Raw genomic sequence first — 72,089 nt, 5'->3', positions numbered from 1 at the left:
TCTTTCCCATAGTATTTCTAAAAACCAATGTTGATTTTTTCAAAGTATCATGTATAAAGCCATATTTGTTCTGGAAGTTTGTATAAAAGTTAGAAAACTTATTTCTTTTTATAAAAAAGGATTACAATTCGTATGAATACAATTACTAAATCTTATTGGTGCAATAAATTGTGAGCATATAATCACATGTTTTGCTAGTAAAAGTTTTACACAAATATAAAGCAAATTCACCTTTTCAAGTTTTTCTTGCGCAACAAGCCTTCTTAGCCTTGAACTTAATAACCTCCTAAAATTTTGTGGCACCTCATGCCTTTTCTGCATATCAAAGAGAATATGATACAATCAGTTACAAATATTGTAAATAGTAAAAGATATGAGCTATGATTAGAAGCAGTAAAATATATATGCTTTATACAGCCGAAAATTACCTCAATGAAACTGACAATTGCACTGGTGTCTGACCCATTTGGATCTTTTAGGGTTGACAGTGCTTCATAGATCATTGTATTGTACCTTAATAATGAAGCAACAATGTCAATTAGCATTCAAAGATTTGAAAGACACGTTACATTTTGATATCATCATAATAAAGAGAAGAAATTAAATTAATAAATGTATGTGTATACTGTAGACACTAGCATAAAGAATGCTGCATACTTTGAAGCTGTCTTTCCATCTAACAGACATTTTGAAGAATCATCCATTTGCACATCTGTAGATGCTGGATCAACTACAGCTGCAGCTGAAGAACCAGGAGTCCATGTAATGGCTAAGGGAATAGCAGTAGCAGGTGAATCTGTGGTAGCTTTTGGTTTTGGTGTTCTTGATTTTTCCCTTGGACCTTGCCCATTTGCACTGACACTCATATTCCGCCATTTATCCTGAAAGGAGAAAAATGTCATGTAAATGACCACTTCAAATATTTATAAAAGATTTCCTCACAATTTCAAGAATGCATGTCATGTTTGATACCAGAATCCACATGCATCACGTCTAAAATCAAATACCAAAGGAGGGATTTCAATTGTGGAGATGAAACAGCGGAAGTCCCAAGTTCAAATCGAATTTGTTGCAAGTTTAACATAATGTTTATGCCTATTACATATAGCTATGTAAATTGTATCAGAACTTCAAGAACGGATGTCAATTTTGAATCCGAAACTTAGCACGTTTAACACGATGTCCAAAATCGACTGTCGAAAGGGGGGAATTCGTACACAGTCACAACACGACACAAAAGCAAACCAATTGCTACAAGATATTGCCATTTATCGGATACAAACTCATGTCTGAGAATGGCTGTAAATATGTAAAGCGATAGACAGTCTTACCTTGAGATCGATATTGGAGCGAGAATATAGGAAGTGGTTGAACTCGGGATCTTTCTGGATGTTCTTCCATTTACCGGTTCCGTGTTTTGCAACGCCAGCGCGTAGAGCTTCTTCTTCCTCCGCCGTCCACTTCTGCTTTGGATTCCCCATCGCCGACTGTAATTATTTTTAGCGGTCTAAAACCCTAAACGTTGATATTGTAGAGAGAACCCAAAGGAAAAACCGACTTTTGACTCCCAAAATATTTCTTTTAAATAAATTTTGTTTTTTTTTTCAACGTCTCAAATGAAATACATTCATACATCAATAACCAAGCTAATCCTACGTCTTCTTTTTTAATTCCACTTGTGATGTGATTTTTTTGTTTTTTTTGTTGTTTTTTATTTTTTTTATTTTTATTTTAATCTTATTATTATTATTATAAATTTCAATAACCGTATAAAATTCGGACAACAGTTTCAAATTCGGATGAAATTTTAAAATTTGGTCGACATTATTAATTTGGACGGAATAATAAAATTCGAACGACTATGTAAAACCGAACAAAAACAAAGTTTGTTTTTATTTATCATGAATATATTAATTGGTTCGGTATTATATTTGCATGGTACGTTATGCAGATTAAAAGCAAAGTTTACTCTTGTTCCATTTTATATAATCGTTCAAATTTTATAATGTCGTCTGAATTTATAATGTTGTCCGAATTTTTTATGACTATCGAAATTTATAATAATAATAAAGAAAAAACAACCAAAAAAAAACAAAAAGGGGAAAAAAATAAAAAAATGATGTCAAATCAAAAGTAAAAAATTAATTAGATTGATATTAGAGGGAATAAAATTGATTAAGGATGATACTTATAGCATAACCCTAACCAAATATATCCAAATATATCCAAACATATATAACTTGTTATTAGTTTATAACTCGTAAAATTATAATTATAAAATTAATTAAATTTTCATAATAAAATTTTAAAATTATTAATTATTTTTTTAAACGGCAAATAATTAAATATCTTCTATGCCTAGGATTGAACCCATGACATGCTTAAGAGATATATTTTTACCTAATCATTGATTTAAATGTATATTATATGTTATAATCTCTATTAATTTTATTTTAACTTTTATTCTAATGTTATTAATTTAATGTTATTAGAGTGAAAACTTAAAATTTATAATGAAAAATCAATATATTAACAAATAACATGACATTAATTAGAAGATTTAATAGGATGATATATATATATATATATATATATATATATATATATATATATATATATATATATATATTAAAATAAATAGATTACTATTTTAAATTTTAACTGTATATATAGTTTCAAGTCAATAAGACTAGCCAATTATGTCATTTTAGCAATATGTATGCGACTCTAACTCCTTACAAGTCAATAATGTTAATTAAAATGTATTATTCTTACTTTTGGGTTTAAAATGGCATCTTTAGTGAGTCTTCAACAGCATTAGTCAACTCACAGATATGAAATATATCCCATGCACCCACTATCGGAACAATAGTCTCCTTGAAGCTACGTTTAAGCTTACATGTGTTGCATTCTCCAAATAATTAGGGGTGCACAAATAAATGGGCAGCCGTTTTCGGAACCTTCTTATAATTGTTTGTTCCGGAACAAACGGTTTCGGTTCCGATTCTTAAAGTTTTAAAACCGCCTATAGCGGTTCCGATTTCGGTTTTATTTTTCGAAACCGTTACCTGATAGATATTCGGCGGAATCGATCTTTCTCTCTCTCTCTCTCTCTCTCTCTCTCTCTCTCTCTCTCTCTCTCTCTCTCTCTCTCTATATATATATATATATATATATATATATATATATATATATATATATATATATATATGTTCAACTGAGAACAATTATGAAATCGAGAACGCGATAACAATTTTGGACCACTTTTTTTTTTTGCCGCAAAACCCTCCTGCGTATCAGCGCGACGAACGAACTTAATATTTATATGTGAATATAAAGGTAAGTATATTCTCGCATATTACAAATCTGTCGCGTAAACGCTCCAACGTACCGGGACGACGGAACATATAATATTCATATATGAATAATCATTTGAGAATATGTATATACTCGCGCCAATACGTGAGAGGGTTTTGCGGCAAAAAAAAATATGTGACCCAGTGGTGATTGCGTTAGTTGCGGTGGTGGTAGTTTATATTCACGTATGAATATTAAGTTACTCCGTCAAGCCGGTACAACGGGAGTGTTTTGCGGCAAAAAAAAAAAATATAGTCCATATTTGTTCTCGCGTTCTCAATTATATAGTTGTTCTCGTTTGAACCTATATATATATATATATATATATATATATATATATATATATATATATATATTACTATATTACTATATTATTATACAAACCTTACTATTTCTAAAAATATATTTAAGACGTCCAAGTGTTTAAGCTAATAGTACAACAAATCAGCATTAAAATAATATAATAATTTAAATCCTACAAAATAAAATGCAATAAGTACAAGTGTTTTATGCACAATAAATCACATACTCCAATATTGAAACATTCAAACGTCAGGTCCTTATCTGGAAATCTTTCCAGATATAGAGGACATCAACAACTTTCTTTTTTCCTTCTTTTACTCTTTATCCCTTCTTATCTTGACATTTTAATTCCCTGTCAATTCTCCTAATTTGAAATTTAAAAATGTGTATGAGGAGCAAGGTTCTAAAAAGCTCGTCATGGCTCCGCCATGGCACGCCACGGCTCCAAGGCTTGCACCTGCCGCCAAGCTTTGCCAAAACGCCGCCTTAACTCATATATGTGTATAAAAATGAATAATAGTTGAAAATACATATAAAAATATTAATTATATAAAAAAATTGCCGCCTTAAGTCACGCCTTACAAATGTCGTGACTGGCCAAGGCTCGGAAAAGCTTGAGGCTTGACATTGCCGTCAAATCACGCCTTACGTTATTTAGAACCTTGATGAGGAGTCATCAATTGTCATAACTTGATAATAACCCCTTAGGTCTACACATTTTAAATTTTTGTGAACTTTAATTGATAATGAACGTTATATTATAAAAATGATTTCTAAAATTACAACTATAATGTCATATGTACTTGTTCATATTCTGTTGACGTGTCTTGATCATATGACGAGTTATCAGACGAGGTATCATGAAGTATGACTTTTTTGCCTTTATCTATTTCCGATGATAGAAATTGTTCAATATTCTTTCTTTTAGGATCAAAAACTCCTTTTTCCATTGATTTAGTAGTTTCTTCATTTCAACTGTATCAAAACATAAATCGTACATTTATTAAAACAATAAAACTAGGATATAAACAAACAATTCATTATACTAGAATATTCAAACCTTCTGACAATAATTAACAACATGAAAATTGTTTAATAAATAATTTACAATTAGAGAATTTTATTTATTTTCACATTTAATTTTACACAGATCTAATATAATCAAGGCATTATTAACAATACACAAAGTAGAATCTATGAGATAAAATAACAAAAAAACATAACTGTCCACATGGCACTGACTCCAAATAAAGTTTATATTCCTTTAATTTCGACTAGTAATATCTAGTATAATTCAAACAAGAGATTTAATATTATATAAAATACAAAAGATCAGATAACCTAATCACCTAATCAGACCTTTATGTTGATAGAGGTAGCTCTAAATGATATTTTATACAATACTATATTACATTCTGTCGCGAGTTTCAGAGATAACTATACAATGAAATATCTTGATTATAATACATCGTTGAAGATACACAGGGATTTTTGACTAAAACAATATTATAATTAAAACACATAGATTTATAGAATATCTCAGAGATGAATATATTAACTCAAAGTCACATACAAAGATAAAATCAACGATTATAATACATTAAATTAAGATCACATACAAATATAACAGTGAAGAAATTGTAGTATTATACGTTACTTGGAATAACTGGATGCAAACTATGAATACTAAGATCTTCCATCAACGTTCTGTCTCTTCAAAGAGGCCAATACATTCTTGTATTTTGCTTCATTATCTTCATTAGTACCAATTCTCTTGGACTTGCATTCCCTAGAAAAATGATCAACTCCTCCACAATTGAAACACTTGAGGCCCTCTTTATTTTCAATAACATATTTTCTTCCAGAGTCATAACCCTTAGACGTTGTTCAGTCAGTCTTTGATTGAATCTTTTAAGTCAAGAGGGGTTCTTATCTTTCCGGAAAACATAACGCTTGACTGTCAGGGCTTCACCTTTAGATTCATCAGAGAAGTTAATGTCACTGTTATGAGGAGACGTCTTTGAATAGATTGCCATATATCTGTCCTAGTGATTTTCTCGCATGATTTCCTTAAAATTTTCTTTTCTTCATGATTATAAATATTAACAAACAAAGATGCCAAATCCATGGTTGCGATTTTCTTATTGTTCTTCAAAACATCTATGTGATGCTCCCAACTATCACTCAGCGAATCAAGAAACTTGAGAACCAAAGAGTTTCTAGTCTTGTTCATATTAACTCAACTCATATCATTCACCAAGCACGTAAAACGATTAAAGACCCGATTAAGATTCTTATTCTTTTGTTGAAAAAAAATGCTCATATCGATGATTAACATTGTTCTTGTTAACAGCCTTTACCTCATCAATACCTCTATAGGGAACAATTAGTGTATCCATCATCTCCTTGGTTGATCAACAATTCAGAACGATATGGTAGATGTCATATGGAAGAGATTTTCCTATAGCAGCATGGGCTCTAACATCAAGAGCAACAAGACGTTTCTCTTCATCATTAAATTCATGAACAATTTCTTTCAACTAACTCGCCTTCTTGAACATTGCTCTTCATGGACTGGTACATAGGAATGTGGAGGCCATTTTTGACGATATCAATCACTGAGTAGTCCAATGTTTCAAGAACCATCATTGCCTTTGACTTCCACATGGTAAAGTTATTTTCATCGAACTATGGAATTTTGTTACCGAAAGTGTTTTTAGTGAGATTTGAAGAATAAGAGGACAATATAGTTAATTGATATAAGCAACGTGCTCTGCTACTAGTTATAGGTTCCTTGATCGATATTAATTAACAATAATAATAAACAAAAGAACACAAAAAAATAACAGAACATCTTTCATTAAGAAAATGTTCTCACCAAGAGAACGACCACAAATCACTAGGGTTCGATGATAAACCAATGATCTGGACCTTAGTATATATAGAAAAGTAAATACAATGTGAATCCCTACAAATCAGGGATATCACCTAATCTACGATAATAATAACGTATATCCGATATCACTATGATATAATATCTACTAACTAACTGCATATATTCTACTCCCTCCGTCCCAAAATTATAGTCTATCTTTCCTTTTTGGTTTGTCCCAAAATAATAGTCCACTTCTAAAAATAAATAACATTTTTACCAAAATACCCTTCATTATTACTTAACCAACTAAGCATTTAATAGAACATTAAATGCAAAGTAAGGACAAAACTGTCATTTTATTATATAAAGTTAATGGTAATTAATGCTTTTCTTAATCTGTGTGTTTTTTTGTCTGTGGACAATAATATTGGGACGGAGGGAGTATATTATAAGAGATTACATAAGATATGCATATCCGGCTGACACGACTTTACAAACATAACTTCACGATGGCACTTAAGAGATGATGACGATGATTGAGTCAATGTGACTGTTTTAGATCATCAAATTCTAAGGCTTGACCTTACACACACCACCTCCATCACGATCAGACACAAAATACCAAAGATCACCCACTAAGCTTATCGGGAAACCAGGATGCGATAAGAAGTCACCACAGAACAAGGCGGAAAAGGCATCATAAAAAGATTAATCACCTAAGACCTTGCCAATAACCTTGATTATGCCTTCAGACAAAACCCAATTAACCCAGTGACACTCTCTTGAAGATCAGTGTTCTTCAACACAGATCCCCCGAGATTATTTTTCAACTTCCTAATGTCGATTCCAACATTGAAATTTTATCCACATACCTAACTTTCTCCAACTCTAGCGAAGCCATTTTTCCCTAAAAAAGAGCAATCTCCTCCTCCTCCAAATGATGATTGTCAACCAATTTACTTTCTAAAATTACCTTCTCCTCCTACAACAATCTCATTTCACCCTTTACACTTTTCATTATGATTAAAGAACCATAGAAACACTAAAGCTTGCTCCTTCCAAATCCGCAATCTTCTTTGACAATTCTACAAATCTATCTTAAAATAGTTGGACATGTGGAGGGAGTAAGATGATATTTATCAGAAACGTGGGCTAACCGATCACAAGAAACCGTGGAATGAAAAATGGGCATGGCAAATCGAGACATTTTCTACAAGAAAACAAAGAAACAATGGAAGAATAGAGTGGGTAGAAAGAGACGAAGGGATAACTAATGTGATGTACGTTTATAAGGGCAAAAAGACGGGAGTATCGATCTTTGACGAACCAACAATCCCAATAGTTACATGATTGTACAAGCGTGCGACGTCAGACGGTTCATTCCCTAAGCAATTAAATGATATTTAAGCCTAATTATTAAAAAACAGTTTAGCACTAACCTATAACAAATGGGTTGTGGGGGATTAATGGTGAATGGGGGTTAGCTCATACATAAATGTGATACAACAACATTAAAGAAGGTCAAATCAACATGGTAAGCCCATAGCTTACTAGGCCGACTCCCCTTAGTAGAGCAAACCAACTGTGTAGCCGACACATCAATATTTTATAGCAATAAAATTATCCGTGCAAATCCTTATGCAACATCCAGGAAACATAGAAAGGTAATAGTATTATATTGAAGGGCATTATACTTGCAATCTATGTATAATTGCATAACATGGTCAAAGAAGCAAGAACCTAGACTCTTCCGTTTGTATATAAAGACTGCGATACGTACTACCAAGGACATAACCTTCTCGCCATAAGAAATTTAACAATACTTCAAATCGACATCTACCTTAGGCATCAAAGAGCAATGTCGGGGTCCATCTATCATTATCGCTTTCTAACCTAACATTTGTCCATCTTTTGTAGCGTGCCTTCCTATTTGTGCATTAGAAGATGAGACAACCAAATCGCTATTAGGCATCCATGAGGCTACTTAGGAACGTTGAAAAACCAAAACAAAGGATTCAATATTAAAAAACCAAAAGTAATTCAAAAAATAATATTTCCTTTACTTTTCAATTCCTTGTTTTTAGGCTTTTTATAAGAAGTCAAATTGAAAAACATTTTTTTCTACCCATACACCTTTTTAACTTTAACTTAAAAAAAACTAATAAATCAATAAACTATTTAAAAAAAAAAAATCACAAACACCTTCCATTATTTTCTAAACATTTAAAAAGGACGATCTATGAAAATAGATGCCGGTAGGCTTTAGCTTAAACTTTGAGTAATGCCTACTTTTCAAAGGAATAGTAATTCATCAATAAGCATCGATAGTAACCCGAATATGTCAAAAAGTAACTTTATAATTTCGAAATTATCATACTTTTCAAGTGCTTGATGATGTGTGTTTCCCCCCGCATATAAGCATTACACACTTTGTCAGTTGGGAAAAAATCATAAAATTAAATAATTCAAGAATATATACTGATGACTCTTGTTACCCAAGATTCAAGATTAGTCGTGCCACTTTTTATTTGGTGGTCAATGCACTATTGGTTAAGTTTTCTTCATGCTTTGTTACATTAGAAAATTCTTCATTTTTTATTGTTGAGAAGTGATATGATGGAATATACATGAGGTTGGTGGATATTTATGTCATGAGTCATGACGTTTTATATACATTCCATTTTTTTTCGTAAAGTAGTTTTAATGAAACAACCACTGCATTTCATTCCAAAATCAAAATATTTAACATTTTTTTTATTAATTAGGGTTTAAAGGAGTCGTCGTGGTAAAGAGCACAATATTCAACGGTGGCCGTAACAAACACTGTGTCAGTAGCTTGGGCCGAACTCGACATCTCATTGCCACATTCCTCCTCCTCTCTCCCTCTTTAATATTTTAACTGTTTTTTTTATAATTTATTTTTTCTATATTATAAATAATACTCTTCATCATCCAATTTTACCGCAACGAAACTTACCTCTTCTATCTCTCCAGAGAAATTTGGATGAAGGATTAGACAAATTCTTATATTATAAATAATACTTAGTCATCTAATTTTACCACAATGAAACTTACCTTTTAAATCTCTTTACACAAGCTTAGATGAAAGATTAGAGAGATTTTTATATTATAAATAATACCATTCATCAATGTTTTCCTTTTTTAATTTCAAATTACGTATTTTTAAGTTTAATTTCATGTTATGCAATTTTTTTTTTAACTTTTTAAATATTTTTAATTTCATTTTAAGTTTTTTATTTCATGTTATGTATTTTAATTTCAATCAATGAAACTTTAAATTTTTATTTATATTAAATTGTTTAAGTAAATTAAAAAAAGTATGGTATGTAACCATTTCTTGTATGTGACACAAAATAATGAAATCATGGTGAAATTGAAGTAGTATGATGTAGGAAACAATGATATTACTCCCTCGGTCTAATATCAACAAGTAGAACAAAATATTGTGGCACATCCATTTAACTCGTGTCACGTCTTAAGGTAACCGCTTTCTAATAATAATGTTGCATATTTTGGTCTCAGATGAAATATAGTTACATGTCATCTAAAACGTGAAAAAAAAAATATTTATATAAATTACCATAGTTTTAAAGAAATGATTTATAAGAATTATCAAACTTATCATAGACATATAATACAAGTTTTTTGTTTAGCTAATAAATAAAATATGGTGATCGGTGGACTCTGAAAAACTTATTCTAAACGCTTTAAATGTTAATAGCCAACTATAATTAAGTGATCAAATCATGAGAATACACCAATCATCAAGAAACATGAGAATATTCCTTGTTTTATAAAGGTGATACCGTTTTATGAAAGCATAGTCTATAAATCAACCTTGAAAATTATATTATTTGTATCCACAAAGCAAACATTTTTTTCTCTCTTGGTGACCTTGATATATCAACACTATGAAGAAACAAGTATTCTTGATTATACATGTATTCAAGGACATGTATGAGGACAATTGGAGAAAGTTTATGTGACATCTCGTCCCATATTGGTTATGCGTAAGAGTTTGCAAGTCTTTTATAAGTTTTAAATAATTATTCATCAGTTTTTTTTAACAATCGTCTTCTATTTAACTTAAATACCATCTAAATATATTCATTTGTCCCCAGAAAGAGTTAAATCCTCAATAATTTGATTGCGAGCACCTTACCAACCATGCAAATCAATAAGTCTTTTACAGGTTGATTTGTACCTTTTATATAACAAATACTACCAAGGTAGTAACCTTTTGAGATTTAATGACCGTGAAATATTCATTAAGGATAGATTTGTGTTTTTGTGTAACCCAAGTCAAAAGTCAAAATTTAGGTGAAAAGCAAGGGTCATTAATAGTTTTAAGTTGATTTCAAATTTAGTGCACATATTTGTTTTGACATATGGTGTTTCAATTTAGGTATATAAATAAGCTGACAGAAGAGAGTGAGCATCCATAGTTCTCGCATGAAAGAAATCATGCTATTATGTATGCTTTCTCTCTATCTGTCAGCTTTTTTTCTTACACACTCGTTAATTGGAGAATATTTTATTTTCCTTCAATGAGATTTTTGATATTGTTTATTTTCAAATATTTCATGGAAACTAAAATGTGTTTCTGAAGAATACTTAAGTTATGATTAGTTATTTGTCTGTCAAGTTGTTACCAATTATGTTGAATGTGGTAAAAAAAACTCTCATTTTATAATTATATACAAAACTATATGTGTTTTATATTATAATATAATACTAAAGTATAAACAAAGTTAAACTTCATATCTTAATGAGAAATATGCAAATGTGTTTTCTCCATGCTTAATAAAAATACAACGTTTTATTTCATTTATGCAGAAGATGTGAATACTCCGCTTAAGCATCATCATAAAAAAACAACTCATTTATACAGAAGATGTGAATACTCCGCTTAAGCATCATCATAACAAACAACTTTAAAAAGGGTACCGACTCATTTAGTGAAGTACAAGCTCTTTTAATTTTGACATGTGTTATTGTTTACCAAATGCAATATTAGAATATCTAAAACTAGAACTATAAATGTTTTTTTTTGTATAACTCAATATATAATAGAATTATAATGTTACTATGAGTTATCATCGTATATGTGAAAGATTTTTATGCGCAAGAGTTATTATGGAATGATATTTTCTAATGATATATGATCATATAGAGTCACACGTTATAACAAGTAACTACTAATTGATTATTTATTAAGGAATTATATATATATATATATATATATATATATATATATATATATATATATATATATATATAATCAATACTTGTAGTTAAATTGAAAAATATCATTTTATGAAAATATTATTTTATCAACATATTATGAATTATTTTTACTAGGAGATAATAATAAAAGAGAACAAAATTAGTTATATTCTTAAGGTATGAATATATATGTTAATAATGTTATGTACAAATTAAATAGACACTTTGAGTAGCTATTTAGTTTGAATAATGAAATGGAAGACAAACTTGGTTTTGATATTAATGTCAAAACCATAAGTATCAAGAAGTAAGTAAGAGGTTGCTTGTTGTCTTTCATCTTATACTCCATACATGTCATAAGAAGATCATACCCTTTCATTTACTAGCCTTGACTTTAGTTCACATTTGTATGTATATAAAAAGAGATTTGGCTAGTTTATTTGGTTGTTTGTTTGCTCAAAAAATTCTGTAAAAAGGCAGCCAATTCGTGGTTATGAAGCCCTTCTCCCCTCTCTTCTTTTTTTGCCATTTGGTGCATGAATTAAGTGCTTATATGTTACTTCTTTTTAAGGTTTATTTGGTATAATCATTAAGGCTTAAGAACAACATATATACAAGTGAAGACTAGCATCTTGAAGTGGTTTATCCTTGCTTGGTGGATACTTGTAGATAACTTCTTCTTTGGAGCTTCATGCATCACTTCATTAACTTCCATCTCCCATGAGAATCAAAGTATTCGAAGGTTTTAATGTTTTTCTTTCTATGGATGATTTAATCTTTCAATGCTTTGCAAAATGATACTTGGTGGAATAAAAAAAGTTTTAAGTTTATTCATATTTTTAGACTTTCGTTGCTATTTTTTTAGAGTTTTTAGGAAAATGATTTTGAATAAAACCCAACAATTGGTATTAGAGTCATTTTTGCGAGCTTAGTTAGATTATTAGATTATTTGTTATAGTCTTTGTTTTTGGAAAACAATGATGGTTTTCGTTTTGTAAAAAAATTCATACATATTTATATGAATTTTGAGATGCTTGGCGAGGTGAGTTTCCTCCATGGTACTCGTGGGTCGAAGGCTCCAATGTCGGACCACTAGATTATGTTAGTAGGATGATAGTTTTCTTCGTGACAATTCCATGTCATGTCTGTTTATGCTTGCTGTCTTCATGACTTTTGTTGATATGATTGTATGCTTAGCTGTAGGGGTGAAATAGACCCAGTACCGATTAAAAGATACCAAAATGGTGAAATAGACCCACTACCGGTTGAAAGATATTGAAGGGGGTGAAATAGAGCCAGTACCGGTTGAAAGATACCGAAGGGGGTGAAATATACCCGGTATCAGTTGAAAGATACTGAAGGGGGTGAAATATACCCAATTATGTTTTGAGTGTTATGTATGTATGGTATGGGGTATTTTGGGGGAGCTCATTAATCTTTGTGCTTATAGTTTTCAGTTTATGTTTCAAGTACTTCCAGCTTGAAAGGGAAGGGCCCGACTTTATCGTACCGCATCCGCCCATTTTTTCCGCATTATGTGATTTTAGGATTTTGTACTATGATATTATATTATTATTTCACTATGATACACTTTTTGTTGTTGTGGACTTGATTATAGGATGTTTTGAAATGAATTTAAAATGAAATTTTTGGAATGTTACAAGTACGCCCAACGTACTAGCCAGAGTCCCAAAAGCTAACCTAGGGTCTTAATCCCTTAAGACCTTAACGTCCAAACCTCAAATCTACTACTAAATAAGGTGTTAAACCATAAAGTTGACAACTTTACTAACATGCACGGCTAAAAAGGACCCAAATACCAAACCCTATGTCCAAACTACATAAAAAGGCCAACAACTCAAGCATGGGTGAACCTCAACTCCAAGGATCTGATTTTTATGACTCCATACACTCCTAAATGCCCAAAAGGACAACTCAAATGGTATGGAGTAGTCCATACTCCATAATACCAAGTTTTTAGGACAAAAAGTGCATAAACATGGACATAATGAGATCTAGAACAAAGAACTTCAAAGTGTGAACTCCATACCTCCTAAAGATGCACAAGAAGGTGTAGAATATGGATCCACGGACTTGAATACACCACTCTATCTTCAAGGAACTTCCTTCACCACCAAAAACACCTAAAAGCACCAAAGATCACTATAAGGCTCAAGAACACTAAAAAGAGTGCTAAATATCTTCTAGGATATGGAGGATGATGAGGGGAAAGGTCTTGGGTTCATAATGATGCTTAAATAAGGCCCAAACCCTAAAAACTAAGGTTTGCAATCTGGCCACTTACGCCCAGCGTTCCAAGGGAATGCCTAATGTGTGTGCCCAACTCCCAAAAATTACGAAAATGTCATTTAGGTCCAATTTATCAAATAATTAACATCCAAGGTCTAAAATGAATTAAATTCTCATACTAAGGGTTTGAAATGAAAATACCTCGCTATTGAGATGTTACATTCATGTTTATCCCCCTTAGTATATATAATCTGATTTTGTTGTTTAATAACTTTCATTTGTTAACATAAAAAACCAATTTTTTTTATTTGCTTTTGTTATGTATGTGTTGGTATAAATTAAAGATGGTAAGAAGGAAAAAAAATGGACTAAAAGGAGGATTTTATTGGCCATACATAGTTAAGGAGGATGAGGGCCAACCTCTTTCATGACCCATGGCCTCGGTGTGTCACTTGGTTAGCATTTCTAGAAAAATGGAGACAAAGAGTCATGCTAGTTTTTCGATATGGAAAGAAACAAGGAAATTGGTTGTAATGGAGACAATACGAATGAACGATATTGATTTATTCGAGATGGTTAACCACTTTTTTATCCGTGAGAGGGAGGTCATTCAGAACCCGTTGACTCCAAAAGGTTTGGACATATTCAAATTCAAGTTTGAACTTTGTAAGATGTCACTTTTACCCCTTCGTTTTCTAAACTATTATGTTTATCCCCCCATCCTGTAGTGTGTGTGTGTGTGTATACATACACACTAGTCGTTTACCCACGCAAAGCGGTGACAATGAATAGTTTCCAAACGGTGATTAATTCATTGTGGTGAACTGTTTACTTGTGGCTATTAGATCAAACCATAAAAATCATTAATTATTAATGAACTTACAAAATATTGATAATTCTTTGGTTCTTAAAATTCTCAAGTGTTGATAAATCTATTTATGTGTCACTTCCTTGCAAATTGCGACTAATCATTCACAATGTTAACTCCAAATAACTTTAACATCTTAATTTGTTCCGAAACTTTAACCGATTTGATGGGTTTGTGGGTTTGTAATATTCAACTTGATTTTTTATTTTCAGTCTATCTTGAGTTGTTATTCTCGTCCTGAAACCAAATTTAGCTTATAATTAAAATGTTTATCAAGACAGTACAAATCAATGCTGCCAAAAAAAAAAAAAAAAAAAAACTACCTAATTATAATTTTAACACAAATGTTTATCCATTTTATTTGTTTATTATCTTATTTTATTTTCAATTCTTTTTATTGTTAAATCTATGAAATCTTATGATATGGTGACAACCATTGGAATGTATCCCACCCGTTTATAAGATTGTCAACCTACTAAATAATCGAACGACAAACACAAGTTTGGTGCTATTAATACCAAATCCACCAAAGAAAGTGGAGGGTACATTAAACATGTCCCATTTCACAATTGGCAAAACAAATTACATAATGTTAGTACTAAACTAAAGAGGAGGGCACACTTTTTACCCAGAACCAAATGATCTCAACTCAAGTTCCTGATATGGAGTATAGGGGCCACGTTTTTGGAATAATTTTAATAAAGTTTCCCCATGTTATTAAACTGGAAACTTGATCACTTTTTAAGTACATTTATATAGGAAGATATGTCCCTAGCACATACACAAATAACACATACATCACACACATACAACTCAGACACACAACACACTTACATATCATACACAACACATACAACACATATAGCAGACACAAAAAGTCAAAAACATAACACATACCCAAAAACATAACACATACACACATAGCGGACACAAACGCATAACACATACATAAAAAACTCTAATGGGTTATAAAGTTAATATCATTTTCTCCATTATAAATGACGGTTTTGCCCTTGTCTTCTTTATTTCTTCATTTGCTAATTCTGCTTCATCTTTTTTCTTCAACAAGCAAGAAATACAAATACAAATTAACCAACTAATGCCAACTAAATAAAAATTACAGTAAAAAAATCAAGCATATTTATAAAAAAAATCACAATCATAAAAAGGAATCAAGAGATGTTTAACCTTGATTGCCTAAACAGTTGTTTGAGTTGAATCCAAGTAAAAGAAATCCAAATATAGAATGTGCATACCGTTTTCTTCAAAAATCAAGAGTTTTGCCTTGTTTAGTTGCTTAATTATTAACAGAACCATAAATCAAGAAGACAAACCAACAACGATTAAAGATAAAAAAAATTACCAAATGTCGAATTGTTTTCAATTTCTAATAAATAATGTATTATATTGTCAAGCATATAAGTTTAGTCATCAGACGTAGTTTATTTTTTCCCCATTAACTAATAGCATTAATAAATTCTTTTAAAGAAAACATTTGAGAAAAATGATGACATGCTTGAGAAAACGGAAGAAAATATGAATTATGGACAAATTTAAGTAAAAAAGGTAGGACTTAACATGGAAAGTTTCCTTCACTAATTTTTTCTATCAAGTCTTATCTGCATGCCATCATTTTTCCAAATATTTTAAAACATTGTTATATAGACAATGCTTAATTAGAAAAAGGGAAACATGACCTCAAACCTATCAAAGTCAATAGTATGCAACCAAGCATCAAGTATCTTCATGTCCTCAGCATGAGGTTGCTTTCTTCTACATACATAATCAATACGTAAATGGTTAATATAAAAAATAGGAGGAGAAACACAATTTTTGATCATTAAAAGGCATGAATATAATGAATACTTTAATTTCCGTACATGTTACAAACCAAGAGATTTCTTGTTAAAACACGTCGAAAGTCCACATAAATAATAAAAACTAATCCAATGTTCATAAGGAAGGTTAAGCCAATTGCTCAAACTCTGATTACAATATTATACATTCAATAATTTTTCTATTAAATGCATTATGCATATAGTTTGACAAAAATTTCCATCATGCTAAAAAGACACACTTCAACATTTGTAAACAGTCAACGATCCAAACTCATACCAAATTAAATTTATTAGAAAAATTTATATCCACTATAAACAAATTTAGTCAGAAATGTCGTCCTCATAAATGTAGCATACCATCAATTTTTATTTTAATATTCTAAATCAAGAAGTTGCATTTTTTATTCTTTGATTTGTAATTCCTTCAACTTTTCCTAGATGCAACCGTTGATGACCACAAAAATTACAATCTTCCCTAAAATATAACAAAATAGTCCATAAAACATAAAATGTTTCTTTTAAACGTCATTTTTGCTACAAATTAATAAACCATTTTTCTCGAAAAAGAAAATCAAAAGTCAAAACAGTTTGCAAACATGAGCAAAATCGGGTTAAGTTCTACACTTTCAAACTTTTCCCAAAAGGACTTCCAGATTACAACAGATCGAGGGCAGAATATAAATAAAGAAATTCAGTCGAATTTTTAACAGAAAAATGAAAACATACCTCAGAAAGATTGAGAAACACAATTATATATGAACATGGGAAGATCTACACAAGTTGTTTGTCAATGTAACCACAGCATAAAACCCCAAAAGTTAAAACTGTATTTGATCTAGCCCCAACCTAGGAACAAGGTTGTAAAGCTCTGAATTACAGCCCAAAATTTTCAATTAAAGCATTAAGTGTTTATTCAAATCACAACTACAAGATCTTAAAACATTTATCAGGGTATCTTTTTAAAGTTATCATGTGCAAAATTCCCCCATTGATGAGATGCAATCGAGTTGTGCCCCTCATTTAATATAAGAAAACCTAAAACATGTAAACCATTAATCGTAAACATAAAGCTTAGTGAGTTCCACAAAATACCACACACAACACATCACAAATAAACAGCTATGAGTTATCAGCAAACCTGGAGACTACCCGAAGTCTCAGTGGGCAAACAGCACGCCCCGTGGGTTACCAACAACCTTGGAGACTACCCGAAGTCTCAGTACACAGTAACACATATCACAGTAACAACAAGAGAGACCCAGTTGGTCAACATATATATATATATATATATATATATATATATATATATATCAACGTTGTAAAAAACGTTCGACGTTAGCTAGTCGGTGGGTTGAGGTTAAAAGATTAATCGGTTAGTCGGAGATTAATCGGGGACCATTAATTGCTAATTTGTTGAATTTAAAAAAATTAAATATGATAAATATCATATGAAAGTTCGTAAATACAATTAATATCATAACAAAATAGGTTAATATGATTGATACAACGTTAATCATACCTAAAGTAGTTCCTATTGAGATAAAACTTCTTCAAAGTGTTAAAATTTGATCATTTCAATTTTTATGCATGGATTAAAATTTCATCGGTTGAGTAGCACCTAGGGATTAAACGGGACCTAGCCGGGAAATTTACAGCAATGATATATATATATATATATATATATATATATATATATATTACCACATAGGCTCATACAAACATGCAAGAGTAAGAGACAGCTAGCATCCTACATGAACAATGTAGTGAGCCGACATTGGTGCCTTCGACTCACAAGCACAGGGAGGAGACGCACATCAAACTGCTGAAACAGCTAGATAAATACTCAGGCTACTGATCCGGGAAACCTCTGCACTAAATATCATCAAATAATATCCTTATTAATAATCAGGTCATAAACCATAATCGGGCCCTGCCCAAAGACACCCACAAGCCTAAAATGGCCCAACTTCCTAAATGGTGCCCGAAGCCCATTATAGGCCCAAATCCAAGAAGGCCCAATGCCTATCAATGACCCAAAGTCAGAAAGACTAGTGGTCCAAAACTCAAAAGTCAACAAAAGTCAACGGCCGTTGAATACGCCCGGCGTACTCGCACTTACGCCCAGCGTAAGCCATCTTTGGATAGTCCGCATAGCGTACGAGCTGAGTATGCCCAGCGTACTGTGCAGTCAACCCATATCACCATTAAGTTCCTAATCAGTTAAGCTACTATGTCTATTTCTCATATCTGATCCTAAATGATGTCTTAACACATAAAGTTGGCAACTTTACTCATTTGCATGTCTTAATGGGACCCAATACTCAATAAAATCCATAATAAGCACCCTAACTCATGCATGATCTAATATAAATCATCAAGATTGCATTTTTATGAAAAAGGGACCTTAAAAAGTCTAAGATTTATCATCATTATCTTCTGTAGTAGCTCATACTCTCATGAATGACTTAAAGCACCATAAAAAGCACAAAAACAAGCCCTAACTAGATCTAACAAAATGAACCATCAAGCTAAGAGCTTTATACCTCAAAAAGCTTTCCAAGTTGATGATGATTTTGGATCCACAAGCTCTAGCCACACCAATGCAACTTCCAAGAGTTCCTATTCCTTCAAAATCACCAAAAATACCCTCAAAGTTCACTTCTAAGCTCAAAACACTCAAAGGGCAATTAGGGTTTTGTTCTTAGGGTTTAGGGAGGTAGAGGATGGTTATAGGAATGTCTGAAAGTGAATTAAGTTGTTTAAATAGGGAACAAACCCTAAAAATTAGGGTTTCCCCCTGGTGGTCGTACGCCCCACTACCTCTACGTACGCCCAACGTACTCATAGTGTACGCCCAGCGTACTCGGTCATGGACTAAAACCACCAATCTTCTGAAGGCCATAACTTCTTTGTTCTAATTCTGGTTTCGACATTCTTTATATCCACGGAAAGGTAATGAGAAGCTCTACAATTCTACCAACTCTCCTTTGCCTTAAAACTTCCCGAGCTTAAATCCAAAATTCATAAAAGCACCAAACTATCACTGACGGTTATACCCGTGGGCTCCAAAACACAAACCGAACTCTCGAATCACCTAATCTACATTATCAACATCCAAGGGGTCTAAATATCTCATTCCCCAAGGCCTATAGCCTTATGATACTGGATCTTCAGGTCACAACCCCGAATTGTGAAACGACTCGAAATAAGGTGTTACAAGGGTGGTCTGGTACCTTTTTATGCATCTCTTCGTTTTTTGTAAGAAAAAGAATAAAGTCACATTCCTTCTTTCCCTGTCCTTAATCTATGTAGTTGTGCGTATTTTTTTCTAGGTTTTTGATGAACTAGGAATAAAATTCATAAGATGGGCAGGAAAAATGAAGAGTGTATGAATGACTGAAGATTTTGTGTTTCATACACTGATGTGAGTATGCCTTTTCAAGCCCATACCATCAACCTTATTCCTGTGATAAGACCTTAAGAACAGTGACTCAACATACGATAAATGTTAAATGTTAGATAGGATAATTACACTGAAACTCTATCCATCGATGTAACAATTTAAACCATTTCATGGGGGGAGCACAAAAACGTCCGCAGAACAACCCTACAAACCACAGAACAGTACAGTAAGGTTATATTATAAAATCCGAATGGAAAAGCTAAATTGATCCCACAATAAACGTCAAGAGATAAGGGCGGAGAATATGAAAACCTGAATAGACACAACAAACACGTCATGGGGTGTCGTTGTTGGAGATAAGTCTAAAAAATTAGCTTTCTTGCAACACACGAACAACGAAGGTGGAGAGGAGCTGACATATTAGGGTTCATATAGGGATGAGATTTAGAACCGAAACCGTTAGAACCAGAATATATAGAATCGGTTCGGTTCCGGGTTTAAAAATTGGCTTTATCCGGGTTTGGGTCCATCGGGTCCGGGTAAACTGGGTCTAAAAACCGGAACCGGAACCACTTTTAGGACCGAAACCGGTTTTTGTGAAACGTTTAAAAGATGCATATCTCATTTGTTTCAACTCCGATTGAGATGCAGTTTTTTCCAACATGTAGTTTAGAGTTTGTACATGATTTTAGACTATAAATTTTCCGTTTTTAGTTTTATATTCATTGACTTACGGTCCCCTAAAGTCGAGATATCAAAGCTGGATGTTTTTAATTTTTCAAATTTTTTGTATTCGGTGAAAGTTTTAAAATATGCATATCTAATTCGTTTGAAGTCGGATTGACATGTGGTTTTTTCCAACTTGTAGTTTACAGTTTGTACATGAGTTTAGACTATATTTTTGTCATTTTTGGTTTAATATTCAATGATTTACAGCCCTCCGAAGTCGGGATATCAAAGCTAAAAATTTCAACTTTTCAGCTATTTGTTTTTTTAATTTGTATTCTGTAAAAATGTTAACACGTGCATATATTATTCGTTTAAAGTCGGATTGACATGCAATTTTTTTCAGAGTGTATTTTAGAGTTTTGTACATGATTTAAGACTATAACTTTGTTAATTTTGGTTTCATATTCAATGAGTTACAGTCCCCCAAAGTCCAGATATCAATATGAAAATTTTTAAAGTTCAACCCACTAAGTAGTAAGTAATTACCAAAAAATTCCGGTTTTTCCGGGTTTTCCGATTCTAAACCCACTTTATCTGGTTCCAACCTACCCACTTTGATGTTTCCGGGTTTTCTGGTTCTAAACTCACTTTATCCGGTACCGTATCCAGAACCGAACATGAATCGGTTCCTATATACCGGTCTTGTTTCCGATTCTACAAAATCTTGTTAACCGGTTTCGGGTTTTCCGGGTCCGGGTCTATCCGGTTTGGGTTTGGACCCACTTTCATCCCTTGGTTCAGATGTGTGTTGTTGGGGCAGCAGTGATTGTGAATGGTGGTGGCGAGAATGGTGATTAATGTGCATATGTCGATGGTAGGATAGTATTGGCCCTAACATTTGTCGCTTAAAATCGAAACAAGAAATCGATGAGAAAAAATGGGAAAGACTCAAAATGTTCATAGAGAGGGAAGATAGAGAAAATGGGGTTTACCTGAAGTCAAATATATTCTGAAGCTGAATAATTAGAGGGAAGACGCAATGAGAAAAGTCTCAGTCGGGGTGGAGAGAAGGAGAAGGAATTTCTTTTAAACTTTTAGTGTTTTTTTGAAGTTGTGATATGTTATACCCATTTAATCAATTCACATGCCTAATATGCAATAAAAACGAACTTAAAAACCGCAAAACCCAGGCTCAAATACTAGTTGAATTCTAAAAATATAAATATTAAATAAATTAAAAAAACAAAGTAAGATAATATATAGGCAAACACAAAGGGGGTAAAGCGTATATTCTGTTTTATCAGAAAAAGGTTGTTGGAAGTCGTCGTTTTCTTCCGCAGAACACTGAAATGGAAGTCAAACTATATTTCTGTGGATATTCTGAAATTCTCTTCAGTTGAGCGGATATGGAGTCAACAAGTACTGTAGACGGTGCTGGTGCTCCGTCGGCGGTGGTGGTGGCTGTGGCCGTGAAGGGTGGTGGTAATACCGGAGGAATTGGCGGCAAAGGCAGTAGAAGAGCTGTACGATGGGCAGTGGAGAATCTGTTTCAGAAAGCCGATCGTTTCATCCTAATTCACGTTATTCCGAACATCACTTCGATCCCTACTCCATGTACTCTCTCTCTCTCTCTCTCTCTCTCTCTCTCTCTCTCTCTCTCTCTCTCATAAGATTGGACGAATTTTACTGATCAAATGTTTTCCCATAATTCCGCATAACGCCTTGAATTTATTAACTTCTTGCTAATTGTGCAAAATTTAGGGTTTGTTATTGAGTTGATTTGCTACAAACTGGGGTTACATGTCGTCGTAACTCTGAACTCTGGTGAAGAGCGATCGTGTAATTGACATAATTATTAGGTTAATGATGTAGTTATTCTAGCATTTCTCTTAAAAAATTATCCAAAAAAGTAAGAGTCCTAAGACGATTTGATGAATTGAGGTCTATATGATGATATGAATTGGTCTATTTACACGGATCCCGTAATTAGGAAGTATGCGTTGTTAGGAACAACCAATATCTTTGTAGAATTTTGGGAAAAAAAAAAAAAGAGGTTTCATTTTGTAGAAAGGTAAACAACTACAACTCTTGCACTTGAATTCATGAGAATTTTTTCATTTTTTCAGCAGGAAATCACATCCCCATTGACGAACTGGATGCTAATGTAGTGGCCATGTATGTAGAAGACATGAAATCACAGATCGAAGAACTATTTATACCATTCAAGAAACTATACAAAGGCAAAAAGGTGCAATATTCTTTTCTCAAAAAGTTTCGATTTCGTGACCTATGATCTTAAGTTCTTATAAAGACTTAAACCAATCTTTTGTAATTTCCAGATAGAAACAATGGTGGTGGAAGGGGATAATCCTGCAACAGGGCTTGTAGAGTATGCATCCATGTCAGGGATCAATAGTTTGGTTCTTGGTTCTTGCTCATCCAATTGGCTCACAAGGTTTACTAACAATATTTTATTCCACTTTTAATGCCTTTTACAAATTATATTCTTAAATGCCATATTTGCATTTATATCCTGATTTATCTTTCACATGATGCTCATGGAGCGGGCCCACATGGGTCGGCTCAGGGATTGCTTAACGGAATAATTCTTTTGCAAAAAATTATATTCTTATAAGTTCTAACTTGTAACTTTCAATGTTAGGAAACTATATGGAGAAGAAGTACCCTTGGATGTTCTAAAACAAGCTCCAAAAACATGCAATATATACATTGTATCTAGACATGGGCTCATTTCCAATTCAGGTAACCATGCTTCACTTTATTAAAAACTCAAAAAAATTAAATCATTTCTAATAGATTATGAATTACAGACAACAGTTCCAGCCATCAACTGTCTTGTGGCATGAATAAACTATGGTGTTCCCTTTGTTCTTCTTCTAATGAATTCAAAATCAAAAGTAGTACACTTGAAACATCATCTGTGGCATCAAACCATGAGAAAGTTTCAATAATGTCTGCTACTGATGAAAGGAGTAGTTCCCGAAGAACATTTGGTGATGTGATTTTGCAAAATGGAAGTTCTGTGTCTTCAACTTGTTCAGATAAGGTTTTTGATAGATTTTGTTTTTACATAAAAGACATTGTTTAATTTCCAACTTTATATTTTTTTTTGAGTTGTTAATTTGACTGTTTGTGCTCTTATTTTGTAGTCAAACTTGCATGCTGAAGTTGAAAAACTCCGACTCGAGTTAAGACATGCTGTAAATATGTACAATCAAGCTTGTGATGAACTGGTTCACACCCAAAACAAGGTTAGTGTTGTAAAGGAATTTGAAAAAATGATTTCATTTAATTATTACTCTTTGAGGTTGTTACTATATACAGGTCCAAATGCTTTCATTTGATAGCGAAGAAGATGCCAATAGAATTCATTCTTCAGTACAACGTGAAGAGAAATTCCGTAAAATTGCAGCCGAAGAGAAAGAAAAACATATGGAAGCAATTAAAGAAGTTGAAATGGCAAGAAACATGTTAGCAATAGAGGCTTACGAAAGAGAAATAGCAGAAATAAAAGCCATGAAGGAATCCTCCGAGAAACAACAGATTGTTGAAGCATTATTTAATAACAATGACAAACGTTACAGAAGATACACAATCAACGAGATTGAATTAGCAACAGATTCCTTCTCCAAATCAAAAGTTGTAGGTGAAGGAGCTTATGGTAAAGTCTACAAATGTAATATCGACCATACCACTGTAGCCATTAAAGTTCTTTGGTCCGATACATCCGAAAAGAAACGCGAGTTCCTAAAAGAGGTTTCTCTTCGAGAATCTTACATGCTTTGTATTTTTTGTAAGAAAAACTCATTTCTCACATCATTACATGATTTACACTATTTTTTTTCAACAGATTGAGGTTTTAAGTCAACTAAGCCATCCACATATACTACAACTTCTCGGAGCATGTCCCGAAAGAGGCTGCTTACTATACGAATACATGGAAAACGGAAGCCTCGAAGACCACATCTACCAAAAAACCACCAAACACCATCTTCCATGGTCCATGCGTTTTCGTGTGCTATTTGAAGTTGCATGTGCGCTAGCGTTCTTACATAACTCAAAACCCGACCCTATAGTACACCGTGATTTAAAACCGGGAAACATTTTACTTGACCGAAATTTTGTGAGCAAAATTGGTGATGTAGGAATGGCAAAACTTATTACGGATATGGTACCGGATAATGTCACGGAGTATAAAGATTCGATTCTTGCGGGGACCATGTATTATATTGATCCGGAGTATCATAGAACGGGTACGGTTCGGCCCAAATCGGATTTATATGCTTTTGGGATTATAATCTTGCAGTTGTTGACTTTACTTAATCCGAAGGGGATTATTGAGAAAGTTGAGTTGGCTATTTCTCGTGGGAATTTGGTTGATGTGTTGGATGATTCGATAAGTGATTGGCCGTTAATGGAAGCGGAAGAATTGGCTTTGTTAGGTCTTAAGTGTTGTAGTCCTAGATGTAGGGATAGACCGGATCTTGATATGGAGATACTTCCGGTTTTGAAGAAGCTTTGTGAAGTTGGTGATACTAGTAGGAAGATCAGGGGAAACAACAATGATGTTCCTAGTCATTTCTATTGTCCAATCGTCCAGGTATGATAATGTTTGTTTACTTTCTCTCTTACATTTTTGTTGTCATTGTTGGGAAAATGGTCTCAAAGATTTACAAACCTCCGTCCGATGAAAAATAATAGAGAAATATGAACAGAAGAATATACGTGGTAAGCTTCAAAACTGGAGAAAACCCATGGGCCTCCATAGAGATGTCATAAATTGTTACAATCACATAGACTAATCTTTCAAACCAAAAATCTTGTTTATTAGCTATGTTAGGATGGAATGGATCATTCCTCAAGGAATATGATTCCTGGCTGATTTTCATTGCATTATGTTATCTGTTTGTTTTCATTCGTTGATGTCATGGAATGATATAGTACTACTTTTATTCATTTAATCGTTCAATAGCAATAATGTTTTTGAATAAAAAAATCAAAACTTTAATAAAATTATTTTTGTAATTGCTAATAGTAACTAAAAATACATTTTGATTATAATTCTATTTTAAGATTTCATGGTATTTAAATTTCTTAAAAAGTTTATATTGTAGACAACTTTGTAAGTGGTAAATAAAACTTTTTTGACTTTTCGAAATACGTTATAGGATATATTTCAAACGACATGCTATATACTCGGATGTAATTAATCCTAATTAAAGTTTAATACTATGAAATAGCTTTTTTCTTAATGCATCAATTTAATTTAATGTAGTTTGTTAATTTATATATAGAACATGTTTAAATATTTCATTTCATCCTTTCGAGTCAATCAAACATGATTTCCTTATCTTTGTGATTCCATTCTATCATATACCAAAAACACTTATATGCTATAACCTCACTCCAATTGCAATTTGACAATCCAGGAAGTCATGAATGATCCTCACATTGCTGCTGATGGTTTTACATACGAACATAGAGCTATAAAGATATGGCTTGAAAGACAAAACGAATCACCAGTCACAAAGCGTCACCTAAAACACAAAACATTAACTCCCAACCACACATTGCGCTCAGCCATACAAGACTGGAGATTACTTTCAACATCCTCAAACTCAAAGAACTCAGTATGAAACGAAACATTTCTCGACTTTTGATTTATTTTATTGCATAATTTGTTATAAAATTCAGTTGTAATTATGATGTGTTTTGTACATACATATTTTTGGAAACATGAACAACCAAATCATCTACTTTATATCAATTATTAGATTCATAGAATTAATAAAAATACAATATGTTCTTTTATGGAGATTTCATTAACCTAATATTCACATCAATCTTTGAAGAGAGTATAAACGTTTGTACTTCATATCTACATATATGATAAAAATTGTTCAGGGTGAATCAATTTGTGTGAATTCCAATGCATTGGTATCCGGGTCTCTTGTAAAGATTGCTGGTCTTCCAGATCGGCTAAGAGTATACGGAATACCTGAGATAAATTCTCCAAGATGTTAACAAATAGCAACATACTTTCATTACTTTATGTATTATAACATCATACTTTCATTTCTTTCTATTACAACATTCTACTTCTATTTTCAAAACTCTACCTACTTTCAATTTTTTCTTTCTTAAGAGGAAATTAGATGTACAAATCAATGGAAGTAGGTTGCTATTTCTTGCATTTAACCTTTTGAAGAATGGAGATAGAAGAATTACCAGCTTTATCAAGAATAGCTTTTAGTTTTAAGACATCGCGAATGGCAATGCAAGTGTGACGATCTCGTCCCCCATGCTCAGGGCGACCTGTGTAAGGGTCGGGATTTGGAAGTTCCATCAAATGAATCATCTCAGAGCCAACCCAAAGCCATGCACCTCTGTATGGAAGCTTATCATGAGGTCTTGCTTCATTTATCTTCAAACCTAATCATATTAATAAAATAAAATAAAATAAAAAAAGTTTGGTTTTTCTTTTTTAAACCAGAAAAATAATCAATAGAATTGAACTCTAGCAGAGGAATATAGAAACATAATACCCAAAATGTTCTGGTAAAAATCAAGGGATCGCTCGAGGTTTTCGCATAATATTCCAACATGGTGAAGATTTACAACTCCAAAATCTGCACACATCAACTTTTGTATAAGTAGAGCCAAGGAATAAAAGCAATTCCCTAAATTTTTACTATTTGAAAAGGCTTTTAGAAAGATGTGACAGCAGGTTTTTATCAAATAAAGTAAAAATTATGGAGTTCAAGACACAAGGAAAGATTACCATTCTGATCATCGATAGATTCAGCAGTAACTGCCTCTAAAGACGTTTGAGCTTTTGTCATCACAAGATGCCTGCGAGTGTTGCCATTTTCAAAGACTCTTTTGGCAATGTTTTTTCTTACTTGTGTATTTGCAACCCTTGGACTAATACAAACATGGGTCACCTAAAAATCAAATCAAACAGTCATAGACATGATTAAACATGGTTGAAAAAACAGAGCATCACAAACAACATAATATACCCTAAACCCTAATGTTATCATCCACAATCAAATCACCAATCTGTACGATTATCGTCAGTCATAAATTAACGATTACGATCAACAAAAAATCGTTATCAATCCAAATTCTTAGGAGCATGTGATTCGATGTTTGCGATAACTTAGTTCAGACTTCGAATTGATTTTTCTCTAACTTTGGATTTGGAATTGAAATTCCAGATCTCGAAGAAACATTTGCATCACGATTAGATGCATACTCGTATTGCTTGATTTTATTCCAGATCGTAAATTAGTGTTCCTGTTTTGAGAAATCGAGTCTACAAAACGTTGTTTCTTAGCATTCTATAAACAATCACAAAAGCAAGAGATAGATGTAAAGACATATAGGGTCGTAGACGCACATACGAGTACTGCGTGTGTGTGTGTGGAAGAAATTAACCTTGTGAGAAAGAAGAGCTGAAGTTGATGGAAGAAGGATAGCCATGGCGGATGAGTCACTCATTTGTGAAGTGTGTGTTTGTTCTTTTCAATTCAGTTGATTGAGCACCATTTCTTTGTATCTGTCAAATATGTCATTTCTTGTAAATTCAAGGGCCTTTTTATGATATTTATGGTCCGTGGGCTCTTATTGTCGTTCACAAATCAAATTGGCTAAAATCTGTGATTTTTGCAGCCCACATTTGATGGTTTTAATAAATATTTTTGAGTAATAGCTTTAACAATGGAGTATAATCTTGATTTTTGATATGAATTTACGAGTTATTGCGAAAAGAACAAAATACACTCGTATAAAGTTCTAAGTTCGCCTAGGTTTCATATTTTTTTTTTGTATCCATGGTTTTCCTTACTGTCTAGATAATTTCAAATTTAGCAAATTTCATTATTTTTAAAAGTTATGATTGTTTGTTTGTTAACTGGCAAACTTACAAAAACAATGAAAAAACTATTTTACCTTTTAAATATATTTTTTATAATTTTTAATGTTTCATTATTAATAAAAATATGAAAAAGTCCACACCCACACCTGCTCCCATAAATTCATCTTATTCCTCTTTACATCTCTACACACGTTCTACTGGGTTATGAGGATTTTTTGGCCATAATGACACATACACAACGAAGCATAAACCAAGAGATAGATCTCATGTACAACCAATCTATACAACAAAATAGATCAACCAAAGAGAGAAATATAATCATACTTTCGAAGCTTTTGATTTCTTGTTTCTTGTCGGTTTAACAAACTGAACAGAACCCAAAGTAGGATTCATCTTCTGCGATCGTACCCAAGTAAGTCAAAACAACAACTTGACACTTCTGGAACCAAAATCGCAATAACAGATCTGATGTTCTTGAGATGCGCCGTAGGAAGACGCGCCACTTCCTTCGGGAGGGGTTTCAAGAAGAGAGAAGATGGGAATAATTATCTTATTTGTCTTAGCCAGAGTATATATTTGGATAAAATACCGAAGCCTTTCAGTATGGAGAATTCAAAGAAAAGGGAATTGCCTATTCATAGTGTTATCAAGTTGAGTATAACTCAAAGTCCAAGTAATGATGAAGAGATAGCTAACATGATCTGATTCGCATATGCTTCAGCTGTAGGATCGATCATGTATGCAATGACCTGCACTCGTCCTGATGTGTCATATGCTTTGAGCATAGTTAATCGATTTTACGGAAATCCTGACAGAGCCTATTGGATTGCGGTGAAGAATATTCTTAAGTATCTACAAAGAACAAAAGATATGTTCCTAGTTCTTGGCGGTAGTGATACGTTAAGAGTGACTGGTTACAATGACACCAACTTTCAAAAGATCGGGACAACTTTTGTTCGCAATATAGATGGGTGTTCTTATTGAATAGAGGAGCGTTTACATGGAAGAGTTCCAAGAAAGACACGGTGACTGATTCCACATGTGATTCGGAGTACATTGCGGCGAGTGAAGCATCTATGGAAGCGGCTTAGCAGAAGAACTTTATCGGGGATATCGAAGTCGTCCTAACTATTCAAGAACCAATAAAACTGTCATGCGATAATGAAGGTGTGGTTTCTTTGACGAAAGATCCAAAGGATCATGGTTGATCCAAGCATATCGACAAAAAGTATCATTATATTCGACATCGGGTAGAAAAAGGATACATTCTGGTGAAGCGAGTATCATCAGAAGATAATGTTGTAGATCCTTTCACAAAGGCTCTAAGCAGAGTCAAACACTACCAGCATGCTAGGATCATAGGTTTAAGAGACAATATTAGTTTTAGTAGTTAGGCAATATTTTAAAACGTGTAAAAAAATAAATGTAATTGATTTGGTGATTGAATAATAGAGAATTATTTATGAGTATCGTACTGACTTATTCAATTATTTATTCTCGTGTTTATTTTTGCATGTTTACACTTCCTGAATAATTTGAATTAATCAATTTTCCAGTCGTTCATACTTTTGGAAGTAAGTAGTGAATTAAGATTGTCATGAATGGATTGTATATTGTCGATTGAGGTTAAGACATTGCAATTTGAATTGCTACAATATTCACGAGTACTTTGAAAACATTGATTTTAAGTATTGGATAAATCCATGCTTAGAGATTACTTCATGGATCTTGTCACGAGGAATTATTGTTGGATAAGGTGTCTAAGTCTATAACTATATTTGGTATGTACTTGACCCAACCCGACATGGTCCATTTGGGTTGCATGGCATCATGAATTTAGATAAACTAAAATGAGAGAAATAACACTTATGGTTTATTAATATATTATAAGTTCTAATATATTAATAATATTATTTAGTTAGTATTGATCAAGAATTAATTAAGTGATCAAAAGGAGACTAATTAAATATATGGGTTGATTGTGTAAATCATCCATACTTGTATAGTGGACTTGATGCTCCATGGATTATCAAGTTGGGCTAAGATCCATAGGATGCTCCATGAAAGTTACAAACCCATAGGTCATGGAAATGAAGAGTCATGTCACATTAGGGTTTACATGGTGTAACCCTAGATGTAACACACTATATAAAGGATATGAAGCTCACCAAAATCGGTTACTAGAAGCAACATAGAGGGCAAGCCAATTTCTAAGTGTGACATTTTCTCTCAAAGTTTATTCCAAGAGCATTTGGTGTTGTGTGAAACATTTGAGGCATCACACTTGGGGTGCTAGGCTCTCAAGGTTTTCAAGGAATCAAATCAACTACAAGGTATGTAATTCTAGCCATCTTTTATGACAAAAGTTCCCCATGTATGTTAGATAGGATTATGAACCTTGGAAATCATATTTTGCATGTATTTTAGACAAACATAGATCCAAGGTTTTCTAGGGTTGCATGTACACTTAAGGGTGTTAGAATGCTCATAACCCTTCAATTATAAGACGATAATATCTACTATTCTTAAAACAAAGATATATAGTTAATAGTTTACAGATCAGTTATGCATTGGTTTACTCAAACACATCTCGTAACTGGATGTTATAAAGGGTTATTCTATGTGTGATTTGATATGTAAATTATATGACTATATAGTCAAAGGAAATTGTTCATTTTTTCCTAATAGGAAAAGTGATATTATTGGGCCCCTCGATGATTTGATGTTGACATTATAGGTGTTGGGCACATCCAAGACTAATTGATGTGTACATTTTGAAGTCCAATAAAGTCTTTACAAATCGGGAAATTGAGAAACAAAATCTTGGACAATGAGATTGATTTTGATCCATGTCTTGTGTCCATATGATATCTTGAAAAACAAAGGAAAATCTGATCACTTATCTTAAGACCAATAACTGATTTGAATCAGAGTTTGGTAGTGGCTTTAGAAAGCACTCTTTGTTGTTTGCTTTAAGGTGTATACTCGCAATTATAGTTACAAACTTATCCGAATGGGAGACTACTGGATTAAGTTGTCTAAGTCAATAACTAAATTGGTATATTCTTGAATTGAGACCAAAGTCCTTTTTGGGTTGCCCTCATAACTAGTAACTAAATATAATGACTTTTAGAGGGAGAGGTTGATTTAGTAATTTATTATATGATCGATAAATTACTTGAAAATCAAAATAAATGATTTATTAATATCTTATATGATTAATATATTAATTAGAAATGGTATTAATTAATTAATAATTAATCGAATGTTAATTAAAATTAATTCTTGATTAAATAGATTAATTGAAAGTGTACAGACTAAAGGTGACAATTGCAATGCCCTGTTCCAGATCGTTTCCTATTTCAGGGTGGTGACCAAATATCAGGAATTATTTGGCTTAGGCGTTTGAGGAAATGAGATTTGGACCTATTTGGATGTGGTTGATGTAAATTTAGATGATCCGGGGGTTCGATTTGTGTTTTGGAGCCAAGGGGTATTTGGTAAAGTGTCAGATATGGAAATTCAATTTTTTTAGGAAATTTGAAGGCGATTATGAGTTGATAAAAGTGTAGAGCTTCTCGTTACCTTTTCATGGATATAAGGATCATCGAAATCGGATTTATAATGAAGAAGTTATAGCCTTTGGAAGAATTTAGGGTTTAAGGAAAACCTTAGTACGCAGGGCGTACATAGGGAGTACACAGGGCATACTAGTGCGAGGACCATTACGCAAGGCGTACACTGGCGTATGCTGAGCGTAGTCAGCAGATTGGTCGCGAAACTGAAGCCTCGTACGCTGGGCGTACGAGGATTACGCTCAACATACTCTGTGGATAAGAAAACCCTATTTTGGGGTGTTACTCCCTATTTAAGGTCCTTAAGTTCCTAGGGTTGGCCTCTTTACCAGTCTCTAAGCCTCCAAAACCCTAGAAATCGACCCTTAGCCTCCATTGTGCTGTTTTTGAGCTCTTGGGAAGGATTTGGTAGTTGTTTTGCTCTTTGTGAAGAAAGTAAAGAAGATTAAAGGTGTGTTTTCTTGGTGAGAAGGTTATAGATCCAAAATCATCACCCTTGTTGCAAGCTTATTGAGGTATCAAGTTCAAACCTTGTCTTCTTCATGCTTAGATCTCTTCATATCTTAGTTTTTATGCTTTTGGTCCCTTTTTGGGTTGGTTTGAGGAGTTGGGACGTTTTAAGGACTTATTCTTTTAGATTTGAGCTTATTATGGACTCCTTAAGCATAAAGGTGCAATCTTTATGGGATTTTTAGTCACATACATGCATTAAGTCACCAAATAAGTCCTTTTGAGCTTTAAGAGCTTCATTTAGCCATTCATGAACGTAAAGTTAGCAACTTTACGTGATAATCCAACTCAAGGATGTTATATCTACATTTTGGAGCAATGTCTTAAGGGATTAAGGGCTAAATGTGGAAGATGGATGAATGGGAGGAGTACTATGGGCGTACAATCCCTAAAGCATGTACGCTTAGCGTACAGCTGAGTACGCCCCGCGTACTCAGTTAGTGGGCTTCGGACGTTTTGGGCTTCGATTTGGGTCATTTCTTTTGGGCTTTGATGCTTAGGGCTTTGTGGGCCATCTGAATGCAATTTTTTGGACTAGGAATGTTGTTGGGACTTGGGCCAAGGCCCATGTAAGGGTTTGGGCCCAATTTGGAAAACTGGGCCATGTATGGGCCTTGAGTGTTTATTTGGATTTTGGGCCTTTGGATTGTTGGTTTAGGCCTAGTTTTGGATCATGTTGAGTAAAGGGTATAAAGGGTGTAAAGGGTAACAAGGTCTTTTACCCTAGTTTGTGCACTTAGTGTGGACCAAATACGAATATTGATGGATGATTGTTTTGGTGATTTGTAGCATGAGGATTTTAGCGGGGCAGCAACCAAAGATTCTTTTTTGAGATTCGGTAGTGCGAGGTGAGTGTTCCTCACTGTACTTTTGGGTCGAAGGTACCAAGGTCGGCCCCTTTGGATTGTTATCCTGGTTTATCGTGTTATTGTATGATGTAGTGAACTGTTAAATCTGTATCCTGACATATAGGATGACGCTATATATGCTTAGTGATCTGTTACATTTATATGATTGTTTGTATATGCTAGCTAGGGTTTGATATGGTATATGTTTATATGTGATGGTGTGTTCAGTTGAGGCGGTCCTGCTGTGTGCTAAAGGTCGAAAGACCCAAGGCGTACCGGATAGAATGCATGCCCGAGGGGCGTACCAGTCAGGCTAAAGGCCCAGAGAATGTTACAGATAGGCTGAAGGCCCGATGAGGCATACCAGTCATGTTGAAGGTTCTATGAGCATACCAGATAGACTGTAGGCCGGTGGGTCATTCCAGTCAGACTGAAGGCTCTATATGCATGTTGTTTGTGGTTGTTATTATGATTATGTGTTGTGTTCGTACTTTGAGGGAAACTCACTAATCGTTGTGTTACAGTTTTAGGTTATGTTTCAAGTACTTCAGAGGATCGGGGGAAGGCGAAGGCGTAACCATACACATCCTCATGTTTTGGACATATGATCTTATGAAAACTCTAATATTGAACATGTTTTAAAAGCTATGTTATAAACAACTTATGATTTTGGGTCGGTTAAAGTTTAAAATTTTCATGATTTTTATGGATGTTACATGTTCAAAAGTTGACCATTGAAGGATTACAGAACCTTCCCATAAAGGGGGAGGGGGACATTTTTTGGAGGCTTCTTAGGGTTTCTAGGAGCCTTAGGGAGAAAGAAAATGGATAATGATTATCTAGGGCTACTAGCCTTATTTAAGCTTCCTTATTCACCTATATAAACCCCCTTAAGGCTTCTCTAATTTGGTCTCTCACGTCCCTCATACAAGAGCCAAAAATTTTCACCCCTCTCTCCTCTCTCAAAGTTTTCTAGTGGCTAGGGTTTTGGGTACAAGCCATTAAAGGCATCCAAGCTTTTAGTGCTTGATTTCCAAGGAAGTCAAAGGATATTTTTGTTGATTAATTTCTACATTAATAAAAAAAAGGTATGTAACCCTAAAACTTTTGTAGTTTTGATTATACTAGGGTTTCTTGATATTTATAGTTAGTTGCTATCAACAGAGAAAACATAGATCATTTCTAGGTTGCATGTGAACTTAAGGGTTTATGATTTTCTTTTCGCCACATGAATTTTTATAACCTAGAAATCCCATCAGGACCGACTGTGGAGGTTTGAATAAATTAATACTCTGGAAGTGGTTAAAAACATGCAGAAGGGAACACAAAAATATATTAATGTAAATAGTAGCTTCATATTATTATGAAGTCTCCACAAAATAAACCAAGTCACATAAAATACAAAATGTATCAATTCCAAAATATCAAAAGCTAAACTAAGTAAACAAACCAACTTACTAGTAAATCTAATGCATACCGATCTAGTATGACCATCATTCTTAATCTATGATAATGGTTTGGTGAATGAACCAGTTGGGTTATCTTCAGATGATATAAGGCTCACTATGATGTTTTCGTCTTCTACGAGCTTTCTGATGTAGTAGAAATTTCTGGGTATATGTCTTGTGCATTTGTGTTCATTAGGTTCCTTAATCAATGCGACTGTATCCTCGTTGTCGTAGAAGATCTCAACATGATCAACTATGCTGGGAAAAACACCTAGATCATTGATGAAATTCTTCAACCAAATCGCTCCTTTGCAACTTCATTAGCTGCAATATACCCTGACGCTGACGTTGAATCTGGTATGGTCTTGTACTTGGAACTCCTCCACGTCACTGCTTCTGCATTCATCAAGAACATAAATCCCGATTGAGATCGGGAATCGTCTCTATTAGTTTGGAAACTTACATATACATAACCATTTAAGATTATCTATTCCTTACCACTATAGGGCAATAACATATCTTTATTCCTCCTAAGATACTTCAGAATGTTCTTGAATGTGATCCAATAACTTTCACTTGGGTTGGATTGATAACAAATCGTTATGCTCAAGGAACACGAGACATCAATTCTAATACATATCATGGGTACATGATTGGTCTTATAGCCAAAGCATATAGGCCTTGACTCATCTTGTCCAGTTCTTCACTAGTACTAACACATATAGTCCTACTCAATATCGCGCCATGTTGCGTAGACATAATGCCTTACTTAGAATCTTGCATCTTAAATTTCTTCAAACCTTATCTAAGTATGTACTTCAGCTTAGTCTAATTAATCACTTAGATCTATCTCAATAGATCTTTATACCAAGTATGTACACAAAATTTCCCATGTCCTTCACAACGAAATATTTTTCAAACCAAGATTTTATACTTTGTAGTGTTAGGACATTGTTTCCTATGAGTAACATATCATTGGAATATAATACAAGGAAGAATAAAGCATTCCCACTAGCTTTAACATATATATATATATATATATATATATATATATATATATATATATATATATATATATATATATATATATTGCTCATCTTCATTTCTCAACAAACCAAACTCTTTGATCTTTTCATCGTACATATGTTCTATTTGTGAGATGCTTATTTGAGTCCATAAATTAACATCTCAATCTTGCGCACTCTATTTGGATACTTGGACTATTCAAAACCTCCTGGTTGTGTCATATACACATCCTCAGCCAGTTTTCAATTAAGGAGAGCAATGTTGACATCTATTTTCCGTATTTCATAATCATGAAATGTGACTATGGCAAGTAGTATCCCAATAGAATTGGTCATCGCCACTGGCGAGAAAGTTTTCTAATAATCAATTCCTTGAGTCTGAGTGTAACTTTTCACAAACAGTCAAGATTTGAATGTTTCCTATCCATGTCAGTCTTCTTCTTAAATATACATTTACACCCAACAATTTTAAACCCAAGTGTAGGATCAACAAAAATTCAAATTGTTGGAAATGGGTTTTCCATCAAGAGCTAAAAGAACTAGAAAATGATTTAGAGAGAAAAATAAATAGTTTATTAATTTATCATAGCTTGGTAAATTAATTAGAAACTAGTTAGAATTAATTTAGAATTAACTGGAATTAATTAAAAGTAGAAGGACTAAATTATAATTATTCGCAGTTTGATTGGATGGAAATTTTGGAACCCTTGGTAGGGTTGGACAGCAATTCCTTAGTGTTCGGTGCAAACCCAATCCTACATCGGCAAAAAGAAAAACTAGACACTAGCATATAAGGCAATGGGTAATCCATTTTATCACTAATTGGTGTTAGAAATGGAACCTCATTGTTCTTCTATATTGGCATTGTTAGGCAAGTAACGATCCTAACAAGTGGTATCAGAGCTACGGTCGTAGCCCGAATGATGTGGTCGACGCAGGTGGTGCAATCTCCAGTAATTTCGGTCCAACGAAGTTGATCCTAAAGCCTTGTATTGAAAGTCTTCCTGATGGCCTAGGTCAGGTGAGCGTGTCCCAAGAGTATAGATGGTATGAAAAGGATTGGATCTGATGAACAATCATTGAGTGGAGGCTAATGGCGGAACTTGGGTTTAAGGGGAGGATTGTTGGGTGCAACCCAATCCCAAATTGGCAAAAAGAAAAACTAGATACTAACATATAAGGCAAAGGGTAATCCCTTCCATCACCAATTGGTTTTAGAAAATGGAACCTCATTGTTCTTCTATGTTGACGTTGTTGAGCTAGTAGCGATCCTAACAATTAGGATAATCCAATGGATTTTCGTCCATGTGGTATGGATAAACAAATATTTGAATTTGGGATTGAATTGGATTATTTAATTATTCAAATATGTTTTATCTGCAAGTAACCCACATCTATAACTACCCTCTTGGCTCCCATAATTTTCGTCCCTTTCTCTAAGCCTTCTCAAGTTCAAGATTTTAGCTCTCCTTCTCAACTCTCCTCTTTTCTAGTAATTAGACTCTTGAGTTTGATTCTTTAGAGGCATTCTACTTTGGGTGCTAAGACCTCCAAGAATATCAAGAATTTAAAAAACTCAAAGGGATCATTTGATCTCCTTTTTAAATTATTTTTCGCTCCGTAACAACTTTTTAGATTCTCACTTTAATAATTAATGGCATGTATAAAAAGTTACGAAAGAAAATCCGAGTTAAATAAAAACATATGAACATTTTATGTAGACCTTATCTGAAACGGAATTTTCAAAATGTTACATTTGGAGGACATCCAATTAAAAAATGAATTTCATGTTAACCCAATGAAGTATAACAACTAGATAAACATGTCATTTTACTTTTGAATAAAAATATAAATAACTAGTATTCTGAACTCCAAGAACATAATAAATTTTTTGAAATGCGAAACAAACATTACAATTTTTTTTAATTCTATCATAGACGAGGCATATTCCGATACAATGACTTGGAAAATGTGACGTCTTATTGCAAAAAACAATGATATTAAGCATCTCAGAATGAGTCGAAACCCGATCATGTAATCATGAATTATTAATATTATTATTATTATTATTTTACTAGCATCTAGCTACTAATTTTTATTTAAAGTTTCTGCCGTTAAAAGAAACTTCTCGGAGTGAAGTGTCGAGATAAAAAATTAAAATGTCACGAAGCAAATGAAATAGGAATATACTTTATAAAGGGTATAAACATGAAATTGACCAATTTTGATATATATAAATGACAAATACATGAATGTTGGATTAAAGAGCATTTCCAATAAGAAAATTTTCTATAGTTTTTTTTTTCCAAATAAAAAAGTTGTTGATATATTTTTTCAAACTATAACTTTGAAAAAGAGTTTGCTAATTAGAGCATTCATGATAAAAATGTTTTTTTTTTTAATTTATTAATTTATTAATTTTTTTATAGGACTCCTTAAATATATTTACATTATATTATTCAATTGGTTTTTATATTAGTTGATAACTTATAACTAGTTGAATATATGTGGCCCATCATTTTAAATGAAAATGCTTTATAATTTTTTTTGTTAATTAACGAACTCCCATGAACTTTTTATAGTAAACAGCTCTTATTTCCATATCTTTTTTATATTGTGGATGTTTTTAGCAAAAAAAAAAATTTTCTCTTGAGTTGTTTCACTAACATAGGTGTCTGGCTTTTCAAACAATAAGAAATAATCGATTATAAAACCAAAATAATAAAATAATCGATTATAAAACCAAAATAATAAAATAGACAAAGTTTTTTTTATTATGAAAAGTATATAAAAAGAAAAATCATTTTAAATATTTTTACGAAAGATAACTCAATATTATGGATGTTTTTACTGTACTGTCATTCTGTCAATAGCCATCAGCCATGTGGTATTTTTGTCATTATCCAAAATTCCAAATTATATAACGTAAAATAAAAAAGTAAAAAAAAAAATACATGACCACGAAAGCGCATAGATGAAACTTAGTTTATAAAAAACACGTGGTAAATGGCAAAGAGGATATTAAAAAGAAAGAAAAAAGTATTATATTATTATTATAAAGGAGGAATCATTATGATTGCTGTTGCTTTTGTACTGTGGTGGCTGTCTATTACTCTATTGCATTTAATGAAACTTCCTGAGACGGTCAACCGCGATCCCAACCGCGTATACGCTATAACGCTTAATTAAACCGGATGTTCTAAATATCGCTTTCAACCCTCTATCTATCACGTAGTTATATTTTAACCCCGGATGTATACCATATGACACCATTTCAATCCCCTCCTAGCATTTTACAAATAAATCCTCCAATCATTTTACAAATAAATACTATATGTCCATGTTTAAAAGGTACATGTTTGTTGATTCCACATATATGTCCATGTTTAAAATCCTCCAATCATTTTACAAATAAATACTAAGAATGTTGAAACGAGCAAAGTCAATGTTAATTTTATTATAATATATACAATTAGATATATTATATGCATGTCTGTTTCAACCACCATATTTTCCAAGAAGTTAAATTCTCCAAGTTATCAAATCATAAATCTCCACATATATCAATAATATATTTTAAAAGTTTTGCTCTACATGCTCTAAGATCATGTTTTATAAACTCGTTAATCTTCTCCATTTCAAATGCTTGATAATACTTACTTAGACATAAATGTCATAAAAACAAGTAAGTTGTGTTTACTTCGTTAAAACGATTGTTGACCACATAGAGTTCACAGTTATGATTGAAGTCAACTTGTCCCTATTTTGGGTTGGGGGTCTGTCCCTATCTCAAATCAACTTGATGATTCTTTAGTTAAATACGATTAAGAATATCATGATATGATATTAGATTTTTTTGTCATCTTTATTTTTGTGGTTTGCTACAACAATTAGAAATATTTTATACTAATTATTAGGATTATTATCTAAAGAAGGCTACAACAGTAAAAGAATATTTTATACTGATTATTATCTAAAAAAGGCTACAACAATTAAAAATATTTTATATATTGTTATCTAAAGAAGCATTTTAACTAATTTATTTATTTTTGTCAATGGTTTATGGGTTTATGCAAATAAAGGACTGAAATGTAATTAAAAATTCTCCGAGGTCCAAATAGTACTTTCTCACTACTACCTTCTACTGCTTTACCTGCCAAAAGAAAGTCCTCGTCACTGAATCTTCCTCACAGCTCCCTCACTCCCCCCCACGCGTTCATATTGGTCGTATTCTTCTCTAATCCTCACACGTTTGTTTACTCTCTTCAGGTATATGTATATATATTCATTTATATATCAAATCCATCTTCAACCTCTTCACATCTCCAATTTCTCCATTAAAGTTCAAGATCTCTGTTTCCTTGTTCACATTCCCCCAATTCTAATCCACCTTTTCACACCCACTACAGATCTTATATTAAACCATGGAAATCAGTTCAATTCCTTTCTTAAACCAAGAAGAATACTCGTATTTCTACAGCTTCTTTCAAGAGCTCGACAACAATAGCAACATAGGTGATATTTCGATCAACAAACGCCGGAAAATTGATGACCCCGCCGGCGAAAATAACTCGTTAAAGGAAATTCTCAACACCATCTCGTTTCTCGACGATCTGGACATCCCCAATTCGACTTTCGACCTCGATTTTCAAAAACCCAGTTCGAATTTCGCTTCAGAAACCACGGAGAGAGTCAGGAAAACACCGCCGCCGAAATTCGACGGCGGAGCATCGTCTTCGACGGTGACAGAGGAAATGGTTTCCGGTCAGTACCATGGTGGCGGCGCCGGAGGACCGCAGCGGAGGTTGTGGGTGAAGGAGAGGTCGAAAGGGTGGTGGGAGTTTTACAACAGCGATGAATGCCCAGACATGGAGTTCAAAAAAGCATTCCGAATGAGCAAAGCAACATTTAATATGATTTGTGACGAACTAGACTCTGCTGTCACCAAAAAGGACACCATGCTTCGTATGGCAATACCTGTTCGCCAGCGGGTCGCTGTCTGCTTGTACCGTTTGGCAACTGGCGACCCACTGCGAACTGTGTCAGGCTTATTTGGACTAGGCATTTCAACATGCCACAAGCTAGTCCTAGAAGTCTGTGCTGCCATCCGCACAGTCCTGATGCCTAAATATCTCCAATGGCCTAATGAGGCCCGCCTCGAACAGATCAAAGCCGAATTTGAGTCAATCTCGGGCATACCCAACGTATCCGGATCAATCTACACCACCCACATTTCAATAATCGCGCCAAAAGTTAGTCCGGCCGCCTACTTCAACAAAAAACACACTGAACGAAACCAAAAACCATCGTACTCGACCACAGTCCAAGGTGTGGTCGACCCACATGGCGTTTTCACTGATATCTGCATCGGATACCCTGGCTCGATGCCTGACGACAAAATCCTAGAAAAGTCGGCACTTTCCCAAAGATTCAACATGGGTCATTTGAAAGATATACAGGTAGTGGGTAGTACAAGCTACCCACTACTCGACTGGCTTTTGGTCCCGTATACAAGCCAAAACCAAACATGGAGTCAACACTCGTTCAATGAAAAAATTGGTGAGGTACAAAAGGTGGCTAAAGATGCATTTATGAGGCTAAAAGGGAGATGGACGTGTTTACAAAAAAGGACTGAAGTAAAGCTTCAAGATTTGCCGGTTGTTTTGGGGGCATGTTGTGTTTTACACAATATTTGTGAGATGAATAATGAGACAATGGATGCGGATTTGGGGTTTGAATTGTTTGATGATGAGATAGTTGCGGGGGAAAATGCTAGGGGTAAGATGGTCAATGCAGTGCAAGTTAGAGATAGTATTGCACATAATCTGTTACATCATAGCCATGGAGGTAGTGGTTTTAGATGATCATTTGATTATGATTCGAGAAAAAATAATTGTAATTTGAAGTGACAATTACATTTTGTTTAATAGTATTTTTCTATAAAACGTTGGTATTAGTTCACAAGAATAAATTATTTACTACATACTAATGGTATTTACTCCATAGTAGAACGTTAAAAATCCTTCCCTTTTAAGTGGTTAGGAGATTGTAACGATTATATATGCTTTGGGTAATTGTTGATTTATTTGAGATATATATTGCCAACTTGTTAACTTATAAAGTTTTGGGTAATTGTTGATTTATTTGAGATATATATTGCCATAATGGGCAGTCACGTCGCCGTAAAAATCGAGGCGACAGTTGAATTAAGAGCTGACGCGTGTACCGAGCAGTTGAGTCCAGAACATCATAGCTAGCCTAGCAACGCTACGACTATTGAACTAGGGGACTTGATGATGTGCCCTACCGAGCACAGAAGAGTCGCGCCCAGCCACAGTAGGAAACGATGACGTGCCTTAGCGAGCACGGAAGGGTCGCGCCTAGCCACAACAGAGAACGCCCCAAGGCACAACGTGCCTGACCGACTAAACCCAACAGAATCCCACGCCCGCCAGCGCCCTTAAGAGCAGGGCGCTCTCGAGAAAGGCTCGACTCCACTTGGGTCGCCTTTCGCTCCGGGACAAACACAACGGTCATGCGACAAGGCAGATGCTAATGGCATTACCGCCGCAACCAATCGATGGTCCTGACAGATTCAGGAGCACGATCCACCATTCAGTGTCCTCGATCCTGTCGGGCCTGACGCCTTTGTCGCGTACGGACTAGCAGGGGAGTTCAGTATAAAAGGCTATCATCGACGCCTTGAGAAGTAAGTGATCGTCTACCGGTTTACACTCCACTCAACCCTAGAAAGCACCCACTGACTTGACTGTCAGAGCGTTTTCCTGGAGCTCCTCCCGGAGAACGCCTGACGACTTCTTTCTTGCTGTGACCTCGTAGATTCGCCAAAGTTACTCAGTCCGAAGGACAGAGAGCAGAAGACAAGGTCACATCGAGATATATATTGCCAACTTGTTAACTTATAAAGTTTTGGGTAATTGTTAATTTATTTGAGATATATATTACCAACTTGTTAACTTATAAAGTTTTAGTCATTATAGATTAGATATAAATAAATCAACTAATGTATAAATAAATATATCACAGTTGTTATATTTAATAGTGAATAAAGTATTATACTGGGAAAATGACTAAAAAGGGTAAAAAAAAGTTTCAAAAATATACAAAAAAGACTATTATTATTATTATTATTACTATTATTATTATTATTATTATTTTTGTGTAAAAAACTCATTTTACCGGGTATTGTAGGTTAGCCGGTTTATTATTTTTTTAAACAGTAAATGATAAACGGGATGATTAGAGTTTGCCCCTTCATTATTACCCCCAAATTGAAACAATTAGGGATTGCTCATTCTCCTCCATTCCTCCATTTTACAGAAATCACCACAAACAATGGATTCAACCTCGCAAGTGGAGTACTTGACAATCGAAGTTAATCATATAGGTTCTTTTATCCCCAAACCCATTGTCTATTTCAATCCCGTAAATTTCGTTGTTAGCAATGTCGATTTCAGAAGCATGAGTTTCACAGAGTTCATCTCATATGTAAAGAAGCTGGTAAAGGATGGAAGAATCACTATCTACTATTGTCTTCCATAACGTTCACTGAGAGATGGGTTGAGAGCCTTTGAAGATGAAAATGATTACGTATGTTTTCTTGATGTTGGATATGAGAATGGGGGAAGGATTAATTTGTACATTAATCACTCTCGGGAGGTAGTTATGGAGTGAATTGAAGAAGAGATAGCTAAAGATGGATTGTTGTTGGATTAGGTGTCTAAGCCCATAACTATAATTGGTATGTACTTGAATTGATAGCAGTACAGTCCTTTTGGGTTGCCCTCAAACCTAGCAATTGGACAAGGAAATTATGAAAGGTGAGATATTGATTTATTATAAGATTAATAAATTAATATAAATGATTTATTAATATGTTAAAAGATTAATATATTAATTAGAAATCATAATGTTTAATTAATAGTTAGCCAGAAATTAATCAGAATTAATTTTAGGGTTAAAAGTATTAATTATAAAGTGCAGGGACTAGTTTGCAATTATCAGATAGTTGAGTGGAAGGCTCCAGAACCTCCTTGGAGGGAGGTGGACGAAATATATAGGGGAAACCTTAAGGATTTCGTCCAAGGGGCTTTGGATAAGGCCTTTGGATTAGCTTAGACCCCAAGCAAAGGAGTATTAGGGTTTTTCCAAAACCCTAGATCCCTCAGCTATATAAGGAGCCTCCCAGCTCTTAAATTCGGCCACTCCTACCTTGGAAGAAACCCTATGCCGATTTTTGCATACCCTACCCTCTCCCCTTCAAGTTTCCTTCTTGCTAGTTCTTGGGTGTGATTCCATTAGAGGCATTACATTTGTGGTGCTAGGCTTCTAAGAAGATCAAGTTCAAGAGGATTATCAATCGTTTACTACAACAATTGAAAGGTATGTAACTCTTAAACCCTAGTTAGTTATTTTCGAAAATAATCTCTCTCATCTAGGGTTCTTGTTTGCAATTCAAAGTTATATGTTCAATAGTTAAAACATAGATCCAAAGTAGGTTGCATGTGAACTTAGGAATTGTTTTCTAGTTTATTTGTTTTACCTAAAACCCATCAGTGGTATCAGAGCATTTGGTTTTGTTTAAATTGAATAGCTATAATAGTTGAATTGCATATTAGGGTTTATAGCCATTAAACCCTAAAGGCCAAGATTTTCGATTTTTAGGGTTTTGGTTCATAGGGTTTTTGAAAAACCCTAGTCTCCAAGAACCCTAATCGAAATTAGGGTTAGAGTTTTGGAAACCCTAGCCTCCTTCCTTGAATTTCGAAATATGCTAGTCTTTTTAGGGTTTCTTTGTTTTGGATAATAGTTGCCTTATTGGATAATTGAGAAAAACAAGGAAATTATCCTATCCCCATTTTTTCGAAATCTAGAAGGGATATGGATTAGGATTAAATTAATTGTTTAATTTAATTAGATAATCCTTACAAGATTTAATAAATTAGTTAAAAGTTAATTAATAGATAAATATTAAATCTAGTTATTTGGTTTATTTTAAATTTAAAATTAATGTCTTAATTTTTGAAATTTATATATAAACCCTAAAGTTTTAAAAAGTTTAAAACACACCTTATATATATATATATATATATATATATATATATATATATATATATATATATTATAATTAAAAGTTAAATATTATATATGTATAAGAATATGGTCAGTCAAATCGCTAGTATGCCTCATTCACGAAACTAGTCTATAAGGGGGGTATAAGGAAACTGCTTATAAAATGGTAGTTGAATGAGTGTCCACTCTCACCCATCGCTTCCTTGATTAGTCGAGGGTCGTTAGCAGAACGGGTTTGATAGGACAACTACATATCATTAAAAGTATAATGTTATTAAAGAAAGTACTAGAACATTATTTTACAAAAATCCCAACTCTAGTTACTTAAAAATGTGAAAAGTATGTTAATCCATGAAATTGCACATTATGCTTTATTGGTCGTTAGTGGAGCGTGTGTGGATTACCAACACACTAATAGGCACTAGTAAAGAGTAGTAATGTGTATCTCATAATTATCATTTTGATGGAGTGTGTGTGGTTTACTGGCACATCAATAGTTAATGATAAAGACAATAAGGTTACCAAGCACATTTGCATGGTTATTCACATCTTGTTTGTGATCCTCGGTATCACAGTCACAAATAAAAGAGCATAATCTGAGATTAAAACATGTCATTGAATAGTTTCAATGTATCTTAAAAGGAATTAGGAATTTCACTTCGTTTATTTTGTCTAATGGTGGAATTGGTGAATCGTCATTCACCTACCTTTATGAAATTTACACTTGGATCTCGGCATCCCATTTCTAAGTTGTGAATCATTGTAGTTAGATCCTAACCTTGATATTGTACTTTTGGGTTACTATATTAAGGTGTCTTGAAATCTAACTAAAACTATCTTTCTTTTCAGATGTCTACTCCTGGAAACACTTCTTCTTCATCATCCTCCAGCCACAACTTCTCTTTACTCTACATTTGCTCCAAAGTCGTTATGGATGGCTCTAACTATAATGATTGGATGCGTAACATCAAAATGGTGCTTCGATTTGAGGACAAAGAATATGTCCTTGAAAAGGAGCTCAAAGAACTTGATGAATCCAAAGCCACTCCCGAAGACTATGTCGCTTACAAGAAGCACTATGATGATGCTACCAAAGTGGCGTGCATCATGGTCGCAACCATGTCCCCAAAACTGCAAATGTACTATGAGGACTACTGGCCTTTTGAGATGAAAAAGGACCTTATGGAAAAGTACCATAAGCGAGCTCGTCAAGAAAAGTTTGAAGTAGTCAAGTCACTCATGGCTTGCAAGATGAAAGAAGGGGAGTCGGTTGTATCTCATGTGCAAAGAATGCAACGCTACATAGAGCGTTTGGTCAAGCTCAACATTCACTTTGATGAGGAATTGGCCATTGACATGGTCTTGAACTCATTGCCCGATTGTTATGGTCATTTTATCCTAACTTACCATTTGAACAACACTGAGCAAACACTGGCCCAATTGCACAACTTGTTGCAGACTGCTGAAGCAGGGATGAAGGGTAAAACTATAACCTCCACTCCTGCAAGTGCTCCTATCTTAGCTATTGGACAGGGAAAGGGGAAAAAGAGGAAAGGTCCTCCTAAGCAAAATTGGAAGGGAAAGGTCCAAGTTGGGTCATCTAGCAGTGGCCCAAAGGCTAATCCCAATATTGTCATTCCCCATGTTTCTGATCCAAAGGATGCTATTTGCTTTTAATGCAATAAAAGGGCATTGGAAGAGAACCTACCCACAATATCCGCAGGATATCAAAGAGGGCAAAGTGAGGCCATCTTCGGCAGGTATTTACACTATTTATTCTAATAACTCATTATCTTCTCATTCATGGGTCCTTGATACAGGATGTAGTTTTCACATCTGTTCTGATTTGCAGGGGCTAAAGGAAAGTGAGGAGATAGAGCGAGGAAGGATAAACTTGATCATGGGAAACAAGAAGTCTTCACTAGTGACCAAGATCGGAGTTTATCAACTTTTGCTTAGTAATGATGTTAGATTAGATTTATTGAATTGTTGCTATTCGTCTGAGATGACGAAAAACATTATTTCATTTCATGAATTGTTTAGACAAGGTTTCAAATATTCTTTAAATGATTTGAATGGTTCAATTTCTATTTATAAGAATGGTGTTTTCGTGTTTGAAGCTTTACCTTGTGATGGTGTGTATGAAACAGTGACTTGTGTTGATAGCTTAGGAAATAGTGTGTTTAATATTGACTTGTCTAATAGTGTAGACAATACATGCTTGTGGCATTGTCGTCTTAGACACATTAACAAGAAACGCACATCCCAACTTCAAAAGGATGGAGTGCTGGAATCATTTTACCTAAAATCAGATGATAGGTGTGAATCTTGTCTTTTGGGAAAGATGACAAAATCACCATTCACAGGGTCTTGTGAAAGAGGTGAAGGTTTGTTGGACCTCATACATACAGACGTGTGTGGACCCTTCATATCAACCACAAGAGATGCCAATCGATTTTATATGACTTTCACTGATGATTATAGTAGATATGGTTATATATACTTAATCAAACATAAGTCAGAAACCTTTGAAAAGTTCAAAGAGTTTAAACATGAGGTCGAAAATCAGTTAGGTAGGAAAATAAAGATACTTAGATCCGATAGAGGCGGAGAGTATCTTAGTATTGAGTTCAACGACTATCTAAAGGAATGTGGGATAGTCTCACAATTGATTCCTCCTAGGACACCACAGTTAAATGGTGTGGCTGAGAGGCGTAATCGAACCTTGTTAGAAATGGTTCGTTCTATGATGAGTCGTGCCTCACTTCCAATTCATTTATAGGGCTATGCCTTAGAGATAGCCGCTCACATCCTTAATCTTGTCCCGACAAAGAAGGTTGCCAAAACACCTCACAAAATGTGGACATGGAAAGTTCCCTCGTTAGCACATATTAAAGTCTGGGGTTGTGAAACTTTCGTAAGACGAGAGACTCACGACAAGCTTGCAGCAAGAAGTGAGAAATGTGTTTTCATTGGTTACCCAAAACAGTCTTTTGGATATGTGTTCTACAGACCTAGTGAGAACGTGGTTTTTGTAGCACGAAGAGGAGTCTTTCTAGAAAGAGAACTCATATTCAAAGAGGACAGTGGGAGTACCATTGACCTTGAAGAGATTCAACAGCCAACTACTGAAGGAACCTTAGATGACACTAGCACTCAACCAGAGGAAACAGTTCCTGTTAAACCAGTTGGCAAATCATTACCTCTTCAAAGATCCACTAGGGTGAGTGTGCTACCTGAGTTCTATGGTTTTCATATTACTTCAGACAGTGACACATTCATCAGTGATAGGACACTGGTGAATTTAGATGAACCAGTCTCTTATAAGGAAGCAATGGCAGGTCCAGAGGCTTCCAAGTGGAAAGAGGCAATGGACAGCGAGATAAAGTCCATGTATGACAACCAAGTTTGGAATTTGGTTGATAATGCACCGGGTCGTAAGACAGTTGGGTGCAAATGGATCTTCAAGAAGAAGACAGGCATGGATGGGAATGTACACACATTCAAGGCTAGACTGGTTGCGAAAGGTTTCACACAAACCCCAGTGGTTGACTATGATGAAACCTTCTCGCCAGTAGCCAAGATTAAATCTATCAGGATATTACTCGCTATAGCTGCCTTTCATGACTATGAAATTTGGTAGATTGAAGTCAAGACTGCTTTCCTTAACGGGAAGTTGGCTGAGGATGTTTAAATGAATCAGCCAGGGGGTTTTGTTGATGCAAAATTTCCCAATAGAGTGTGCAAGCTTGAGAAATCCATTTATGGATTGAAATAGGCATCTCGCAGCTGGAATCTTTGCTTCCATGAGAAAGTCAAAGAGTTTGGTTTCTCTAGAAGTGAAGATGAGTTCTGTGTGTATATCAAGGCTAGTGGGAGTATAATGACTTTTCTGGTGTTATATGTCGATGACATATTACTTATTGGTAACGACATTCCAACCTTGAACGAAGTTAAGTCTTGGCTTGGAAAGTGTTTTGCCATGAAAGACCTTGGAGAAGCCGCCTATATTCTTGGGATTAGGATACTGAGAGATAGAAAGAAGAGACTAATTGGACTTAGTCAGAACACAAACTTGGATAAGGTACTAAAGAGGTTTAGTATGGAAAATTCCAAGAAGGGAGAGCTACCTATCCAGAGCAACACAAAATTGAGTAAGACTCAATGCCCTAGTACATATGAGGAAATAGTTGACATGATTCGTGTACCTTATGCTTCCGTTATCGGATCGATCATGTACGCTATGACATGTACTCGCCCTGATGTGGCCTTTGCTTTGAGCATGGTCAGTCGATATCAGGGAAACCCAGGTAGAGCTTATTGGATAACGTTAAAGAATATACTCAAGTATTTGCGAAGAACGAAGGACTGGGTCCTTGTACTTGGTGGCAATGATACTTTGAAAGTAGATGGTTATAGTGATGCCAGCTTTTAAACGGATAGAGATAACTTCCGTTGTCAATCTGGCTGGGTATTTCTACTGAATGGAGGAGCAGTTACTTGGAAAAGTTCCAAGCAAGATACGGTGGCTGATTCTACTTGTGAATCAGAGTACATAGCAGCGAGTGAAGCTTCTAAAGAAGTAGCTTGGTTAAGGAACTTCATCGGGGATCTCGGAGTTGTTCCAACCATCCAGGAGCCCATGGAACTGTTCTGCGATAATGAGGGAGCGGTTGCCTTAACTAAGGAACCCAGAGACCATGGTAAGACCAGACATATCGACAGAAAATACCATTTCATCAGGCATAGAGTAGAAGAAGGCCGTCTTGTTGTAAAGAGGGTTTCATCTGAAGATAACCCAGTAGATCCCCTCACAAAGGGTCTGAGTAGGGCTAAGCATATTCAGCATGCTCGAAGCATAGGGCTGAAAGATGATATTAGTTTTAGTGGTTAGATTAGTCTGGTTCAGAAACATGTTACAAAGTAAATGTAATTGACTTTTGGTGATTAAATAATAAAGTATTATTTATGAGTTTGATTACTGCCTTTTGTCAATTGTTTATTATTGTGTTTCATATTTTGCATGTTTAACTTCTCGAATAATATGATTGTTCAAACTCCACAGTCGCTCGTACTTTTGGAAGTGAGTAGTGAATTAAGACTGTCATGAATTGGATTGCATATTGTCTAAGGATAGACATAGCAATAGGATTGCTGCAATGTTCATGAGTACTTAGAGAGTGAGATTTGAGTATTGGATAAACCCACGCTCAGCGTATTACTTCATGGAATTCATCACGAGTAATGCTGAGACGATAATATCTATGATCTTGAAACAGAGATATATGAGTTGTAATTTGCAAGTCGGCTATACATTGGTGATACGAAAATGCATAAGTAACTTGGTGTTATGAAACGTATCGTCATGTATGGTTTGATGAGTTAAAGATACAAGCATATGAGTCAATGTTTATTCGTTCCTTTTTCCTTAATGAGAAAAGCGATATCTGTGGGCCCCTCAATGATTTGGTGTTGACTTTTGTGATGGGCCCAGCCAGGACTAAATTGATGTGTTCAATTAGAAGTCCTATGTCATCGCAAATCAGAAATCGGGAAACATAGATCTTGGACAAAGAGATTGATTATATTACATGTCTTATGCTAGGGATATCTGGTAGAACGAAGGGTCATGTGATCACTTATCTTAGGACACGTAACTGACTGGGTCATAGTTCGTCAGCAGCTTTTGGAAGCTACAATTTGCTGGTCAAATTTAGAAGTCATACTAGCAATTATAGTTACAGACTTATCCAAGTGGGAGACTGTTGGATTAGGTGTCTAAGCCCATAACGATAATTGGTATGTACTTGAATTGATAGCAACACAGTTCTTTTGGGTTGCCCTCAAACCTAGCAACCGGACAAGGAAATTATGAAAGGAGAGATATTGATTTATTATAAGATTAATAAATTAATATAAATGATTTATTAATATGTTAAAAGATTAATATATTAATTAGAAATCATAATGTTTAATTAATAGTTAGCCAGAAATTAATCAGAATTAATTTTGGGTTAAAAGTATTAATTATGAAGTGCAGGGACTAGTTTGCAATTATCAGATAGTTGAGTGGAAGGCTCCAGAACCTCCTTGGAGGTAGGTGGATGAAATCTATAGGGGAAAACCTAAGGATTTCGTCCAAGGGGCTTTGGATAAGGCCTTTGGATTAGCTTAGGCCCCAAGCAAAGGAGTATTAGGGTTTTCCCAAATCCCTAGATCCCTCAGCTATATAAGGAGCCTACCAACTCCTAAATTCGGCCACTCCTACCTTGGAAGAAACCCTAGGCTGATTTTTGCGTACCCTACCCTCTCTCCTTCAAGTTTCCTTCTTGATAGTTCTTGGGTGTGATTCCATTAGAGGCATTACATTTGTGGTGCTAGGCTTCCAAGAAGATCAAGTTCAAGAGGATTATCAATTGTTTACTATAACAATTGAAAGGTATGTAACTCTTAAACCCTAGTTAGTTATTTTCGAAAATAGCCTCTCTCCTCTACGTTTCTTGTTTGTAATTCAAAGTTATATGTTCAATAGTTAAAACATAGATCCAAAGTAGGTTGCATGTGAACTTAGGAATTGTTTTCTAGTTTATTTGTTTTACCTAAAACCCATCAATTGTCAGATGTTCATACGGATGATGACGATGATGTAGACTCTTAACTTTCAGATAATGAGTTTGTGGAGCATGAACCTGATGATGAAGAGATACAAATACAACCATCTGATGATTCTTTCATTAGACGAAAAATTTTCAGGCCACCAGGAGTTGTAGATGATAAGAAGGATGTGAAGTTAGATCTTCCTAAGTATCTTGTTCATGATCCTAACTAGAAATAGGATACAATGGCACCAATCTTAGGTATGAAATTTTGTGATCATTTTGAACTTAAGCACATGTTAAGCACTTATGTTGTTGCTAATGCAAATTAATTGTGGTATAAAAAATGATTCAAGTATATTATTAGTCAGATAATGCAAAGGTGAAGAAAAGTCTACATGCCATTTTAGATTGTAGGAAACTTGGATGAGTAAAGAAAGTTCATTTCAGATGAAGTTCTTAATCTCTAAACACAACTGTTGTAGGGCCTTCAATTTAGGTGCAATTGTCACATATAGTTGGATTGGAAAGCATTTAATGGCAACCGTAATAGATAATCCAAGAATACATTATAGGAAAAGCAGCAGTCCTTAGAGATTTTAATCTACAAGTTAGTGTTGGTCAGTGTAGAAATGTAAAAAAATTTGCAATGGATGACGTAGAAGGGAGTTTGGTGGCACATTATGAAAAGCTTAGGAGTTATGGTTTGGAGCTATTGGGGGCTAATCCAGGTTCCGCATTAAAATTAGATGTGGATAGCATGCCTGATTCTACAGTCCATTTTTCAAATACGTATGTTTGCTTGAAGGCTGAGAAGGATGGTTAGATTGAGGGGTGTAGAAGGGTGATTGGTGTAGGTGGATGTTTTTTAAAGGGTCTTTGTAGAGGTGAGGCACTGTTACCTGTTGGTAGGGATGCTAATAACCAAATGTGTCCTCTAGCATGGGCTGTTGTTCCAGTTGAAACTAAGGCAACTTGGAAATAGTTTTTGGATCTATTACTTGAAGACATTAGGATGGGACAAGGTAAAGGACTACCATCATCTGTGATCAACACAAGGTAGTTAACTGCTTTTTAGACATTTTTTAATAATAATTTTTAGAGATATATTTTTAATTGATAATGACACTGAAATGTTAATTAACAAGGACTTATTGAGGCTGTTAAGGAAAAAGTTCTTGATTGTGAGCATAGACAATATACTAGGCATGTTTATGCCAACTTTAAGAGAAAATTCACAGGATTTGAGTACATGAAACTATTTTGGGTGTTGCCAAGGTCACAACCATCACAAAATTTGAAGTTATAATGAAGGAAATTAGGTTAATTGACATACACACTTATGAACACTTGATGGAAAAAAACAAACACATGATCTAGGGAATTTTTTAAAGAAGATAGTGATAGTGATGCAATTGAAAATGGTATAGTTGAATCCTTTAATGCAGTAGTTGTGGAAGCTAGAAAAAACCCATAATAACAATGTTGGAAAATATTATTGTGTATGTTATGGAAAGGATGTTTACTCAAGAAGGAAGGGAATGAAGTAGAACTTGGATATTTGTCCCTAAATTAGAAGGAAGATTGAGGACATGAAGAAAGTACATATGTATATAACTACATTTAATTAAAGTACACACACACACACACACACATATATATATATATATATATATATATATATATATATATATATATATATATATAATTACTAACTTGTATGTAACATTTCATAACAGGTATTGGGGAGTAACTCCAGATGGTTTTCATCATTATAAGAGTAGGCGGTTGAATGAGGTGTATGCAATTAACTTACATAAAAGAACCTGTAGATGCAGATCATGGTAGTTGACAGGTATACCATGTGTCCATGCTATTTCTACAATCTTGTGTTTGAATGGAAATATAGAGGAGTATGTAGCAATTTGGTACACAACGCATATGTTTGGGAGCTGCTACAGATACAATGTGAAGACAATAAATGGATCTGAAATGTGGCCAGTGAATGATTGTAATACTAACTTACCACAAAAATTTAGAAGAACAACTGGTAGACCAAAGATAAACAAGAAGAAATGCAATTCAAAAAGAAGTGATAGACACACTGTTAGCAAAAGAGGGACCACTTCAAAATGCAGTTTATGTTCCCAAGAAGGTCATAACAAAAGGAAATTTCCACTCAAGTAGGTTAACGTAGTTGATGATGCAGATTTATTTAATTACCACATGTAAATTAATGCAAAAGTAGGTGAAGGACATGGGACTATTGAGGAGGTTGGACGTGATGGAGAAGTTGGTGAAGGATATTGGGTTGATGAGGATGTTGGACCATGCAAGGTTCACTGGACAAAGTAAAGCTAACACGCTAAGTTAGTTGACGTAACAAAAGGTATTCACTGCGGTAGAGGTAGTTGCAGTTCACTCTGCTTTCAAAATAACTTCTTCATCTTCAAACTACGGTAGGCACAAATCATTGTGGTAGACAGAATTATGATTGTGGATCCTTTAAGTTTAAGAGGGTCACTTTATGTAACAAAACTGTAGAAGAAGAAGGTTCGGATTCTGATCTCTTCGACTGCGATCTCACAAAGGAGGAATATGCACTAATGGTGTCAAACCCCAGAAAGTTTGCAAAGAAGAATGTTGGACACTCCAAAAATAGGAACTAGAAATGGAGTTATAGTTCTGACAAGGCGAAGGAAGAAAGCTTTAACAACTCACCGAAGGATGAGGTGAAAAAAGAAAATTAGTTGGTAGGAGATTCTGAATATGATTGTAATTACTATCATGGAAAGAATCATTTGGAAAAAGAGTGTATGCTGAAAAGGTTAAATGAGAAGAAAGATGAAGGAGAGATAGATGAAGCTTACTATCTTCAGAAGATAGACGAGCTAAAGAAAAAGAAAAGTTCGGATAATGCTAAGCTTACTTTAATTGTGCAGGAAGATGGTGATGAGTTTGGAAGAGTCGAAGTTTGGTCGACAGAATTTGAGGATGAAGAGGTTCACAGACCCACACATGGCGAGTGCTTCCTTGAAAAGGCTGATGTCCCTAAATACGAAGGAAAGTGCATGGTGGTTCGCAATGAAGTTTCAGAGCAAAGAGGATATGATTCAAACAACTGCTTCGCTGCGAAACCTGTCATTGAGCAGATTAGCGAATACGAGAAAGTGATCAGCAAGGTACATACTATTGTCAAATCTCTAAATATTTATGTCTCTCGGTATGAAACTGAATTAGATGATTTAAAATTTACAATCTCTAGTTTCAACGATAGTCTAAAAAGAACCTATTTAAATAATTCTAACTTAACCGATCAACTCAGCAGGGTTACGAACAAAATTGAAGAGAGGCAAATGTGGATTGAGAAGTTAGAGTTGGAGTTATCTAGGTCTAGGGATGATTTGATTTATTTGCAACGAGACAATTTAGGGCTTTTGAAACAATGAAACATTTTTTGTTTGATTGCTAAACGTCTTTATTCTAATATCACTCAGCTACATATTGCTGTGAAATAGGGAAGAAAATCCATAAAATGATTTTGCCCTTTCCATAAATGAAAGAGGACGAAATCGATGCAGACTGCTTTAAATTCAAATCCATTGTGTCATCTGACGAAGTCTCTGATGCTTACAAAATTGGACTGGACAAAACTAAATCTTATATACAGTCCAAAGATCATAAGAACGTGCTGAAACAAGTGTTGAGCGAAAAAGATAAAGAGAAAATTAAATCCGATACTATATAGACATTTAATTCATTATGCACTAAATTGAGTTCATATAATACACTTAATGTTGATAATGTATCTGAATTTGATGAAGATAGTGACATAAGTGAGATTTCTGTGGAGGATGAGGTTGATTGTTCAAAATTTGTAAAAATTGAACCTGAACCTATGAAAAAATTGATTTCTAAAAATTCAGTTGAGTATATTCGCATTTCTGAAAATGGTTCAAAAGTTTTAAAAGAAAAGGCAACTGCTTTCCCAAAGGTCCAAACTGTTCCGAACCAGGTTATTGCAACTTCCAGACTTAACAAAAATCAGACCAAAGAACAATTTTCCCTTGTAGAACAAGCAACGTTGATGGGTGCGACGAATACTTTTGGTCTGCCCCCATTGACAATGCAGCTAAAACTAAAGGTCGCTCAGAAATGACCTCTTGGAAGACGAAGGGAAGATATGTGGCAGAACATTTGAACAAGGTCAACTCAAGCTACAAGAAAGGAAATCCTAGTGGAACCAAAAATCTTCCAATTGATACATAGTCAGAACTGGCTGAAACACCTATTAGAAAGTCGAAACCTAGTGCTAGTTATCATAAGTCTGTTGAGAAATTTGCGTCTCAGAAACATCAGCGAAATGCTAGATATAATAAAAATATAAAAGAAAGAAAGCATTTGTGGTGATCCAGAAATCCCAACTTTGTTTATCAAGAAAGATCAACAAATCTGAGTGCGAAAGTCTCTTCAAATCCAAATCCTAAAATTTTTTCAAAACCTCAGTCTACTTCTTCACCGATTTCAAAAACAAAAGTTTTTCAAAAACCCCTATTTTCAAAACATGCATAATCTTTTGAGCAAACAAAGCCTAGTTTCTCTTGAAAATCTAATGTTTCCCAATCTGCCAAATATCGTAACATATAAAGGACAAAGGAAAGGTTGTTTCGAAGTCATAAGTTTCCTTCAAAAACTCTGAATCAAACTTGGAAAGGGAAGAAAAGAAGGTTGAGAAAAAGGTTATCAAGCAACAAATAAAAGATAAGCAAAGAAACACCTCTTTTCAAAGGAATCCTAAAGATGACAGGATCGTTGTTTTTAAAATAACTAAGAGAGATGATTCCACTTTGATTAAGAGATCTTACGTGGTTGATGAAGCAATAACATTTCCTGTTTTTATAAAAGCCTCACGAGGACCCAAACAACTTTGGGTTCCTAAATCTCTTTGATTTTTGTAGGTGATTCGTGATGAGCAGTTTGACTCTGAATGGTACATTGATAGTGGTTGCTCACGTCGCATGACGGGAAGGAAAGAAGAGTTGAGAGAGTTCAGATCACTGAAGGATGGAAGGAGAGTCAAATTCGGAAACAACTTACTCAGTAAAATCAAAGGATATGGAATTATCACGAATGGAGAATTTTACATTCGAAAGGTAGCCTACATGGAAGGCCTTCAACACAACCTAATTTGTGTTTCTTAATTGGTTGTAGGTACAGGGCTGAAAGTGTCATTCGATGATGAGGGGTCTGAAATTATTGAAAAGGAGACCAAAACGGTGCTGCTAAAGTCCAAGCGAAAATGTGAGATGTATCCATTAGATTTGAACTCTATCAAAGGAAAGCCGACCATATGCCTTCTTACGAAAGCACATTCGGACGATAGTTGGCTTTGGCACCGAAGGCTCTCGCACTTAAACTTCAAGGATATCAACAAACTCGTGCTAAGTGATCATGTGCGAGGCTTGCCACTTCTAAAGTTTGAGAAAGATCATTTTTGCGCGGCTTGTGAACTAGGAAAACAAAGTAGGAAGAGTCATCCAACAATACCGAACACCAAAGTGATCGAGCCTCTTGAGCTACTGCATATAGATCTTTATGGTCCATTGACTATAGAAAGCATTGGTGGTAATAAATATATTCTTGTAATTGTTGATGATTTTCCGGATTTACCTGGGTATATTTTCTTAAACAAAAATCAGAAGCCATATCTCAGCTCAAGGACTTTATAAAGCAGATCGAGCTTCAACTATAAAAGTTGGTTCGCAACATTCTCAGTGATAATGGTTCGGAGTTGAAAAACCAAACGTTTGAAGAATTCCTGACTGAAAAAGGAGTTGCCTACAACTTCTTTGCTCCTTACAATTCTCAACAGAACGGGGTCGTTTAAAGACGAAATCGGTCCCTATGCGAAGCTGCGAGAACCATGCTCTTATTTGCGAACCGGCCACTTTATTTTTGGACAGAAGCTATCGGCACAGCCTGCTTTACACAAAATCGATCTCTCCTAAACAAAATATTTTCCATCACCCCTTATGAAGTTCTTAATAAAAGAAAACCTGATGTTGAGTTCTTTCAGGTGTTTGGTTCCAAGTGTTTTATTTTCAATTCAAAGGAGCAAAGAAACAAATTCAATGTGAAGGCTGACGGAGGAATTTTCTTGGGGTAGGCTATAACTTCGAAGGCATATCGGGTTCTCAACAAGAAATCCATGAGGATTGAAGAAACCTAATATGTCACTTTTGATGACACTTATCTAAAGAAGTATCAGAAGACTGACTCTCAATCAGAGGAAATTTTTCCCATGAAAAATTCGATGACAATTCCCCTCTCTAGCCTTTATGAGGAGTTCATGAACCTGTTTGACGAACTAGACAAGGAAATTTTGTCAGAATCCAAAGCAGCAAATAATTGATGATGTTGCAAAGGATCTTGAAAACGAGCTCCCAAGTCCAAAATACTTTGATTTTCCGTCTCAACCAGAAGCTAAGAATGCTCCACTTCAGGCGGAGGGTTTCGCTTCTACAGTTGCCTCAAGCACACCCATTCATGGGGTGCATTCAAATCCTTTAGTAAACCATGGAAGTCTAATCCAGGGGGAGAATCCAGTTCCAAACAAAAGCCATATCCATCATTCGAGGGGGAGAATGAGAATGAAAATGATGATTCGTATGCTTAATCAGAATTTGAAGACCTGAATGTTGAACTGGACCCATCTTATGATCCAAATTATCCTCCTTTAACCAAATGGACCATAGATCATCCTAAAACACAAGTAATCGGAGAAGCCACCTCAGGAGTTCTTACGAGAGCACAACAAAAGGCGAATTAGACTGCATTATTCTCCAAAATGGAATTTTGCATGTTCAATTCGTTTATCTCCAAAACTGATTCCAAAATGTTAAGATTGCTCTTGACCATTCTGATTGGGCGCAAGCAATGCAGGCGGAACTCAATAAATTTGAACGTAACAAGGTTTGGAGGCTAATTCCAATTCCTAGGGATGCCTCTGTCGTTGGTCTCAAATGGGTGTTTCGTAATAATCTTGACAAAGAAGTTAATGTGATACGAAACAAGAGTCGGTTAGTCGTTAAAGGGTATAGACAAGAGGAGGGCATATATTATGAGGAAACTTTTGCACCCATTGTGAGAATGGAGTCTGTTTGCATCTCCCTAGCATATGCAACTCACAAGAACTTTGAAGTATATCAAATGGATGTCAAATGTGCCTTTCTGAACGGGGAACTAGAAGAGATAGTGTATGTGGAACAACCACCAGGATTCGTAAACGAAAAGTATCCCAACCACTGTTACATGTTGGATAAAGTATTCTATGGTCTGAAGCAAGCTCCACGAGCATGATAAGAAACTCTCACTAGATTCTTAAAACAATCTAAGCTTAAACAAGGCTCGGTCGATCCAACCTTCTTTTGCAAGAAAGATGGTGACCATTTGATGATCGTCCAAATCTATGTTGATGATATCATTTTCAAATCTACTAATCCTAGATTAACTGTTGAGTTCTAAAAGTTGATGGAAACTAAGTTTGAGATGAGCTCAATGGGTCCGATTAACTTTTTCCTTGGTTTAAATATAAGACAGAGTCAGGAGGGTATCTTTATCAACCATGAGGCTTATACGAAGACCTTACTTGAAAAGTTTGGTATGGTGGGAGATTCGAAGGCAAAGGTTCCAATGGCATTCGGAAAGAAATTAACACCGTCATTGGACAAACCAGCTGCAGATATGACTCTTTATTGTCAAATGATAGGTTCATTGATGTATTTAACTGCTAGTCATCGAGACATCATGTTTTCTGTTTGCTATTGTGCCAGGTTTCAAGCAAATCCTCGCGAACCCCACATAACCACTGTGGAGAACATCTTTAGATATTTTAAAAGAACTACCTCGCTCAAAATTTGGTACCCTTCAAGCTCAGGGTTCTTTGTGCAAGCGTTCTCTGACGCTGATCTCGGAGGTTGTGGTCTAGATAAAAAAAGTACAATAGGGGATGTCAATTCCTTGATGGAAAAATTGTAAGTTGGCAATATAAGAAGCAAACATGTGTCTCCCTATCGACTGCTGAAGCTGAGTACATTGCAGTTGCCTCTTGTACCTCGCAAGTAATCTTGATACAAAGTCAGCTTTGTGATTATGGGATTAATATGAAGCGAATCCCCTTATACTGCGATTCTGAAAGTTCCTTTCGCATCTGTCACAACCCAGTGCAACACTCCAAGACTGAACACATCACACTGAGGTACCACTTCATAAAAGATCGCGTGGAAGATGGAAATGTCGAAATCCACTTTGTTCGATCCACTGATCAGTTGGACGACATCTTTATCAAAAGCCTTAACTGAACAAACCTTTAATCACATTCTTCAAGGCTTAGGAATGATAGAATCCGAAACGGTTTTGAAACCACCTTCGCACTAAGAAAATATTGATTGAACTGTGAATGGGTGCGAACGCTTGTAGTGATTCGTAATCTACTACGAATTGGTGCGAACGCTCGTAGCGACTCGCAGTGCACTGTTCATTCGGAGGTTCGGAACTTCTTGTATAATTTTGTATATTTTTTATTGTTACTTATTTCATTTCACTGTTTTTATGTCTTTTTCAGAAAAATCAAAAATCCAAAAATTTTATTTATTTCTGTTTTTATTTCTTTTCAGAAAATCAGAAACTCAAAAATATTTTCTTAATTTCTGTTTTATTTCTTTTTCAAAAAAACTCCAAAATACAAAAATATTTTCTTGATTTTTAATTCTTATGATAATATTAAAATACCAAAAATATTAGATAATTGAGCAGGACTGAAGGATCACTCTCAATTTTGAATAATGGGACATGTATATATTCCGAAACTTCACACTAGTTAAGTGTCCCTAGAAGCATGCTGATGCATGTAATCCAAAGCCTCCGAGACTCTATGTTTGAAGCCTTAATGAATCAATAATACCAATCACTTCTTCCCAATCAGGCTAACAATTCACATAAGTCATTGAGCTACCTTACTCTTCTCATATTGATTTAAGAGCTGACTGCTTGGTCACTTTCGTATAGCAGAGGTATAATTCTCTTCGGAACCACCTCCCACTACTTCTCTATCATTTTCGTTTCCATAAACGTAACCATTGATACTCTCAGCTATTACCACTGAGGTTTATAGTTACACAATTTATGTGTTTATGATCTTAAATTCATTATCACCATGAATTGAGTGAAACCCACAATCCAACACATATCTCAGAATTGACGGTGAACAATTAATATGTTCTAGCTTTTCACCATGGAATTAACGAATAACCGCCTTCGTGGTTAGTACCGTGAAATCGCTTTTTATTTTTGTGAGATCTTAATGAAATGTTCTAGACCTAATACATTTATTCCCATAAGATCCAGTTTTTTGTTTTTCTTGAGATTTCTAAATTATCCAACCACTCAAAAAGAATTCTTTCACTATTTCTCAACAAAAAGATGATCGTAATTCAATGGGACACCACACAGACACTTCAGAGTCTATCTTGACTCCGAAGGAAGAGATCGTTGCCTAGGATCCATTTTGTTTATGTCATTTGAGACATCACTAGAATCCCATATATTTATATTGATTTATTTCTTTATATTTGGCACACTTGCACGAAGATATTTTTGATTTTTAAAAAGTCTGGTTCATCGTCCTAATTGTTACTTTCAGATTCGGAGTATAGGAAACGGTGATCAATTACGAAAGTGAACAAGTGAAATGATGATATTTAATGCATAAGATTGTGATTTTGGTGCGTGAAACTTACCCTGATATCACGCCACCTGACATCATGCCTGACACAAGCCAACCTGTCATGCCTTTTTAGGCGCTTTTTCAGTAATTATGGAGCGCCAAACGCCAGATTTCTCTCTCTAATCATACCGTATAAAAGGAAAATCATCGCTTCATTCTACCTTACCACTTTCAATGCAATTGATTTTCTCCTGGCGAATTCTCTTTCTTTCTCTCTCTCTCTCTCTCTCTGTCTCACTTTGTTTATCTTCTTCACCAAGCATTAATGGCAGCCTCGTCTGAAACTCCTTCCATCGCTGAGAAAATGACTCAATCAACACTACTAGGCATCAAGGCTAACCAGAATCTTATCTTTGATCTTGATCCATCCAAGTACGACGACTTTCTCCAACCACTGATTGAATGCCTGAGATACTCTTCGTTGGCCACTGCTCTATTGAAGACCAAGAATGTTCCTTTAGCCCTTCTATCTAAAACTTTCTCTGCTGCTTATTATGAAGCAGGCAGTGCCACTATTATGTTTGAGCTGGGTAATCGACAAACATCCATCACCAAGTCTAGTTTTAGTCGCTTAACGGTGGTTCCTTCTAATAGGGATTTGATTGATCTAGAAACCATCTCCAATTCTGCTATTCTGGAGATGTTCTACCAGATGGGTTACATGGAGTATCTTGCTGTCGTCTCCAAGTTCAATAAGCCGAACCTTCCTCCTGTGTGGAATGGGCTATTTACCCTAATTTTTAGGAGCTTCTCAGAGAGGGAAACTAGATCAGATTGTGCAAGAAAGCTCTTTCATACAATTATGTATGGTGTCTATTCTGGGGTAAATTTGGATTATGGGTCAATACTTTAGGCTCAACTTGTTCAGAGCACCCTTTCTGCTACAAGGCACAACGAGATTTCCTGTGGTCGTTTTTAAGCAAGTGTTGTTCAGAGGGCAATTAATCAACTCCATATTCCAGTGACAGAGGGTTCAATTATTGTTGTCATTCCCATTATCCACACTTCAAATGTTATTCTATCAGATAGTTCGCAGTTTACCTTCATCGGATCTATTCCAAAACCGATGCTTCGAAATGTTCTAGCCGACAGTGAAGTTATCAACGCATATTGCCGACAACCGGCTTCAGGTGCTCGCCTTTTAACAGCTGCAACGCGACAAGTTTTAGAAGAGGCTGACAAGCCTAAGAAAGGGGTTAAGCGAAAAATGAAGGTTTGACCCTCTGAGGCTGCTCAAACTCCAAAGAAGAAGGTCAAGCAAATCGCTCGCAAGCCCATGACGCCTACACCAAGTGATGACGAGGATTTGCAGTCTAACACCATCTCCAACTTTCACACACACGAGCAAGTCCAACACAAAACCGTTTCCACAAATGAGACATTGCATCCTATTATTCCCACAACAAATTATTTATTTCCAGGATTTTATTCCACCTTCTCCTCCTACTACTATAACTCATCACAATCGCTCCGTGTCCACCTGTATCTGTTGGAGTTTCATAGCCACATATCTCTACTGCTTATACTACTCCACTATTCATGGACTCAGCTGCAACAACAGCAACGATCACTAGTACTCCACTGGTCACTGTCAACATATCTGATACGGGGGCAAAGGCTTCTGGTTTCACTTCTAGTGCTGATTCTTTTCCTATTTCATCACTTCGTCAAGATGATCTGGATACAGTTTTTGGTGATGATCAGGACGATTTTAAAAACTTTCACTACAGTCCCTTCTATGTACAACAATCTAGTGATGATGATGTTCCTATGACTTATCATTAGTTCAAGCTTCTTCAAGAAAAGCTGGACACTTTGATTGAGTCATCCAGGTCCTCTTCCAACTCTGAGTATTATCTTGCATGTCAGAGGGATTTCCTGGAAACATTGACAAAAGCGCATGCTGCTAACCTTGAAAAATCTAACAAAGATGTTGAGGATTTAGTGAATACTTGCAAGGATACAACCAAAAAAGTCGAAAAACTAATGTCTGATGTTCAATCCTTCATGGGAAATTTTAAAGCCTCCTTTGAATCCAACACTGCCAACGCCAATCAAGTGATCACCAGCCTTGGGAATACTCTCCAAACAGAGAAAGAAGGCCTTACAAAAGTTCGTATAGATATACAGGCTGATAATACCGAGTTCGAAACCTCCATCTCCTCCAAAATTGAAAAACTTCAAGCATATCTGGCAACAGAGAGCAAGATCATGGATGTGCTCGCCGTTAAAACCGAAAACATAAAGGTTATGTCTGTGCAGTTATCTTATGCGAATCAACAGATCACCGAGCTCAAGTCTAAGAAAGCAGTGATTAAGAGCTATGTGGCTGATGTGAACACTCATTTTCACAGTCTTATCGAGACTCATGATTCCCTTCTCACAGTGTTTGTTCCTCAGCAACTGGTTGAGAAAATGAAGGCAATCTTCTCCATGCTTGATAGAATTGAAGCTGTTTCAGAATCTTCTATTCCAAAACATGGGGGAGAACCTGCAAGAACTTCCGTCGTAGTAAAAGAAACTAGCGGTGGAAATGATCAAGAACAAATGCCAAAGTCAAACAAACCGAAGGATAATGTATCTTCGAGTTTGATAGGAAAAGAAAATTTGATTGATGACAGTAATGAGGAAGAAGAAGATGAAAATGAGAAATTAAAAAGGAAGATTCCTCATGCAAAAATTGACGAAAATCATCGCATTGTTAGGGAAGATGAAGAACGAGAGAAGGCTGCTCGAAAAGCTCAAGTCACTTTGGAAACTCAGATGCTTTTATTTCCTTTTTGGACTTTGGAGCATATATTGATTGAAGAAATTGATAATACGATCGTGTATTGGTTAAAGCCAGTTGTGCCTTTCGAATCGGAGAACAGTTTAGACTTGTAGCTTGATCTACCGATTACTCTGAAGGCCTTTCAGTTTTGGTGTTTTGACAAAGTTGCAAACGTTCTTGTTTCTGAAAATGGCGCTGATTGGATGCTCTTCTCGTTTTATCTGAAGCATATGAAGCCACAATATGAAACGTGGAGCTCGAAGAAGATAACAGTTGTGAAGGTTTTAGGCCCTATTGAAACTGAAAGCTTTTTGAACGCTCGTTTGAAAGTTGCAAGAGGAGCTACGAGTTTAGTCTTTGAATTCACACCGAATGATTTGACATGCCTAAACCCGTATGATTGGATATCTCTGATTCACCTCCTTCTGAAGGATGGACAGAAATATGGACCTATCATGACGCATCTCAAAAGGATGTTGGCCTCGTACATCCAGGAAGTAGGAAAGATGGATGTAGAGATAGTAGTAGTGCTTCGAAAGAAGCCATCTGTGTTGCTTAAGGAAGCTCCAGAAGATTTCGAAAATATGAAGCTTGGGAGAATACGAAAAGATGGATGGTGTATGGATTTCCAAGTAAAAGAAAGGGTTGATGCCAATTTTCACAAAGTTTGCTTCTACCTATCCGACTAGCATCTATACTCCACCCCTTGCCTGCAATACATTTTGGAGTTCATGGGTCAATGCAAAGTGAACAATGCAGCGGACAAGAAATGTTTCTCTGATATGATTAACTTGTACATCCAGGTTCGCAAGACCTTGTTGGGCATGATGCCAAAACTGTTTACAGTTAAGAAGCACCAACAACAATGAAGATCTACCTTCCTTATTGAAACAAAGGGGGAGATTGTTGGGTTATTTTGTGTTGTGTCAATAATGTTTGTAATGTTTATAGTCCATCTTTTTTAACGGGTTGGGCCTGTCCATCAAGTTTTTAATGTGCTAGGGTTAGGCTATTTATAGCGCATGTATGCACCATGATTAGTATTGATTGTACATACCTTGAACTGACTTTATAGTAGAATTTCTTTATCGAGCTCTTCTAAAGCAGTGGTTTTTAATCATTCAACACATTTTCGATCATTGTGTTCTTGGCATTGATTCATATACTAGTTTAGATTCTATCGATCTACTATTTATTATTCTAACATGTAGTTATAACCCAAGACTTAAAAGAGATGTTTAGTTCAGTTAATTTTCGATATTTGGTATTTTTATAATGGGGTGTGCGTGAGCTTGGAATGGAGAGTAGAACTTTGTTTCTCAGGTGCTACTTATGTTGGGGTACAATATGTGATAGAAGTACTATTTTTACATAGTCTTTTACGATGTTATTATGTGTCGGGGTACAAGAGTGTACCAGAGTACTATATTATTATTCTCCCCTTACTTTCTTTTCGACTCCTGGTGCGTATGAGGGTGGAACTCTATTCAATAATAATTGGGATCAGATCACTTCTAGGCATGTCTAAGTCATCTAGTGGAGTATAAATGATCACCCTGACATAATTTTATTGTGGTGCGAATGAATTAGACTGATCCGAGGAGACTGGATCGTATGTTCATTCAAGAACTCCATTCCTTTTAATCGTTGTCTTTCTTGATCCTCGTTGGCTACCAGGGAATCCCCAAAGCAGTATGATCAATTTATTATTCATAGTGATCCATCTGGATAGATCTCGTAAGGTCGTTTTATAGGATCAAAATGTGTGGATCGACGAGATGGGGTATATTTTCTTATAAATATGATATATCTATGTTGATGATAACAGTTGGTTTTTCAGGTTTAAGATATAACATTAATTATCATTAATACATTGTAGGATTGAAAACCCTATGTATCTCACTAGGTTTCCTAATCTAACCCACTCGTTTTGTATGCATCATAGGTAGCAATGTTAAGACCGCTAAAGATTTGAATAGAATGTTGAGTGATTGAAGAGCGGACCTGCCATAGTGTTCAGCACAGTTAGGTATTTATGCTTTAACATATGTTGTGCATCGATTATGGCATCCTTAGAGTTTTATTATATTGCAACAATCATTTGTACTCAAAATTTTTATGCACTGATATTTTCCACAAATAGAGATGTTATGAATCTTAAAAGCGTAAAGATTTTTTTTGGTTCTGGAAAATAGGAGATGTCACAGTTGGTATCAGAGCATTAGTTTAAACAAATTAGGAATTGTGAGGATTTCTATACTTAAACTTAGATTGGTAAGTGACGATGGTGAGATTTGTGTCTACTATATCTTAGGTTGTATACCTAGATTGAAAAAAGTACTAGAACACCTTAAGTTGTGGGCCTTAATTGATATTATGTGCTAAGAGATTTATTTTAAAGCACACCTTAGGTTTAATACCTTACTTGCTATAGTGTGTATTAGCATACTTTAGGAGAGATTACTAATATGCTAATATGTGCAAAATGTTATGTGTTATAGCATGCTTTAGGTTGCTTACCTAGATTGTTATTTTTGGAAGAGATTTAAGGTATGTTGTCAAAATTGGTTTGGAGGAAGAAGTTGTACGTGTATAGGATTCTAAATGTTTAATTATTATATTAGAACTGACATATAACTTTTCAAGGGAATAAGTGATGTGTTAAGAGCTAATTTGTACCAAATACAGGATGCTCTAACTTGGTATTCATTGATACTAAGTGACGATTGACTTCTATCATATCCTTATGATAATTCCTTAGTATGTTAAGCCAACTTTAACATACATGACCAGGATGGAGAAAATAGTCATTGTTTGGAGGAATGCTAAGTAATTTACCTTTTTAGTAAGTTAGAGTACTTAACCAAACAAGTGATACCTCTATAGTTGTAACGTCCCAAAATTCAAGACTAAAAATTTCTTTTAATAAAACATTACTTAAAGCAAAATCATCAATCCAAAACATAATCAGAGTATTAATTTCCAAAACACATGTTCGTTATCAGAGTAAAACATTCTCAAGTTGTCTATTCTATGGTGTGTGCCATGCGATCACCCCGAGCTCTTCCCTCGGCTACCAGAAGTACCTAAAACCAAAGCTGAAAACCGTAAGCACGAAGCTTAGTGAGTTCCCCAACCTACCACATACCATGTATAACCACATACTATACATATTGGGCCACGCCCGCTACTCTGGGCCTCGCCCCCTGCCTCGGGCCTCGCCCGCTACAACGGCCCCGCCGCTCTAGGCCTCACCTGGCTTCGAGCCTCGCGCGGATACAAATCTGTTTCACTTAGGCCTCGCCTATCATTGGGCCTCGCCCGCCAACAAATACTAACACATAAACATATCGCAACAGATACACACTAAGCATACACTATCGAATCCTATTCTAAAGGCCTCGCCTATCTTGGGCCTCGCCCATGTCCTGCAACTGGTGAGTCATGGAACCCCGTCCACACTCCTACTAGTAGTGAGATACGGGCCCAGCCCACACTCACTCTTTCCCTAACTTGGGCCCCGCCCATGTTTTGCTGCTAATAAGATGTGGAACACCATCCACACTCTGCTATTGGTGAGGTACGGGACCTCGCCCACACTCACCTCCCTACCAGGCACATACATGTATCACACAGACAACAAGTATAAACTATCATATAAACCATTCCTTGGGCACCCACCCTCTATCATTGGACCTCGTCCTGAATATCATACTAGCATACTGTGCCTAGGGCTAACCCCCGAGTCTTCTACTCATAACTACATGGGCCGACATTGTGGCCTTAGACCCATTCACACAAAGGGAAACTCACCTGCACTTGCTGAACTTGTTGATAACCCCTCTAGCTATTGCCCGACAACTCTATGAATTCCTGCTCCACTAGCTCCCCGAGCTACCAATATCAATGCAACACTTAGTCTAATTGTCCCCCAAAAGTCAATTAAGTCAACTCTGGTCAACATCAAAGTCCTGGTCAAAGTCAAACTTCCAGGTCAACCCTACTCACTGAGTCCACCGATTGCCGAGTCCTGACCTGTCCAACTCACCGAGTCCCCACTCAACACACTGATCCGAGTCTTAACTCGAAGGGTTTGGGGTTTCGCGACTTGACTCGCCGAGTCCAAGAACAGACTCGTCGAGTCCAAGGCAATCTTCAACAGACTTGTCGAGTTGTTCTTCCAACTCGCTGAGTTCCTGCCCAACTTCAACCAACTCACCGAGTCGCTCCAGTTCTTAATCCATACAGTGGCTTTTCGAGCCATGCAGGGGCTCCAAATCATAGATCCATACTTCCAAATCTCAATCCTCACGTAAAGTTGCAAACTTTACGTATAACTAAAGAGATCTAGGCTCAAAACACTCTAGGGCTAGGTTTAAGGACAAAAGGGCTTCACCAACTACTCATCTTCTGATGCTTTACGACATATTGGACCATCCCAACACTAGATCTGAAGTAACAACAACATATCTAAGCCCCAAACTCGAATTAGGTCTCAAACAACCATAAAACCCCCAAATCTCATAACAAAAATAGATCTAGATGCAAAGGAGGGAAGATAACAGCTTATTACCTCCAAGATGAACACAAACTGAAGTAGATCTCGGATCTACACCTCCCCTTTGAAGCAACCTTCTTGATCTTCAAGTTCCTTTCCAAAGTGTCTTTCCTCCAAAGCTATTTCTCTCAAATGATGGAAGCTCACACGAAATCAAGGGTTTACAGGTTCTCTAGGATGTTATGGAGGCTGAGGGAGGGACATAACACCCTTTATATAGGATACAACTCCCGGGATTAGGGTTTTCCTCGTTCAGACCAGACTCACCAAGTCGGTCACTTACTCCTTGACCCGGATCCCGCTCGGACTCGCCGAGTTCCTCCTTGTACTCGACGAGTCGGCCCTTTAACTTAGGGTTTCCTATTCTTTCTTGGCCTTCCTGATTTTGGGTGTTACAATAATGTTGCATGAAGTAAAATATTGGTGTTAAGAATGACAAAGGATCAAGTTGAAGATAGTGGAATGTGCTGAGATGCAGCTTGTAGCACCTGGTTCTTGGTACGTAATTCTTTTTATTTTTATCTAAGTGTTTTGCATTTTTGGCCTTGGACTCGGTGAGTTGAAGGACCAACTCGCCGAGTGGAAGCGGGACGGGACGTGGGATTTTAGTGATGGACTCGGGGAGTCGGGTCCCAGACTCGACGAGTAGGCCCTGGCTAGACAAAAACCTTAATATGAGGGTTTGCACCCTATTTAAACATCTCATTCAGTCACCCATCATCCCATTTGCTCCCAGAAGACCCCCATAATGGACCCCAATCGTGTGAGTGAATATCTAAGGCCTTTTGAGTGATTTTGGTGCTTTTGTGGTCTAAGAAAGGAACGAAAAGCTTGAAGAAACAAGAAGAGGCTAGAGGGATCCGAGTTTGAGCATCTTCCACAATGTATTTGAGGTATAAAGCTTACACCTTGCTCATTATTATTATAGATCTATTCTTGAAGGAAGTTAGGGCTTCTAAGAGCCCTTTTGGCTACCAACCATGATTGCAAGCATGGTTGAGGGCTAGGGTTTCGGATCCAGGGTTCTTGAGAAACCCTAAGGCAGAAAGCAACTATTTTAGAACCCATGGAAAGCCTCATGCATGTTGGGAGTTCCTTTTTGAACCATTTGGGCTCAATCTTCCATGCATGCACATAAAGTTTGTAACTTTACGTGCTAGATCGAGCTTAGGGGATTGGATCTACTATTTGGTCAAGTGTTGTACATCAGAAATCGAGGATTTTGAATGTGGACTTTATCGACTCGGCGAGTCCGTTCTTGGGACTCGACGAGTCCAAGGCTTTGTGTCCCATATCTGTTAAGGGTCAAAAGAACTCAGTTGGGTGTTGGGAGGGTGGTAGCAGGACATAAGGAGTGACCTAGCGCATTGGACTTAGTTTTAGACCTGGAGTTCATGGGACTCGATAAGTGCTAGAACAGACTCGGCGAGTCCGAGGCAATCTCCTTAAGATTGAAGATGAACTCGACGAGTTGTTCATACAACTCGACGAGTCAAGGTCAGGACTTATTCATCAGATGAAGATGAAATCGACGAGTTGTTCATATAACTCGGCGAGTCGGATGAAGGATCATTTGATGTTTTTATAGAAGAGGAACTCATCGAGTCATCGCCAAACTCGACGAGTCGAGTCATGGATGAGGTCGAATAAAGGGATAGGGAATCGACGAGTTGGCGGCCCAACTCGGCGAGTCGGGTCAACTTGAAGTTGACTTTGAATTGGACTTGATTGGGGGTAAAATAGTCATTTTACCCTAAGAGTAGATGTCAGTTTCTGACTAAGTGTTTTGTGGGGATTGTAGCTGGGGGATTTCCGGAGCAGCAGCAAGCAGAGACTTCCCACACGGATTATCAGCGGCTACTTGTTCGAGGTGAGTTACCTTCCGGTAGCGGTGGGTCTACGACCACAATGTCGGCCCACTAGTAGGAGTTGGATGTTAGATGATTGTCTTTGTGATATTCATCTAGGTTTGCTGTTACCTGTTATGTTATGTGCTTATATGATATGTGTTTATGCGGTAGTAGTAGTAGGGGGTGAAATAGTCCCCGGTTGTCGGGTGAAATAGACCGACAGGTACGTCAAGCACCCCAGAATGGCTTGACCTGGGTAAGTCAGACACCCCAGAATTGTCTGACAGTATATTATGTTATGCTATGTGATTATGTGGTAGTGGTAGGGGTGAAATAGTCCCCGGTAGTCGGGTGAAATAGACCGACGGGTACGTCAAGCACCCCATAATGGCTTGACCTGGGTACATCAAACACCCCAGAATGGTTTGACCTGGGTAAGTCAGGCGCCCCAGAATTGCCTGACAATATGTTGTATGGTGTGTGGTATTGTGGGGGAACTCACTAAGCTTCGTGCTTACAGTTTTCATTTTTGTTTCATGTACCTCTTCAGCGAATGGGAAGGAGCCGACGCGGTAGCTGCACATCATACACACACCTCAGATTTCGCATTATGAGTTTTCCTTGGGATTTTACTCTGATATTATCACTATTTTATGATTGGGATTTTCAGACATTATATATATAGTTTTATGAGATGTTCTGATTTGACAATGTTTTCCTACGAATGTTTTAATTAAAGTAATTTATAAAAATGAAATTTTTGGACGTGAAAATTTGGTATCTGAGCCCTGGTTTGAGGGATTCAGACACACCGTTGGGGTGTCTGGAAGTAGCTAGAGAGCATTAGTCTCCATACCGCCAGAGTAAATTCAGATGTATCATGCCCTACAGATTGGGAAATATATTGGAAGGAATTTATATGAAGAGTTTGGAAGTGGAGATTCCTAGTGACTGGAAAAATATTAGAATATGCTAGATCGAGCATATGCACGAGAAGAATCCTGGAAGAAAATTCTAGGAAACTTTAATACGTTTTCAGTAAAGCACATGATTATTATTAGAGCACCTAGAAGAGACAATTATGTGCTTGTTTGGGCACTTATGTGTGTTAAATTGCTTTTTGGTTATCACGTATAGTGACTTGGGGACTGCGAGACAATTCTTGGGATGAGTATGCATAATTGTGAAAGGTAGTTACAGCCTATACTACCAGAAGTACAGGATCAATACTTGAATCAAGAAGAGTAAGAAGGTTGCTAAGGCTCTAGTAGTTGAGTTTGTTTTGTCTATTTCCGTCATCTACCTACGTGTTGGTGATAACT

General features: G+C 35.5%; 4 protein-coding genes across 6 annotated transcripts in view; 2 read left to right on the top strand and 2 right to left on the bottom strand.

The window, feature by feature from the left end:
- The window catches only part of LOC145054652 (Homeodomain-like/winged-helix DNA-binding family protein), a 2,476-nt gene extending 885 nt beyond the window's left edge, over positions 1-1,591 (bottom strand). The window contains exons 1-4 of one of the 2 annotated variants that reach the window (XM_079002884.1): positions 1,332-1,591; positions 658-881; positions 429-513; positions 232-315 (exon numbers count right to left, since the gene is read on the bottom strand). In XM_079002884.1, the coding sequence (XP_078859010.1) occupies positions 232-315; positions 429-513; positions 658-881; positions 1,332-1,481 (543 nt within the window). In that variant the 5' untranslated portion in view covers positions 1,482-1,591. The remainder of the gene's footprint in view (positions 1-231; positions 316-428; positions 514-657; positions 882-1,331) is intronic. The other variant, XM_079002883.1, reaches the window with a different exon arrangement.
- A 20,523-nt stretch (positions 1,592-22,114) lies between these two features.
- LOC145054650 (U-box domain-containing protein 34-like) lies at positions 22,115-26,598 on the top strand. The gene is made up of 9 exons (XM_079002881.1): positions 22,115-22,424; positions 22,937-23,058; positions 23,150-23,265; positions 23,473-23,573; positions 23,642-23,877; positions 23,981-24,082; positions 24,156-24,587; positions 24,682-25,431; positions 26,261-26,598. The coding sequence occupies exons 1-9, from the start codon at positions 22,217-22,219 to the stop codon at positions 26,465-26,467; spliced, it is 2,274 nt and encodes a 757-aa protein (XP_078859007.1). The 5' UTR covers positions 22,115-22,216; the 3' UTR covers positions 26,468-26,598.
- LOC145054651 (Lactoylglutathione lyase / glyoxalase I family protein) lies at positions 26,586-28,420 on the bottom strand. The gene is made up of 5 exons (XM_079002882.1): positions 28,272-28,420; positions 27,613-27,775; positions 27,377-27,460; positions 27,060-27,263; positions 26,586-26,829 (listed from the first exon to the last, which is right to left on the bottom strand). Exons 1-5 carry the CDS (start codon positions 28,332-28,334, stop codon positions 26,732-26,734), a joined length of 612 nt encoding a protein of 203 aa, XP_078859008.1. The 5' UTR covers positions 28,335-28,420; the 3' UTR covers positions 26,586-26,731.
- Positions 28,421-42,212: 13,792 nt separating this feature from the next.
- On the top strand, positions 42,213-47,367 carry LOC145054649 (uncharacterized). 2 transcript variants are annotated; one of them, XR_013684871.1, is made up of 3 exons: positions 42,213-44,519; positions 46,059-46,969; positions 47,062-47,367. XR_013684871.1 is itself a non-coding variant. In XM_079002880.1 (2 exons), the coding sequence occupies exon 2, from the start codon at positions 46,059-46,061 to the stop codon at positions 46,884-46,886; it is 828 nt and encodes a 275-aa protein (XP_078859006.1). In that variant the 5' UTR covers positions 42,213-44,519; the 3' UTR covers positions 46,887-47,367. The 2 variants fall into 2 exon arrangements, 1 of the variants encoding a protein (XP_078859006.1); XM_079002880.1 differs by having other exon boundaries at positions 46,059-47,367.
- The last annotated feature ends 24,722 nt before the right edge of the window (positions 47,368-72,089 follow it).

Source organism: Lactuca serriola, chromosome 5, assembly GCF_051521515.1.
Source record: "Lactuca serriola cultivar US96UC23 chromosome 5, Lser_US96UC23_V15, whole genome shotgun sequence".
NCBI classification, from domain to species: Eukaryota; Viridiplantae; Streptophyta; class Magnoliopsida; order Asterales; family Asteraceae; genus Lactuca; species Lactuca serriola.
The sequence above is the reverse complement of the archived record's forward strand: the minus strand, read 5'-3'. Positions and strand labels throughout refer to the sequence as shown.

What these genes read in the sequence shown, in the direction of transcription:
- LOC145054650 (XM_079002881.1), top strand. Translation starts at nt 22,217, where the DNA reads ATGGAGTCAACAAGTACTGTAGACGGTGCTGGTGCTCCGTCGGCGGTG. An exon ending in TGGTTCACACCCAAAACAAG is followed by an intron (nt 24,083 to 24,155) that starts GTTAGTGTTGTA and finishes TACTATATACAG; the next exon opens with GTCCAAATGCTTTCATTTGA. An exon ending in AACGCGAGTTCCTAAAAGAG is followed by an intron (nt 24,588 to 24,681) that starts GTTTCTCTTCGA and finishes TTTTTTCAACAG; the next exon opens with ATTGAGGTTTTAAGTCAACT.
- LOC145054651 (XM_079002882.1), bottom strand. Translation starts at nt 28,334, where the DNA reads ATGAGTGACTCATCCGCCATGGCTATCCTTCTTCCATCAACTTCAGCT. An exon ending in CAGCTCTTCTTTCTCACAAG is followed by an intron (nt 27,776 to 28,271) that starts GTTAATTTCTTC and finishes TTTGATTTTTAG; the next exon opens with GTGACCCATGTTTGTATTAG. An exon ending in AGCTATTCTTGATAAAGCTG is followed by an intron (nt 26,830 to 27,059) that starts GTAATTCTTCTA and finishes AATTTATCTCAG; the next exon opens with GTATTCCGTATACTCTTAGC.
- LOC145054649 (XM_079002880.1), top strand. Translation starts at nt 46,059, where the DNA reads ATGTCTACTCCTGGAAACACTTCTTCTTCATCATCCTCCAGCCACAAC.